Source organism: Lampris incognitus, chromosome 20, assembly GCF_029633865.1.
Source record: "Lampris incognitus isolate fLamInc1 chromosome 20, fLamInc1.hap2, whole genome shotgun sequence".
Lineage (NCBI taxonomy): Eukaryota > Metazoa > Chordata > Actinopteri > Lampriformes > Lampridae > Lampris > Lampris incognitus.
In genome coordinates this window covers 17,500,179-17,572,267 of record NC_079230.1, presented here as the reverse complement: position 1 = coordinate 17,572,267, position 72,089 = coordinate 17,500,179, and the positions used below count along the sequence as shown (strand labels likewise).

The following is a 72,089-nucleotide window of genomic DNA, read 5'->3' as shown; positions in this document are numbered from 1 at the left end:
TGGGGTTACAGCATGAGCTGCTCTTGTGCTGGGAAGACTGTTCAAGAGATGACAACACAGTTAAACAGCCATACATTTTCCAGCCTGACACCAGGGGTGGAATATTTTTTCCTTGTTTCCTCACAGCTGAAGAACGGAATCCTGAGCAAGTCTGTGGTGACCTCTGCAAGCACAAGTAAGTTAATTATAAAATTGTAATGGATTACATTTATGGATTACATTTATGTAGCTCTTTAGCTTGATACCTAAATTATTTCAGAGAGAAACAACCAACACCAATGTGTAGCACCCACCTGGGTGATGCACAGTAGCCATTTTGCACCAGAGCACTGACTACACAGCAGCATGATAATAGCAACAAAAACAAGGCATGTCAAATTTATTTGTAAAGGACAATTCAAAGTGCCTTACATAAAACATAAAAGCCATCATGAAAAGCAACATAAGGCAAAAAAAAAGACAAAAGCAAATGAAAGGAGAGTAAAAGTTAAAGTGCAGTGTAAGAGGATAATCAAGAGCTTCAAATTTTATTTAATCATAGGAAGCAGCAAACAGGAAAGTTTTCACCCTTGATTCAAAAGAACTGAGAGTTGCAGGAGACTTGCAGTTTTCTGGGAGTTTGTTCCAAATATGTGGTGCATAATGAATTGAATGCTGCCTCTCCATGTTTAGGTTTTGACTTTGCGGACAGAAAGCAGACCTGTCCCAGATGATTTGAGAGGTCTGGATGGTTCATAGTGTAGCAGAAGATCAGAAATGTATTTTGGCCCTAAACCATTCAGTGCTTTATTAACCAAGAGCAGAGTTTTAAAATCAATTCTTTGATGAAGAGTAAGCCAGTGTAACGACCTCAGATCCAATTTTTAGGTCTTAGCAAAGGTCAGAACAGCAGCGTTCTGAATCAGCTGCAGCTATTTGATTGAATTTTTTAGGGACCTGTAAAGACACCGTTACAGTAATCGAGTCGACTGAAGATAAGTGCATGGACACATTTTTCCAAATCCTGTTGGGAAATAAATCCTTTAATTCTTGATATATTCTCCAGATGATAGTGGACTGACTTCATAATTATCTTAATGTGGCTGTATAAATTCAGGTATGAGTCCATGACTAAACCAAGATTTCTGGCTTGGTTTGTGGTTTTTCACATTACTAATTGTTGCTGACTGTTGACTTTTAATCATTCTTCCTTGACTCCAAAGACAGTTACTTCAGTTTTATCTTTGTTTAATTGAAGAAAATTCTGAGACATCCAATAGTTGATTTGCCACTTGCTCAGTGCTTGTATGGGTTTATAGTCCCCTGATGATATGGTTATGTAAATCTGTGTGTCATCTGCATAATTATGGTAAGATTTTGTTGTTTCCCATAATCTGAATTAGTGGGAGCATATAGATGTTACACAGAAGCAGCCCCAGAATGGAGCCTTGGGGAACTTCACAGGTCATTTTGTATGCTCAGATGTGTAATTATCCATAGACACGAAGTAGTCCCTAAGTAGGATTCAAACCAGTTTAGTGCTGTGCCAGAATGTCCCACCCAGCTTTTCCCAATTGGTCTAGTAATATGTTGTAGTCGACTGTGTCAGATGCAGTACTGAGATCCAATAATACCAGGACTGAGATTCTGCCACTGTCTGTGTTTAAGCGGATGTTATTAAAAACCATAACAAGAGCAGTCTCAGTGCTGTGGTGTGGTCAAAATCGTGACCGGAAGACATCAAAACTGTTGTTTAGTGCCAAAAAGTTTTTCATCTGCTGGAAAACAGATTTTTCAATGATTTTACTTAGAAATATGAGGTTTGGTATGGGCCTATAATTGTTCATAAGTGCAGTGTCTAGATTATTCTTTTTTAAGAGTCACTTGATTACTGCAGTTTTCAGGGCCTGTGGGGAGAGATCTGAGAGAAGAGACGTGTACCTTGCAACACAAACTGCAGAGTCATGCTTATTGTAAACAAGTCTGAGTTATGGTCACAATGGTATGCACCCAGACTTTCTCCCTAATCCTGTTTGGAGGAAGTTGCTTATCTTTATTGCTGAACTGTCATCCCAATGGATAACATAACTTTCATATTGTTCAAAGAGTTCATGGGTCAGGTCTCTTATTGTCCTTATCTTTCAGCTTGTAATTCTCCAGGGCCATTCTTCCCATACATTCCTCTGCTGTAAAGCTAACAGTTAACAATAGACCTTTTTTTTTTCATATGGAGAAGACACTTTCTAACGCTACCTTTGTTCTACTACACATGAGCTTTAAGCATCTACCTAAGCAATATAGACTAAAGTTAAACATAATATAGATCATACATTGTCAAGATTAAAAGTAAGCAAACATCAGGTGTGCTTATATGGCAGACAAATTGCCTTTACACTCATCAGTGCTGGTTGTCAATAGGTAATACACCTAGTAATAAACCAAAGAAAGAGGACAATATGGGGGAGCCAAAAGAAGAAAGGGCCAAAGAGCCACACAGGACAGGGACTTTTTGAGATATGAGATTAAACCAGCAAGTCTGAGGGTAAATGGATGACTGGCAAAATGAGTGTATATTCTTCTATGGATTTTCAAATTGTCCAGCGACCCACTTGGAGGCCCCTTGCAATCAACCGGTAGCATACAAAGACATGATGGCCCACCCATGCCATAGAGGGGTATCACAAAAAGGAAGTGATAATAGAATCAAGCCACAATGAAGATGGACAAAGCGAAATATCAGTATAACAGAAATGTCATTGCAACAAGGGAATTTGATGTAAAGTGGAGGTACTACAGAGGCACAACAATAGACAACGGTCATAATGGTATGTAAAGGCAAGTGCTGACTAGGCAACTATTATCGCTGCCCAGGCACCGCTCCTTACACACAGGTCTCACTGCTGTGTACTTCACACTGTGTCAATGTGCAAATTCAGATGACAACTCTGGGCCCTCTGGAAGTGAAAGATCACAAAAAAATAAAAATAAAAAATAACGCAATTGTTGTAGTCGGGTAAAAATTTCTAATAGACATTTGTTCCATCTCCACAAATGTAATACAAGGCAAAGCAGCTGGAATGACTGACATTGATGACGTTGTCAGCAAATAAAAGTCTGTTATCAATCCTCTGCCTGAGGTTCCTTGAGGAATTGGAGGATGTGTTTATTCCCTGTGGTGGAAAGCAAGGAGGCGCCACTGTAGTTTCTGCACTCAGCTTTTTTCCCTTTCTTAAAGATAGAAATAATAAGTGCGTCCCTGAGTTGCACAGGGATTTCCCATTTTTCCCATATTTTAAGTAGCAGGGCATGGATATGTCTGAGGAGTGTAGGTCTACCTGCCCTCCATACTTCTGCCAGTATTCCATCAGGACCAGCAGCCTTGTTGATTTTCATTTTCCTGATGGCAAGCTGGACTTCTCTTAGACTAGGTGGTGCTGCCATGTCATCCTGTTTGGGTTGTTTAGGAAGTTGTTGGAGGGCATCCATCTCAGGGCTAGAGTCTACTACTACTACTACTTTCAGCTGCTCCCGTTAGGGGTCGCCACAGCGGATCATCCGTTTCCATTTCTTCTTGTCTTCTGCATCTTCATCTGTCACACCAGCCACCTGCATGTCTTCCCTCACCACATCCATAAACCTCCTCTTTGGCCTTCCTCTTTTCCTCTTCCCTGGCAGCTCCTTATTCAGCATCCTTCTCCCTATATACCCAGCATCTCTCCTCCACACATGTCCAAGCCATCTCAATCTTGGCTCACTTGCTTTGTCTCCAAACCATCCAACTTGAGCGGTTCCTCCAATATAAACATTCTTAATCCTGGCCTTCTTCGTCACTCCAGTGAAAATCTTAGCATCTTCAACTCTGCCACCTCCAGCTCTACCTCCTGTCTTTTCGTCAGTGCCGCCTTCTCCAGACCATATAACGTAGCAGGTCTTCTGTCGCAAATCACTCCTGATACTCTTCTCCACCCACTCCATCCTGTCTGCACTCTCTTCTTCACCTCTCTACTGCACTCCCTGTTACTTTGGACAGTTAACCCCAAGTATTTAAACTCATATGCCTTCATCACTTCCACTCCTTGCATCCACTGTCCTCCCTCTCATTCATGCATAGGTATTCCGTCTTGCTCCTACTGACTTTCATTCCTCTTCTCTCCAGTGCATACCTCCACCTCTCCAGGCTCTCCTCAACCTTCAACCTACTCTCGCTACAGATCACAATGTCATCTGCGAACATCATTGTCCATGGAGACTCCTGCCTGATCTTGTCCATCAACCTGTCCATCACCATTGCAAACAAGAAAGGGCTCAGAGCCGATCCTTGATGTAATCCCACCTCCACCTTGAACCCATCTGTCATTCCAACCACACACCTCACCATTGTCACACTTCCCTCATACATATCCTGCACCACTCCTACATACTTCTCTGCAACTCCCGACTTCCTCATACAATACCGCTCCTCTTCTCTCCGCACCCTGTTGTATGCTTTCTCTAAATCTACAAAGACACAATGTAACTCCTTCTGGCCTTCTCTATACTTCTCGATCAACATTCTCAAAGCAGCTTTGTCCCCTTTCCCCCAACATTCTCAAAGCAGCTTTGTCCCCTTGTCCCCCAACATTCTCAAAGCAGCTTTGTCCCCATCTCAGGGCTAGAGTCCTGGTTTAAAAGGTCCTGATAGTGCTCTTTCAACCTCTCTTTGATTGACTCGTGGTCTTTTAGCAGTGTGTGCCCATCTTTGGAGTGTATGGGGGGTTAGACGGCAGTGGCTGGGACCGTATATTGCTTTAGTAGCATCGAAGAATCCTCTAGTGTCCCCAGCATCTGCAAGGTGCTAAATCTCAAGGGCCTTCTTCATCCATCACTGGTTTTTCAATTCCCTGACCCAGCCTTGGACAGCTGACTTTGCTCTTATATGGGCAGCTCATTTATTTTGGCAGTTAAAGTCATTCTACCAGATGGGAAAGGCGTACCTCTTGATGTTGATTAACCGTTGCATTTACAGGTCATTCTCATCAAACCAGTCTTGGTGGTTCTTCATCTTATGTCCACGAGTGGTTTTACAGGTGTCAGTGATTACAGTCCTGAGCATATCCCAGTGGCTTTCAAGATCGTCTGTATACTGTTTGGGCATTGATGTACTGAGCATGGCCTGGAACTGAGAGGAAATATCAGTAAGATTTTTGAGGTTGAGCTTTGGCTGGCTTTGCTTTTACTGCATCCTTCTTTTCCGGTGAAGTTGGATGGACAATTTGGAGCGGATAAGGTGGTGGTCAGTCCAGCAGTCATCTGCACTGATCATCACTTCTCTGTTAAGTACCTCACATCAGTCTCTTTGACAGATGATAATGTAGTCAATGAGGTGCCAGATGTTAGAACGGGGGTGCCTCCATGTTGTTTTGAATTTATTCTTCTGGTGGAGGAGTGTGTTGGCGATGATTAGGCTGTGTTCTGAGCATGCCATTGGAGTTTGTGTTTGGAGCTACTTCCTTGCCAATTTTTCCTCTCCACAGTTTTTAATTTCGTCCCACTCTGGCATTGAAATTTCCAAGCAGGATTAGCTTATTATCTTTGGGGACTTTGGTGAAAACATTGTCCTGGTCGGCTTTGAAGGTCTCCTTTACTTCATCTTGTGAGTCGTGTTGGAGTGTATTCAGTGATGACAGTGATACTTTGGTTATTTACAAGCGCTAGTTGTATTGTCATCAGGCATTCACTGATGTCCAGAGGATGCTCAGCAAGGTGGCAAATGAGGCCATTTTTGATGGCAAAGCTCACACCGTCGATCCTTGGCCCATCAGCTGCCTTTCCTTTCCAGAAAAAAGTATAACCATGCTTCTCCTCTTTTCAGCTGCCCTTGTTTGGCCAATCAGGTTCAGAGAGTGTGGCAATATCAATCCGGAATCTTCTCAGCTCTCGGGTGATGATGGCAGTATGCCATTCAGGTCGATTGCTGGATTGATTGTCCATGAGGGTTCATATATTCCACGCTCCAAAATGTACGAGTTTCTGTTTCTGGCCGAATGGTGGTGATTCCTCTGGATGCGGTGGTCCAGACAGGATGTATGAGGCAGACTATGTTTCGGGCACCTTTTCTAGCCCAGTCCCCAACTGGGGTGAGCAGAGCAGATTGTTGCCTTGTCTGGTTTTATTTCTTTTTGTAAAGCACTTTGTAACATTGTTTCAGAAAAGTGCTATATGAATAAAGTTATTATTATTGGTGCAATCTCAGTGCTGTGATAGGGCTAAAATCTAGATGGGAAGTTGTCAAAGAAACCAGTGATTTTAGTAAAAAATGGTAGAACTGACATAAGTCTATTATCACTAATTATACAAGTCCCCAGGGTACTCTTTTTTTTAAAATAGAGGTTTAATAAATAATTGCAGTTTTCAAAGCCTTAGGAAAATTGCCTAAGAGGAGAGAATTAACTTTTTTTAGTACAACTGTTAGTAAGCCATTCAAATATTTTAAAAGAAGTTTATATAGAGGACATCAAGGTAGTAGGTTGATTGCTTAATATATTGCACAATTTCAAGAGTTTTTGAAACTGTCATGCTTACCAAATTACTTTTATGTGAATGTAGCAGTATTTTTTTTAACATGGAAGTATTTTCCACTGTCTGACTTCTGTCAAATGCATACTACTTTAATTGAATGACTGTAATAAAACCATCTATAAACCTTCATCGCATGCCTATAATTTGAGTCATGTAGACATGCTCTAATAAAGGTCTAAGATCTTATCCAATCTTGTCTACCAATACACTTGACATGAGTTTACTTGACAAATGCATTTATGCATATTTGACAGTAATTCTGAATTTTCTATTTGGACTGAAAGCTTTTCATTTTATTGTTCACAGAGCCCATTTCTCCAGAAAATATACACATTTCTCATGTCACGAGTGACTCAGTATCTTTGAGCTGGGACACAACAGCTCATGAAGTGGGAAGTTACAGTGTGAGCTGTTCCTGTGATGGGAAGACTGTCCAAGAGGTGACAACACACTCAAACAGCCATACCTTCTCAAACCTGACACCAGGAGTGGAGTATTGCTTCCATGTTTCCACACAGTTGAAGAACGGAATCCTAAGCAAGTCTGTTGTGACTTCAGCACACACAAGTAAATTAATTATGTAATAATAATATTAATAGTAATAATGATAAGCAATGAACAAGAAAAAAATAGGCCATTTTCGAGATGTAAAGTGATTATCCTCGGCAACATAACTGAAATCTCAGCTATTGTGGAATTACAATGATTCTTAAGGGAGTGGACTGCTAACCTCCGCATGATACATAGTATGACTTCCTTATCAGGTAATGTTTTGAACCACTTTAGTGCTGTGCAAACAATGCTAAGGCCTCACAGTGTGGACAGTAGACTCTGATGATTCACCTTTCCAGATGTCAAGTCGTCAAGTAAAGCCAATTTTAATTGTATAGCCCAATATCACAAATTACAAATTTGCCTCACGGGGCTTTACAGCAATACAGCATCCTGTCCTTAGACCCTATCATTGGATAAGGAACAACTCCCTAAAAAAAACATTTAACGGGGAGAAAAAATAGGAAAAAAAACCTCAGGGCGAGCAACAGAGGGGGGGCTGTCACTCCCAAGACGGACAACGTGCAATGGATGTTGTTTACATCATTTGCAATATTGAAAGAGGATGATGTAGCATCCATGTGGCAGATAGTAGGTCAACTCTATGATGTGGTAAGTCTGCATTACAGCTGGGGCTCTCCATCATAGAAACAGACAGATGGTAAGTGATGGCACAACAACTTGTTTCTTACAATGATTAAAAACATTTGGGAAGTGAAGCCAATTTACCTAACTTGAGTAAAATAAACTAACCTAGGACAGCTGATCCACAGTCCACTCTGCCCCTGACAACTTTTGAGGACTTGAGGAGGGTGGCACAGTGGCCCAGTGGTTAGTGCTTTTGCCTCACAGCAAGAAGGTCCTGGGTTTCAACCCCAGGGTCATCCAACCTTGGGGGTCATCCCAGGCTGTCCTCTGTGTGGAGTTTTCATGTTCTCCCCGTGTCTGCAGTGGGTTTTCTCCGGGTGCTCCTCTTTCCCCCACCATCAAAAGAAACATGCATGTTAGGGTTTATACTCCTGTTTGTGCCCCAGACCAAGACAATGGGAAAAGAACTGGAGTTGGTCCCCAGGCACAACATGAAGGCAGCAGCCCACTGCTCCTAGCTACACAGGTCACAGCTAGGATGGGTTAATTTGCAGTACCTGAATTTCCCCCATGGGATTAATAAAGGAAACTTAACTTGTTGATCACTTCAGATTATTGGCGATGTCTTATCTCTGTTATATCCTGCTTATTTACATGTTTGAAATAAATCATCATTCATTCATACCCAGGGGAAGCTACACCTAGTCTGTATGGTTTACCTAAGATACATAAACAGGATGTGCCATGACAGCCTTTTGTTTGTATCATTAACTCAATGACCTATAACATCTCTAAGTTTCTAGCATCTATTGTTTTTTTTAGTTTTTAGTTTTTTTTAATATAAATTTATTTGTTATGGCTCACCCACCCTGCGCCGTGGCCCGGCCACCCCACGCCGGCAGCCAATCGGCTCGTCAGGGCCAGGCTTAGTCATCAGGGCTGGGCTTAAGTTTGGTGGCCTCCCACATGCCCGTTGTCAGTTCGTGTTGTAACCTCCCCGCAGTCGCGGCCACTCTCCTCTCACGGTCCTTTTCTCTACGAACTCATCCCAGCCCTTGGTTCATGTTTTTTTCCTTGCAAGGTTTCCCCGTGGAAGTATCCTGCCTTGTTCCCGTTTGGATTACCCGCGAGTTTTTTTCCCCCTTGGACTTTCCGTTTTTTCCTTGTCGCTCATTGCCTTCCTATGTTTGAATAAAGTACGCCAGTTTTCGGCTAACTCCATCTCTGTCTGGTGTCATGCGCTTGGGGTCTTCCACAAACCCTAACAGTACGAACTGACCATGACGACCCCAACCGACACGGAGAGTGTACCGGCCAGCCCGCTTTGAGCGGCCCTCATCGAACAGATCCGCCTGACTAACTCCCACACCCAGCAGCTAGATGCGGCCTCCGCCGCGGTGAGAGATCTTCAGACTTGGGTCCCGCCCCTCCAGGCCTGTGTGGGTAACCTAACGAGGCAGCAGGCGGCGTTGGCGAGCCAACAAACAGAGATCCTGCGGCAGTTGCAAACCATCACGGCGGCTCTCACCATCCAGCCGCCGGGCCAGCCTGCCCCTGGAGTCGTGGGTAACCCGCCCCCTGGGCCCGCGGCCCTGGTTAACCCTGTGGGGCTCAACCCAGTTCCCCGGGAGCCCTGCCTCTCCAGCCCACGACCGTTTGATGGCGACTTTGAGACCTGTGCCACGTTCATCATGCAGTGTGAGCTGGTCTTCCTGCACCAACCCAGCATGTTCACGTCTGATGCTGCCCGGGTCGCTTACGTGACCAACTTGCTCACAGGCCGAGCAGCTCAGTGGGCCATTGCTTCCTGGTCCATGAAGGCCAGTTTCTGCCTCACCTACGAGGCCTTTGAGGCGGAACTACGGAAGGTTTTCCACCATCCAGTCGGTGGCCAGGACCCTGGTGCTCGGCTGAGCAGTATCCAGCAGGGCAGTGGCAGTGTCACAGACTACTCGGTGGAGTTCAGGCTGGCCACAGCTGAGAGCGGCTGGAACGACCGGTCACTTCGGTTCACCTTCCGAAGAGGTCTCAGCGAGGCTGTCAAGGACCAGCTAGCCACCCGGGAGGAGCCCACCTCCCTCGAGGACCTGATCAAGCTCGCCATCCGCATCGACGGACGCCTCCGGGAGAGGAGGCGCGAGCGAGCCCTGCGTGGATCCCCCTCCGTTCCCCAGTCGTCCAGCACTCCTAACAGGCTCCCTACTCCTGTTCGCCCCACTTTCCCTTTGGCCGTTTCTCCCCTCGCGCCCCAGACCACGACGGGGGAGGAACCTATGCAGCTGGGGCGCACGCGCCTTAGTCCGGCCGAACGGGAGGCCCGGTTCAAGGCGGGTCAATGCCTCTACTGTGGCCAGAAGGGACATCTGATCAGCGGCTGCCCCACTCGGCCAAAAGACTAGGCTCACTGGGGCCCCGGGAGATCCTAGTGAGCCGACTTTCCTGTTCCTGCCGTCCTGCCCCACAGAACCATCTAGTTAGCGTTACCCTGGCCTGGGCTGACCAGCGGCTCACGGTGGGTGCACTCCTCGACTCGGGGGCTGATGAGTGTTTCCTGGACTCGGAGTTTGCGGCCCAGGCTAACATCCCGCTAGAGACGCTGGAGAAGCCCATGGAGGCCTTCGCGCTGGACGAGTGCTGCCTGGCCAGCGTCACCCAACGCACCCACCCTGTCTCTCTCACCATAGCAGGTAACCATGTGGAGAGACTTCGGTTCTACATCATCCAGTCCCCGTTAGTCCCTGTGATCCTAGGGCGCCCCTGGTTCGTGCAGCATGAGCCACACATCGCCTGGGCCTCCGGTACCATCATGGAGTGGAGCTCCTCCTGTCATGCCCAATGTCTCCAGGCTGCTCCCGCCCCATCCCCCCGACGTGCCCCTAGTACCCCGCCTCCCGACCTCTCCTCTGTTCCCCCTGAGTACCATGAGTTAGGTGAGGTTTTCAGCAAGACCCGGGCCCAATCTCTTCCTCCTCATCGACCTTATGACTGTGCTATCGACCTCCACTCTGGGGCACCCCTTCCCAGCAGTCGTCTGTACAGTCTGACCATCCCCAAGAAAGCTGCGATTGACGAGTACATCTCTGAGTCCTTGGCAGCGGGGCTCATTCGGCCCTCGTCCTCCCAGGTGGCAGCTGGATTCTTTTTCGTGAAGAAGAAGGACGGGGGCCTCCGACCCTGCATTGACTATCGCCAACTCAATGAGATAACCGTCAAGAACAAGTACCCCCTTCCTCTCATGAGTTCCACCCTTGAGCCCCTCACCCAGGCTACAGTCTTCACTAAGCTGGACCTCCGGTGTGCCTATAATCTGGTCCGGATCCGGAAGGCGGACGAGTGGAAGACAGCCTTTAAGACGCCCCGGGGTCATTATGAGTACCTAGTCATGCCGTTCGGCCTCACCAACGCCCCGGCGGTATTCCAGGCTCTCATGAATGACATTCTCCGCGACATGCTCGACGAGTTTGTGGTAGTGTACCTCGATGATATCCTCATCTTCTCCAGGACCCTCGAGGAACATGTCCAGCATGTCCGCCGGGTACTCGAACGTCTCCTCCGGAACCGGCTCTTCGTCAAGGCAGAGAAGTGCCGGTTCCATTCCCCTTCCGTTGACTACCTGGGCTTTGTCGTTGAGAGGGGACAGACCCGGGCCGACCCCCACAAGATCCAGGCTGTGGTGGACTGGCCCGATCCCACATCACGGAAGGAATTACAGAGCTTCCTCGGGTTTGCGAACTTCTATCGGAGGTTCATCCGGAACTACAGCTGCGTGGCAGAACCTCTCACCAGGCTGACCTCCCCCTCCCAGCCGTTCATCTGGTCCCCGGCTGCCCGCTCTGCGTTCCAGTCCCTCAAGGAGAGGTTCACCAGCGCCCCGGTCCTGCTCCACCATGACCCCAAGAGGCAGTTCATCGTAGAGGTGGACGCTTTGGACATCGGGTTGGGGGCTGTCCTCTCCCAACGGTCAGCGTCTGACCAGAAGGTCCACCCATGCGCCTTCTTCTCTCGTTTTTCCCCTTTATCCCACCCGATTAACCCAATGACATATGGCCAGAACTCTTGTCGACTATCTCCCCTGGCTCACGTTTCCACAGGAAGGTGATAGTCGTAACACCAGCTTCCTTCAAACTCGTGTCGGCTGCTCTCGCTATTTTACACGCTGAAGCCTCGCATGGATTGCATCACCTTCAGGCCGTGAAGGAGGCGTAGGGAGAATGCTTTCAGTTGCTTGGCTGCAGGCACCCGGGTGGGCCAGAGGGGTCGCTGGTGAACGACGACTCCCCGAACACTACACTGATCTACACCCACTATCCCTCGGGTAAGGGTGGCCTAATGAATGCCTTACCCCGTGGACGCTCTGGCTGTGACCGGTTACGGCGAGTCTGGGATATGAACCTCCCAGCCACATGACGAGCGGATTGCAAGAACGGCGGTTTATTCCGCTCGGCCACCAGAGTGGCCCTAGCATCTATTGTTAACTCATTGATTGACAATAATGAACATCACATTCAGAACACTGTGGATTTTATGGAGAAAGTGAGGGTTCATCATTATGGAAGGGGTGGAACAATGGTCTCTTATGATATTACATTTCTTTTCATCTGCGTTCCTGTTGATGAGGCAGTGGAGGTAGTCCATATGAAATTACAAAACGATCCCACCCTTATGAATAGGACCAACCTTAAAACTGAATTAGGTGTCTGCTCCTGAACCTATGTTTTCAGACCACATACTTCATATACAGGGGGCAGTACTATAGGTAGAAGCATGGGTGTGCTATGGGTTCCCCAGTTTCACCTGTAGTGGCCAGCTTGTATATGGAGGAAGCGGAAAAGAGGGCTCTGATGTCCTATCCAGGGACACCACCTAGCCATTGGTTCAGATTTGTGGATGACACCTGGGTTAAAACTAAATCTCAGGACATACCACATTTCACTGACCACATTAACTCTTTGGACAGCCACATCAAGCTCACCAGGGAGGATGTGAAAAATTACAGATTGGCCTTCTTAGACTGAAATTGCAATTGGTGATGGGGGACATTTCATTGTTGATATTTACAGTAAACCAACACATACTGATCAGTACTTAAGGTTTGACTCTCATCATCCACTGGAGCACAAACTAGGAGTCATCAGGACACCGTACCACCAAGCTGACAATGTCCCCACCAACACAGTGGCTGGGGAAGGGGAGAAATCCCACATTAAACAGGCCCTAGTTAAGTGTGGTTATCTTAACTGGGTGTTTGTCAGAGCCGGGAAGATGCCCAAACAGTGCACCAGCCAACTGAAGCGAGAAGGACATCAGCTGCCTAAGCATAAATCAGTGATGATTCCAAACACTGTGTCTCAGTTGCTTTCAAACCCCAAAAAATGCTGCACCAGAAATTCGTCCATCCCAAGGATTGGGTCCCCGGCACAAACGGAGCAATATAGTGTACGCTGTTAAGATCTGGGAGGATTGCTGTGACTTGTAAATTGGGGAAACCAAACAGAAGCTGGCCAAGAGGATTGCACAACACAGAAGAGCTACCACATCAGGCCAGGACTCTGCCGTCGATACCCATCTACAGGCCAGTGGCCACTCTTTCAAGGATGAGGATGTGCACATCCTTGATAGGGAGGAATGCTGGGTTGAACAGGGAGTCAAAGAGGCCAGCTATGTGATGAGGGAATGACCAGCCCTGAACCGGGGGAGGGGGGGTACATAGAGTACACTGTCACCATCTTACAATGCTGTGATTGCAAACATTCCCCAGTCCTCTCTGAATAGTACACATGACCATTGTAACTCTAGTTAATGGTCATGGCAATTTGCATATGAAACCGATTGATGTTTGCGGTCATTATGCCACTGTATTGTTTATACGGGTGCGGATATCTGCCGTGAAATGAGACTGAAGACGTCACTTAGATGAGTGATGAAACATTTCACTCAGTTAACATTGTGTCCATATGAACTGATTCAACTTTCTGAGTAATATTCAATTAAATTCAGTTTGTCATTAAAAGCAATGTGCAGGCACATCTTAAAAATTAAATAAGGGCTGTGACTTCACCAAACAGTGCAAGACAGACATAGCCAAACATAGTATAAGATATATACAGATAAAGACTAAAAGCTAAAGATAAGTTTAAAGCTGGAGACACGCTGCCCTTCCATCCCATTGATGTGTATGGGGGAGTGGCTGCAGCTTCTAGAACTCCTGAAGTCCATAATCAGCTCCTTTTGTCTTCTGCACATTGAGGACAAGATTGTTGGTAGTGCGTGCTGAATCTTGTCCCTGTAGGCTGTCTCGTCATTGTTGGTGATACGGCCAATGACTGTGGTATCATCCGCAAACTTAACTGTTACATTTGAGGGGTGAGTTGGCAGGCAGTCGTGGGTAAAGAGGGAGAAAAGGAGTGGGCTCAGAACACAGCCTTGAAGGGCACCTGTGCTGAGGGTCAGGCTGGAGCAGGTGTGGCCACCTAACCTAACAGACTGAGGTCTGTTGGTCAGGAAGTCCAGGGTCCAGTTACAGAGGGAGAGGTTGAGGCCAAGGGAGAGAAGTTTGGTGGTTAGTTTGGCGGGAATGATGGTGTTGAAAGCAGAGCTGTAATCTCTGAACAGCATCCGGATGTATGTGTTGTTAAGTTCAAGGTGGGTCAGAACAAAGTGCAAGGCAGTGGCAATGGCATCCTCCATAGATCTTTTGGGACGGTAGGCGAACTGATGTGGGTCTAATGGGGGGTGGGGGTGGGGGATAGTGTTTTTGATGTCGGCCAGAACCAGTCTCTCAAAGCACTTCAGGGCAATGGGGGTGAGTGCTATGGGTAGGTAGTCATTCAGACATGTGGGTGTTGATTTCTTGAGGACAGGAATGATATAGGTGGTTTTAAAGCATGCCGGTACTATGGTTTGGGACAGTGAGAGGTTAAATATAGTTGTGAAGACCTCAGCCAGCTTGTTGGTGCATTCCCGGAGGACCCGACCTGGTATGCCTTCCGGTCTGGTAGTCTTCCATGTGTTCACTCTGCGTAGTGATTCTCTGATGACCTCTGAGTTCGATAAGAGTGAGCACCTGGTTTTCTGGATGGGTGGGGAATTTTGTGCTTGTGTCAGTATTGTACTTGTCGAAGCTAGCGTAGAAATGATTTAGCTCGTCTGGGAGGGAGGCATCATGGACAGTGGGTCCACTAATGGAGCTTTTGTAGTCTGTGATAGACTGAATGCCTTGCCACAATCGCTTGGGATCAGAGTGATTGAGAAAGTGGTCCTCTATTAGTAGGGAATGGTAATGTTTGGCTGTTCTGATGCCCTTTTTGAGGTTGGATCTGGCTGTGCTGTAGGCCTCATAGTTACCTGACTTGAACGCTGCATCCCGGGCTTTCAGCAGCTGCTGGACCTCACTGGTCATCCAGGGTTTCATGTTTGGAAAGGTGCGGATTGATTTTTTTTGTTGTGACACTCTCTGTGCAAAAGTTCATGTAGGATAGCATGGCGGATGTCTGTTCATTAATGTCTATATGGGAGTCATGGGTGGTTGAATGTGTAAAACTACTCTAGTCTGTGTTGTCAAAACAGTCCTGGAGTTCAGAGACTGCTCCTTCTGGCCAGATAGTGATTGTCTTTACTGCTGGCTTGATCTGTTTTATGAGCGGTTTGTAGGCTGGGACCAGGAACAGGCAGAGGTGGTCAGACTGCCCCAGGTTGAGGCAGGGAGTATAGCCTTGTATGAGTCCTTAATGGTAGTATAGAGATGGTCCAGGGTGTTTTGTCCCCTAGTTAGGCAGGAGAAATGTTGATGGAATTTGGGCAATACAACCCTGAGGTTAGCCTGATTAAATTCACCACCTATGAAAAAGGCATTGTCCGGGTGTTTGGTCTGTTGTCTGCTGATGGCACATTGTAGCTGCTTAAGTGCTACCTTGGCATTAGCATGTGGGGTGATGTATACAGCGGCGATGGTAATGACCGTTAGCTCCCTGGGCAGGTAAAACGGCCTGCACTGAATCATAAGGCGCTCGAGATCAGCTGAGCATAAATACTCAAACCTCCTCCGCAGATCTGCCGGAGTCCGCTGTCCTGTCGGCACGAAAGGCTGTGTGGCCTGCTAGCTCGGCTGCTGAGTCGGCTATGTTGCTGTTGAGCCAAGTCTCCGTAAACATCAGCAGACAGCAGTTCTGCAGCCTTTTCTGAGAGGACAGCCTGAGTCTTATCTTGTCCATTTTGTTAGCTAATGATCGGACATTAGCCATGAAGATGCTGGCGAGGGAAACTTTGAAGGGAGCACTACTTGGCTTAGCATGTAGTCTGCCTTTCTTCCCCCTCTCCTGTTTACATTGCCGACGGGGGCAGCTTTTCCACAGCGAGACAAGTGAGCGGATAATGTCGATGGGCAAATTGTCCGTGTTGGTAGAGGGAAGTGAGTAACCCGTTCTGAGGTTTAAAAGTCCCTGAAGGCCGTAGAAGATCGCATAACCTACACTTGTAAATAAACTTAAAACTAACATATTGTAGCGAATTTGGGGGGCAGCCCGGGAACCGCCGCAGCCGTGACGCGAACCCGGCTCTCCCTCACAATGGGCGACAGCATCAATCAGTCGACTTATAGGTTGGACCCGTTAGCCAAGGGCTACAGAGCCTATTTATCCTTGATCGTTACTTTGCCCCCTTTCTTCGGGAAGGGCGTCCCCGGCCGGACCGTCACAGCCGGGGCGCGAACTCGTGTATTCCGCACCCCGGGCGACTACATTAACCAGTAGACTAAAAGGTCTGACCTGGTAGCCAAGGGCTAACGTGTCTACTTATTTGTGTACGTTACACTACCCCCCTCCTTCAGGATAGGGCGTCCCCGGCCGGACCGTCATAGCCAGGGATCCCACTTCTGACACCAGTGTAGCGAATTCGGGGGGCCACCCGGGAACCGCCGCAGCCGGGACGGGATGCAAACCCGTGTCTCCCGCACCACGGGCGACTACGTTAACCAGTCGACTAAAGGGTCCGACCCCTTAGCCAAGGGCTAGTGTGTCTGTTCTGAGGGCAAAGTAACGATCGCGGATGAATAGGCTTGGTAGCCCTTGGCTAACGGGCCGGACCCTTTAGTCGACTGGTTAACGTAGTCGCCCGGGGTGCGGGAGATCTGGGTTCGCGTCCCGGCTGCAGCGGTTCCGGGGCTGCCCCCTGAATTTGCTGCATTGGTGTCAGAAGTGGGATGGTGCGAAGCGGATATGCTGAAGTGCGGGGATGCGCTACCCGAAGGAGGGGGGTAGTGTAACTTACACTTAGCCCTTGGCTAAGGGGTCGGACCCTTTAGTCAACTGGTTAACGTTGTCGCCCGTGGTGCGGGAGAGTTGGGTTCGTGTCCAGGCTGCGGCGGTTCCCGGGCTGCCCCCCACCCTCCCGAATTCACTACAATATAAATAACAAAGAAAACAGCACTGAGCAGGGAGCCGCAGTAGCCGCTGCATCTAGCGTGCCGTCATAATATGCAGTTAGTTACCCCATTTGCTGTTATGACAGCCTCCACTCTTCTGGTAAGGCTTTTCTATTTTTGAACAGGCTCCCACCATCAAAATGGCATACATGTTACGGTTAATACTCATGCCTGTGCCCCTGATCAAGGCAATGGAAAGAGGAACTGGAGTTGGTCCCCGGGTGCTGCAGCTGCCCACTGCTCCTATACAATAGGATGAGTTAAATGCAGAGAACAAATTTGTTGTAAGAATACAATTCGTTGTAATAATACAATGACAAAATAGTGTCTTTCTTCTTCTTTCTTAAGTGTGAATGTAAAGCCTTCTGAGATGGCAACTGTGGTTTATGGCTATACAAATAAACTTGACATTACTTTATTTGGCTATTCTCAAATGCAGTTATGCTTACTTGACAGTGAATACGAATTTACCATTCGAAGTGAAAGCTTTTCATTTTATCGTTCACAGATCCCATCCCTCCAGAAAAGATACAAGTTTCTCAGGTCACTACTGACTCAGTATCTTTGAGTTGGAATACACCAGCTGGTGAAGTAGTGGGTTTCAGTGTGAGCTGTTCCTGTGATGGGAAGACTGTCCAAGAAATTACAACACACTCAAACAGCCATATGTTCTCCAGTCTAACTCCAGGAGTGGAGTATTGCTTCCATGTTTCCACACAGCTGAAGAATGGAACTCTAAGCAAGTCTGTCATGACCTCTGCACACACAAGTAAGTTAACTATACAAAATATTAATAACAATAATAATAATAACACTAAAGAAGAATTGGCCAGTGGTTCCTTTACGATGTCATTTAAATGATTACACTGAACTCCAAAGCTGAAGATCATCTCAGGATAAGTCATTAAAAGTTAATGTAAAAAAGTGTGCATCAGTACCTAAATAATAATTGTATGGGGTTTTACTTTAATACATAGTGCTGCGGATCAGTGGTTGGGCTTTGAGTATAATAATAGAAAATGGGTTGATTTTTGAACTGATTGTGGAATGATGATTTTTCAGCAGCATTATCTTCATAACTATAATAAACTCACATGCTGAGCATGCTGAAAGAGCTGGGTGCACAACAGCACTACAGAGAAGCTATCACTGAACAGTATACATTTATTTACTAATTTAGCAGAAGCTTTTATCCGAAGTGATTAACAAGAGTCAGGATTTTGCTGAAAACTTCGTGTTTTCAACAATCATCATATAGTGCTAGATGCTAATCCTATCATAGCCGAGAATGCACGTCTTGTCAAGTGCCTTTAGTGTAAGTGTGCCAGAGATGGAAAGACTACTGAAAATTCCTACTTCAGTAAAAGTCCATCTACGGGGGTGACAATTTACTCGAATATAAGTAAAACTTGTTTATGAAAATTAAGTAAGAGAAAATTAGTTTGAGTACTTAGTTTGAGTAATTACGTTGTGAATTACTTTTGTTCTTTTCTTGTCAACAAACAAACAGCGATATAGTTCTGAAAATGTCGAAATATTCTTCAGTTGACATTGTCTGTGTTATTGGAAACAACTTGGACAAACACACTTGATGAACAAATCTCCAAAAACACCTAGTATCAGTAACACTTAAGACTTACAACCCTGCTACACCAGTCATGGATGCGGTACAAGATGTCTGCTTGCAGTGGTTCCCAAACTTTTTCTGCAGGGCCCATGTTTTGTAGGTGAAAATATTCTCAACTCCCCATGCACCCACATAAACACACACTTCTTTTGTTGCAAACGCCTTTGGACTTTATTTGAAACATTGTCTGTAATTAATACAGAACTGTAATGGCAGTGTGTGACATCTTACTGAAAAAAAACTAAATAAGGGACAAGTCACTTTTAGAGTGGAAGCATTAAAAGTGATACTGCAGCATGAATGTTCTAAATTTCTACTGCGGAACAACATTCATTGCTTTCAACAGATTTCCTCAAAATTGCCTCTGCACAAAATAGCAAGTTTACCAACTCCCTGAGAATAAACAAAAAGTGTGATCCTTTTATCAAAAAATAGGCAGCATAAATTCTTTTATTACAGTCATTGTGATGCCGTCATTTACCCCGTGCTCCTATTGGTCTCTCACCAGGATGGTGTCGTAGCAGTAGTTTTTATCATTGTATCCCCTGCCACACTACTATGTCTGCTGAAACCTTCTGACACTGTTAGATTTTGGTTGGAGCTTACGACAGCACTCTGTCAGCTGTATTTAACCCTGTCACACTGAACAACCCAAGACAGCTGACCACCATTCACAATAAATGACTTTTCCATATAAAGGAAATTTTCTTCTGAATTGGCCTTAGGATGGCTGATATCACAGTTTGTGGGGGGCTTACACTGTAAATAAGAGACTGAAGCCTTCTCTATGGCGGTTTGATAGTATTGTATGGAATGATTTGAGTCAAAAAAAGTCTTGAGGGACCATCCGGGTAGTGTAGTGGTCTATTCCGTTGCCTACCAACATGGGGATCGCCCGTTTGAATCCCCATGTTACCTCTGGCTTGGTCGGGTGTCCCAACAGACACATTTGGCTGTGTCTGTGGGTGGGAAGCCGGATGTGGGTATGTGTTCTGGTTGCTGCACTAGCGCCTCCTCTGGTCAGTTGGGGTGCCTGTTCAGGGGGGAGGGGGAGCTGGGGGGAATGGTGTGATCCTCCCACGTGCTACGTCTCCCTGGCAAAACTACTCACTGTCAGGTGAAAAAAAGCGGCTGGCGATTCCACATGTATCGAAGGAGGCATATGGTAGTCTGCAGCCTTCCTCGGATCAGCAGAGGGGGTGGAGCAGCGACCGGGACAGCTCGGAAGAGTGGGGTAATTGGCTGGATACAATTGGGGAGAAAAGAGGGGGGGAGATCTAAAAAAAAAGGTCTTTGGTGAAGACCTCAAAATGAGCTCTTGGTTGCCCCATGTACAACTACAAAATTTCCTTAATACAAACCCCTGGACAAGGACGTTATAAATGAAAATTAGGTGAAGTTGTTAAGCTTCCTTGTGGGTGACTGAGGTATTGTAGAGGGGTAGGTCAAAGGAAGCAAAGGGGTGGAGAAACTCAGAGGCTCATGGGTTATCGAGGTGGATATTAAAAATCCCAGAGGATGAGTATTGGTGTACCATATTTAGGTTGTTCACGAAGCAACATATCAAACTTTTCCACAGAGGGGTTCTGTAGAGAACCAAGAGTAAGAAGATTGCTACTTGAGTAGAGACAGCATGATACTTTAAGATGGTTAGAGGGAGAGGTAAGGAAACTGGAATATAGTATTTCAAAGTGGGTATAGTGACTAAGCCAGCACCACCACCTTGTCCAGAAGTGTGAAGGGAGTTAATTCATTGTGAATGTAAAGCCCTCTGAGACTGCTACTGTGATTTAGGGCTAGGCAAAAAAAAAAAAAACTTGACTAGACTACTCTCGAATTCAGTTATGGGTATTTGGCAGTAATTTTAATTTGTCTTTTGGTTAGAACGCTTTTCATTTTATCATTCACAGAGCCCAACCCTCCAGAAAAGATGCACGTTTCTCAGGTCACTAATGACTCCCTCTCTTTGAGCTGGGACACACCAGCTGGTGAAGTGTGGGGTTATATCATAAGCTGTTCCTGTGATGGGAAGACTGCTCAAGAGCTGACAACACAGTCAAACAACTATACCCTCTCCGCCTTGACACCAGGAGTGGAGTATTGTTTCCATGTTTCCACACAGCTGAAGAACGGAATCCTGAGCAAGTCTGCCGTGACCTCTGCACACACAGGTAAGTTAATTACATATATAATGATAATAATAATGCTAACAAATGATAACCAAATGTAATAAAAATGATGATCTAGTAGTAAGTGAGAATGTAATTTCTGACTAACTCACAGATTTGGGAGGATTACCTTTAGTATGAGTGATTAAGGTAAAACTAAAACACCTCTATTCCCTGCATTTTTCACTTAACAGCAAAGTTTTGGGAGACTGTCATAATAACTGAAATACACTGGACAACATTTGAATTTAGAATGAAGTCAACAGAACCACTTTGGACATTGATAATCTATGAGAACCACTTTGGACATTAATAATCTATGACTGTTATGAATTGCATGAATCCCGCAAAACTTTGTTCACACTGCCCATGATTTTTTGTCCAGTTGAGCTGCTTTAAACTATAAAAAATATGCTTAGGTCCCCTGAACCTATGATATAGGTTTGATTTACCCTGTGCAGAAGCAAAAAATCCTTACGGAAAAAAATGTTCTTCAAACAAATAAAAAATGGTGGACAGTCAAATATGGCATTATTACATGTTGGGTTTCAGATGTGAATTTTTTCATCATGTATCATCTCTACTGGACACAATTCATGATCTACAGCTGTTTGAATTAGTGACATTCAGCGCTTATCATGTTTGATGCATTCGGTCAGCAATATCAGCCATTTACAAAGAATGTATATTGAAGGCATTGCATGAGGAAGTCAGGAGTGGCAGGGAGGTATGTAAGAGTGAGGCAGGATATGTATGAGGACAGTGTGACAGTAGTGAGGTGTGTGGTAGGAGTGACAGATGGATTCAAGGTGGAGGTGGGATTACATCAAGGATCAGTTCTGAGCCCATTATTGTTTGCAATGGTGATAAGTTGATGGATAAGATCAGGGAGGAGTCTCCGTAGACTACGATGTTTGCTGATGACATTGTCATCTGTAGTGAGAGTGTGGAGCAAGTTGAGGAGAGCCTGGAGAGGTGGAAGTATGCACTGGAAAGAAGAGAAATGAAAGTCAGTAGGAGCAAGACGGACTACATATGCATGAATGAGAGTGAGGAAAGTGGAATGGTGAGGATGCAAGGAGTAGAGGTGGTGAAGGTGGATGAGTTTAAATACTTGAGCTCAGCTGATCAATTTAATGGGGAATACGAAAGAGGTGAAGAAGAGTGCAGGTAGGGTGGTGTGGTTGGAGAAGAGTGTCAGGAGTGATTTGCAACAGAAGGTTTACCAGCAAGAGTTAAAGGGAAGGCTTACAAGATGGTAGTGAGACCACCTATGTTGTATGATTTGGAGATGGGGGCTCTGATGAAAAGACTGGAGGTGGAGCTGGAGGTGGCAGGGTTGAAGATGCTAAGATTTTTGTTGAAAGTGATGAAGATGGACAGGATAAGGAATGAGTATATTAGAGGGACAGTTCAGGTTGGATGGTTTGGAGACAAAGCAAGAGAGGCAAGATTGACATGGTTTGGACATTTGTGGAGGAGAGATGCTGGGTATATTGGGAGAAGGATGCTGAAGATGGAATTGCCCAGCAAGAGGAAAAGAGAAAGTCCAAAGAGGAGGTTTATGGATGTGGTGAGAGAAGACATGCAGGTGGCTGGCGTGACAGAGGAAGATGCAGAGGACAGGAAGAGATTGAAAACAGATGATCCACTGTGGCGACCCCTAACAGGAGCAGCCAAAAGAAGAACAAGAAGAGTATATTTTGCCAAAATAAGAATAGTTGTATCTAAAAAAAGAATATGTACTTATTAGCTACTACTACTATTTTCGGCTGCTCCCGTTAGGGGTCGCCACAGCAGATCATCCGTTTCGATTCCTGCCTGTCTTCTGCATCTTCCTCTGTCACACCAGCCACCTGCATGTCTTCCCTCACCACATCCATAAACCTCCTCTTTGGCCTTCCTCTTTTCCTCTTTCCTGGCAGCTCCATATTCAGTATCCTTCTCCCAATATACCCAGCATCTCTCCTTCACACATGTCCAAGCCATCTCAATCTTGCCTCTCTCGTTTTGAATATGTACTTATTAAATGTTTTTCAAATAATGTATACTCACTGTTGATCAAGACTGAAAATATTTTGTAGCTTATGAATAACATGGAATAAGACATTTTATTCAACATAACGCGGGTCCCCATCATGGAGGCTGCCATGTTTGCTGCAATGTTCAAACCATGTGGGTCTGAAAAACGGCTGAGCCTACTCACCATAGAAGAAAAAGACCTTTGCATTCATTAGCTGAAGCAGCTTTGGTTTACGGGAACCCCTTTTTCTGTTCAGTGAGCGGTTTGCGAGTAAAGCATGGAGGCCTGTTGATATACCTTACCAGCAGACACAATGGGGATGTCTGAACAAATTAGGCCTGAAAAGAGAAAATAAGTCAAAAGGAACTTTCAGACCAACAACAGCAGAAAATGAGGGTGAATATTCATGTGGCTTTCTCAAAATGGAAAGCTCTGAAAATGGACAACAAATTTCCAAGTGATGCTGGATTTGGCTGTACTCTGTTGGACAGGTTACTAACAGAAATAATAATTTTTGTTCTCGCCCGTGTCTTTACCATCTGTATTTTGTTGATGCTCAAATACTGTATGTGAGTGGAAGTCATAGTTTAGATTACATCTAGAAGAGAGATGCTCAGGTGTGTCTCCTGTGGTGTTCGAGTGAAAGGGATGCATGCACACCGCGTGACCAATGCGTGATCAGCGATCTAAGAAATCCCTTTGGGTAATACCTTTATTGTTTGAGACCTATAACTCGATAACACTAACATTTAAATGTCTCCACCATCTAGCACCACCCTTTTTCAACACTTTTATAACTAGACTTCACTATACTGCTACCAACAATTTAAAGCAGATTCAGGATTTTTAAGACTTTTTTGTGTGTTTTCATAGATCGTTGTTTTATTGCTATATGCACTGATTTTAAACTGTTACATGTTATTTTAATAATTGCTTGAACTATCAATGCCCATCAAGGGACGTGTTGGAAATTAGCTTCAGCTATATACACATGTACAGTACATTGGACACTGCTTCTGCAACTGTCAATGTTTACTTGTCCCTTACAAATAAACTAATAAAAATTAGGTAAATTGAAAAGACATGATTGGGAAAAGGAAGATTCCATTATTTGTAAAGGTAGTAGTTGGGGTTTGGCTCATTTCTGAGCTGTAACACATGATGGATAGACGTGAAATAAAAATGCTATTGGAATGTGGACCTCTACTTCAAAATAGTTTTTGTCATGTTCTCACTTCTGCAACTGCTGTTATTTCTGTAGAGACATCCGTAGAGAAACTGGAGGGAAATCACTTTGTGGGTCTTGAAAATATTTGACAGATGTGTGTCTTTACCATGTCAGATGCTTGTGATGCATGACGAATGAGACATTTCGACAATTCCTCTCTGTCCCTCTATTTAACATTACTATCTTGCCCCTCTCCTGAGGCTTGCTGCTTAATGTCACACACCACTCCATGGACAAAGGAAAATGCTCTATGGCACACTACAATGGGCCTTGAAAGCATCCCCTTAAGCCAGAGGTGCCCACTACATCGATCGCGATCAACCAGTAGATCGCGAAGGCAGTGCTGGTAGATCTCCATGACATTCCAAAAAAAACATACTTTTTTTTTTCAAGACATTAGCCTATCATCTGTCCTCCATTTGGCATTTGCCTTTTGATTGACGTAAAGGACGGCCAGTCTGCTGTTGCCTAAAACCAAAGATTCTAGAGCGGAACCTAAAACTTTTTTACATTAGGTTACCATAACAACCAGAGCCCTTCTCTAATGTACCTTGAAGTTCACATGCCCACAACGTGAGCTAATGCAGAACTGCATCGAGCTAGCTAGTTCAACTCTCTAAAAAAAACTCTACTAAAAAGTGAAACGAAACAAAAATGAGTGGGGGAGCCGGACCTAGCAAGAAACAAAAAACGTACCATTTCCATGTGGAATGGGAGGAGGACTTTTTTTTCACCATGTCTTATTCCAAATGCGTTTGTCTCATCTGTCAGTCTAGCATTGCTATCCCAAAAAAAGGAAATGTGGAGAGGCACTTTCGAACTGTTCATAAAAACTATGACAATGACTTCCCTCCGAAAAGTGAGCTGAGAAAGAGAAAGGTGGGGGAACTAAAATCGCAGTTAATCGTGCAGCAGTCACTTTTCACGCAGCCGAATTCAAAGGCAAAGGCATGAAGCATCTTTACGGGTGAGTCACTCCATCATTAAGCATAAGAAAGCCTTCCAAGATGGAGAGATGATGAAAGAGGCCTTCCTTGAGGCAGCAGATTCGTTGTTTCGGGACTTTAAAAACACATCAGAAATAATATCTTCAATCAAAGCTCTCCAGTCATCAAGGAAATTCCGTCACAAGTCGCTGTGAAGTGATTGGTGATGATTTGACACAGCAGCTTTGGAGGGACATCGTGGACTGCGAGTGTTTCTCACTACAATTGGACGAGTCTACGGACATAAGTGATACGGCCCAATTGTGCATTTTCATTCGGATGGTGTTTCAAGATATGACCGCAAAAGAGGAGCTGTTAACAATACTACCCATGAAGGAACACATGCAGGGAGAGGACATTTTTCAGATCTTCAAAAACTTTGTGGATAAAATCCAGCTTCCAGTGTGTAAACTGGTGTCAATCACCACGGACGGTGCGCCTGCTATGGTGGGCCGCTCGAATGGATTTCATGTTTAGCGCAAAAATGCTAAACATGAAAGAGATCATGGATGTGGCAACCAAAATCGCCTGTTCTATTCGAGAGAGGTCTCTTCAAAGACGGTTGTTTGGTACACATTTGGAAGAGGCCGACTGTAACTACTCCGACCTCTTGCTACACACTGACGTGAGATGGCTTAGTAGAGGGAGATTCTTGCTGAGATTTCGAGAGCTCTGTCCGGAGATTAAGGAGTTTCTCCTTATCACTAAACATGCGGAACACAAGCAACTTAATGACAATCAGTGGCTGCTAGACTTGGCGTTTTTAACTGATTTAACCAACATGTTGAATGAGCTTAATTTAGAGCTGCAAGGAAAAGACAAAAGCGTGGTAAACATGATCAGCTCAGTTAATGCTTTCAAACGGAAAATGCAACTTCTGTCCTCAAAGTTGCAGCGCCGTGATTTGGGAAACTTCCGAAAAACTCGCAGCAGAGCTGGAGAAGCAAGAGAGGGCGTGTGCGCAACTTGACAGTGCACGCTACACAGAGCAGATTGAAAATGTCCGGTCAGACTTTGACAAACGGTTTCAAGACTTTGCTTTGCTTGAGCCAATCGCTACATTTATGTGCTACCCATTTGGGGAAGATACAGAGGTGGATTCCCTCGCCTCAAAAATGGCAACACTGTTTCACCTGAACTCGTCTGCAGTGGAGGATGAGATGCTGACAGTACAGGCTGACATTCAGCTTAAGTCCAGGGCACATGGAGAGTTTTGGAACTTACTTACAGAGGACAAGTACCCAAACATGAGGAAATGTGCAACCTCCTTGACGGCATTATTCGGCTCTACTTATTTGTGTGTCAGCCTTTTCTCACATGAAGATTATTAAGTCCAAATACCGTTCCACCATGACAGATGATCATTTGGAGGCCTGCTTGAGGCTGGCTACCAGCAGCTACTGTCCGAACTATGCAACCCTGTCTGACTCCCTCCAGTGCAGGTCATCATCAGAGTAGAGAGGTAGAGATCACAAATCTATTTAACACAGCTGTAAAGGTTCATGCAGTGATGCAATTTCAACATAGTGTAGTAGCAAATGCTTGGTATGATTATTGCCTGTGTAAGGTTCAATATAAATGCAAATCCATTGCAATACTGTATATGTAACACAACATGTATATGAATACACACACTGCATATAAATGTTCATATATATGTAAAACATGTATTAAGTATTTTTATTATTATTATTATTATTTTTTTTTTTTTAATATGAGTAGATCATTTTGACCTGGTCATTTTAAAAGTAGCTCACGAGTCAAAAAATTGTGGGCACCCCTGCCTTAAGCTATTATATTCCTCCCATTCAACTCAATATTTTTGGAAATGTCTTTGTTTCGAAGGAGGACTTGAGATAGGAAGAGGAAATTACTGTCTGTAGTGAGCAGGGAAGCTAAACACAGCTTAGCTTATGCTAGCACCAAGATTGATGACTTCTTAATAAACAACAAGCACAAGACAGACAGAAACACACACACACACACACACACACACACACACACACAGAGTACACAGAGTACACAAAGTACACAAGTGGAGAATCTCAGTGTTGCCCATTCACGGTTTAATTTGTTTAAAACAACAACAAAAAAAGATTAGTAATAGTTTATGAATAATAGTAATGGTTTCATTATGATTCCTAATTGTGGTGTTCTTACTTTTGTTACTCAGGTACGGATATACAGAACAAATAGACCTAAGTGTGGATAGACATCCGAAGATACTCGACCTGATGATGATGATGATGATGTGGATAGACATAATAATGAATATACACAACATTCTACTATTCATCAAGGAATAATTCCATGAAATACTGGTGGCAACCCAATAACTTTAGGGAGTGTTTAAATCCAAATCCAATGAGCTAGGTCTTCAATACACAAGGGGTGGTGTTGTTGATCCCCCCACCTCCATTCCAACCTCTTTTTTTTTCAGATTTGCAGGAACCACATAGGTTTCAATTTTAGGTCTAATAATCGGAAATCTGGCATTTGCTGGGGGGAAAAATCATGTCCGTGAGATTGTACATTAATCAAGATTTAACATTACTTGTTCGTAATGATACCCATGTCTTGAAGGGCCAATAGCCAGCATCTCAGTTTTTCCGAAGTTAATAAGTAAGAAGTTTGATGACATCCAATTTATGACTGCAGCCAAGCATGCCCCTAAGTTTTTAAAGTTGGAAGTAATTGCCCAGCTTGACAGGTTCATGCAATTTGACTGTTTTTTTCTGTAGCAGTAGAAATTGATTCCAAAGCTTCAGATATTCTAGTCAATGGATAAGATATGTAAAGAAAAGAGTAAAAGGCCAAGAACGGAGCCCTGCGGCGTACCAAAGTTCACTGCAGAGTATTTAGAACAGTAGGCCAGTATCAAAAGCAGCACATGCTTTTTTCCATTAAAGGTGTATACTTTTTTTTTGTTGGTATTTTATACTTTATTAGACAGTTGCAGCGAAGAGGCAGAGAGAGAGGGGTATGACATGCAACAAAGTTCACTGGCTGGATTTGAACCAGCAACCTTGTGGTTGTATGGCCATATGGTATGCACTGTAACCATTCGACTACAGAGTCAGCCCAAGCAACACATGCTTGACAGAAGCATGGTTGGAGGCCAAGAAGCTAATAGACTGGTTAGAGACAGGGAGTGGAGATTACCATGGAAGGTGATAAGAGTAAGAGACATAGTAGTAGCAGGTGGAAGTGACCTAGATAGTTGGAGAAAGTAATGGTAGGATGTGTAAATGGGCATAACTGTGAGATGTGAGGAAACACAGTTACCAGTTAAGACTAGGTCAAGTTGTTAACATGCCTTGTAGGAGGCTGAGGTACTAAGGAGGGATATGTCAAACAAAGAAAGGAGGTGGGGGGAACCAAGAGGCTTGTGGGTTATCAAGGTGGATGCTTAAATCACAGAGGATGAGTAATGGTGTATGAGGTTCAGAATGTTGATGAAGCAACATGTCAATTTCGTTGACAAAGGGGGTCAATGGCAAAACATGATCAAGAGCTTCACTTGTTGAGAAATGGAGACAGCATGATTATTGAGGATGGTTAGGAAACTGGAGCATATTTCCTGGTGGGTGTATCTTGTTAGTTTTTAGTTATTGGACCGTGAGTGTCTAATAGAACCCAATTTCCCCTCAGGGATGAATAAAGTATTCTGATTGATTGATTGATTGATTGATTAAGCCAGTGCAACTAACTTATCTCTTAGTGATAGTGGTGAATAATTTTGTGAATGTAGATAGTCCTATGATACAGCAATTATGATTTATGGCTATACAAATATACAACATGAATTTACTTGACTATCCTCAAATGTTGATTTGTGTATTGGGCAGTGATTTTGAGTTTCCGGTTTGAGCTGAAAGCTTTGCATTTTATCATTCTCAGAGCTCAGCCCTCCAGAAAAGATACAAGTTTCTCAGGTCACTAGTGATGCAGTCACTTTGAACTGGGACACACCAGCTGGTGAAGTGGGGCAATACATCCTGAGCTGTTCTTGTGATGGGAAGACTGTCCAAGAGATGACAACACATTCAAACAGCCATACGTTCTTCGGCCTGACACCAGGAGTGGAATATTGTTTCCATGTTTTCACACAGCTGAAGAACGGAATCCAAAGCAAGTCTGTCGTGACCTCTGCACACACAAGTAAGTTAATAATAATAATAATAATGATAATAAAATGATGGTGCTAAAAATTATATAGTATTAAGCAGGAATATAACTAACATACAGGGTTAAGAGTTTTACTCTTGTATGTTTTCTGGTACAGATTACTGATGAGTGATTCAGGTGAAACTGAAATGCTTATATTGTTCATAGAGCCCATGTTTTTTTTTGTCAGTTGGAGCTAATTTCTACAACAACAAAAAGTAAGTAGGTCTCCTGAAGCTACGATGAAAGTATGATTTTGCCTCATGCAAACCTTGAAACCTAGGAACAGAAAATCTTTAATGAAAAATCTTCTCTCTGTGGTGACCTCTGCACACAAAAGTTAATAATTTAATAATGATAATAATAAACGTTTCTGCAGTGCACCGTTATACATAAAGTATAGCTCCAATATGTTGTCATTAAAACAGATTTAAAAAGAAGAAAAAGTGGGAGGAAAAAAACCATTAAATGAACAGGGACAAAAGTATAAAAGCAGGAGGAAAAATTGAAATAAAATGGTTGAAAAATGACAAGTGATGCTGAATGATTGAATAAAATTAGGTTAAATAAATGTATTAAGTTGCCTCTGAAAAATATTTTAGAAACATCTCTAATATCTTTAGGTAGTCTTCCACAATTTTGGTGCACAGTTGACAAAGCCTGAGCTGCCAATTTTGTTCCTGGTGGGGCAGTGAGAGTGTGTAAGAAACCAGCAGCAGAGAACCTGAGGGCTCATGAAGGAGTATAAAATGACAGCGTGTTCACAATATTGGCTGGTCCTAAACCGTTAAGAACTATATGAGTAATAGAACTTTAAATTCAGTTCTAAAAGACACGGAGCCAATGCAATGGAGCTACACAGGAGTTTTATGTTCTGTCGTCCTTGTTCTAGCTAAGAGTCTGGTAGCAGTACGTTGAATAAGTTGTAGTTTCACAAATGGCTGTTTTAGAGGAACAATAAAGAGAGTACTACAGTAGTACCTTCTACTTGGAAAAAAGGCATTAATTTTTCACCATCTTGTTAGCTTAGGTACAGCAGTACTTTGGCAATATTTCTTAAGTGGAAGAATGCTATCTTCTTCCAATTTTTGAAAATATTTAAGTGGAAGAATGCTATCTTCTTCCGCTTCTTGATATGTGATTTACAGCTGATTTAAAACTTAATTCAGAATCTGACTACACCTAAACTTGAAACGTCTGATTTAACCTGTGGAACTTCATTCCCAAGTATTTTGAAAACTGCAGCTCTTTTCACTGGGCCCAACTAGAAGTATTTCAGTCATATCCTTGTTTAACTTCAGAAACCCAGTACTCATTTATTAATTGATTGAAGATACTCAAGTAGTCAGAATTTAGGGCATTGGCATCATTTGGCTCAACTGGGATATACAGTTTTGAGTTATCTGCAAAGCTACAGATTCTACCCTTTTGTTTTCTGATATGTAATATTATATCAGATAAATCAACCAAAATCCATTCAATCCTCTGAGTTCCTATCCGTCTTTTAGAAGAAGCTAAAGACCCAGCTCTTTCTTGAAAACCTCCACACCTGATGGTATTAATGTAATAATAATAATAAAAAAAGTGTCTATGTACCCTATGCATTGCTTTCTGCATTGCCTGTTGGCACCTAGTATGTCCTTTTGGACTTGAATCTAGTTTTTTTATGCTTACGTTGTCGCTTCCTGACTAGATCTTTGCTTGTGTTGTATTAACTCTCAGATGTACATCGCTTTTGATAAAAGCATCTGCTAAATGAAATTGTAACATTGTAATATATTATATATGTAATTATGTTCGATGGCCTCCTAAGAACATTTCCAGAGAGACCAACCTGTTTTCAAGGTGATCGATGAGAATATAATGGCCAATTGCATTATCCATGGTGCTTAAATCTAACATAATAAGAACTAAAACCATATTGGCATCAGCACTAGGTTTTAGATCACGGGCCACTTTGGTAAGAGAAGTCTCTGTATTGTGATTAGCTTTAAAACCTGACTGAAACACCATCCATCAATTTTCTGCAGCTTGTCCGGGTCTAGGTGACAGTGGTAGCAAGCTAAGGAGGGTTTACCTTAGGGTCTCTTCCCAGTTGGATGTGTCAGGAACCTGACGAAAGGAGGCACCCTCGAGTTATCCTAATCTGATGCCAGAACCAACTCAACTGGCTCCTTTCAATGTGGAGGAGCAATAGCTCTACTCCAAACTCCTCCCAAATGTCTGAGCTCTCCTCCTATTCCAAAGGCTGAGTTCAGACACCCTGTGAAGAAAGCAAATTTCTGATGCTTGCATCGATAATATCATTCTTTCACTACCCAAAGCTTGTAACCATAGGTGAAGGTTGACTCATGTCAACCAGTAAATCGAGAGCTTCACCTTTAGTATAAATATAAGCTTCTTCTTAACCATGACGGGCCTATACAATAACCAGATGACTGCAGCTGCTGCACCAATCTGCTGTCAAACTCACACCTATTTTACTCTCACTTGAGAACAAGACCCTGAGATACTTGGAACTCCTTTATTTGGGGCAGCAACTCACTCCCAACTTGGAGAGGGCTATCCAATTGGCTGCAAAACTTCCCAATGCATGCAGGAGGTCACCACTTGACAAAACCAAGAGAAGTATATCATTCTCATACAGCAGAGATGCAGTCCTGAGGTCACCATACTAGACACTGTTGTAGCGAACCCAGGCATACACATTTGGATTCTTCCAGAAACATTATGTGGTTTAATCTGACATTCTGTCTCGATGTCCACAAATGTAAACAAATGTAACAATTTTTTTTCAAACTTTTTGCTTCCTGAAAAAAAATAGAGTTTATGATAGACAATGTCAAGCTGAACACAGAAATAATTTCAGATTTGCTGTATCATAGGAATTTGGAGAAACATTAAAATAACTTTTATGGAATTTAACATGTTTAATTGCATAATGATACTGACACATTGTGTTAGTTCAACTGAGCTTAAAATGTTTTGCAGTTGATTTTCATTTGTACTCAGCATCTGGTGCCTCTCGTGTCAGTGTTCAACAATAGTTGGCCAGCATTGATGGATTCCAGTTGCCCTAATACCTCTTTTCCATGGTCGCAATGTCCTGGTGAAACCTTTCACTATGTTCGTCACTGATTGCACTAAGATCAGCAGGGAAGAAGCCCGAGTGTGAATGCAGAAAATTAATTTTCAATGACATGTTTGCACTTCATGGTTTTGCGCATGTGGGACAGGTTAGGTACAGAACCAGTTTCAACTAAAATCACAGAGTGGTAGTGGGTTGTGGACCAGCTATGCTGAGTTAGTCTGATTAACTCAGGACAGGTAAATTTGTTGTATGCCACAAACGAAGACACACCAGAGCAAGGGAGTGAACCGAAGGCTGTGGGAAAGGAATATGGGCTCTCTCCCCACTGAAAACGTTACCAAGACTGGCGCAGATTAGCCTGTGGCACGGGAAAGAGACATGGACCTGTCAATTCGAAGGTGCCTTGAGAGAGAGATGGTCAGCTCTGATCAGTGTGAAGATATTGCTCTGCCATGGTCCGGCAGTCTATGAGGAAGGTGCCAACCAGCCGACGAGGGACAACAGCTTGTGCCCAACCCAGCCCCAGCCGGCCAGCCCTCTCCATCCTCACCAGGAGTGTTAGTGTGTTGCCCAGCAGCAAACCCTGTGGTGCGTTGTCCAGCTGCCCTTCGACATAGGATGCGACCACCTCTCCTGGTCCGCGGGGAATAAAGGCAAAGAGTTGCTTTGTGGAAGGGACTAGGGGAGGGGGTATGATCCAGGGAGCTATCAAGGTGCATGTTGACATCATAGATGAAGAAGAATTGTATATTATATTCAGGCTATTGATGAAGCAACTTGTCAAACCCCTCAACAAAGAGGGTCTATAGAAAACGAAGTAAGAGCTTCACTAGTTGAGTAATGGAAACAGTGTAATATTCGATGGTTTTATAGTGAGAGTTAAGGAAATTTGAGCATATTCCAGGTGGATGTAGTGACGAAGCATTTCCCACCTCCATATCATTATTGAAGCATGAAGGTGTGAATGCATTGTTCATTAATTCTTTTAACGTAAAGCCGTCTGAAACTGCAACTGTAATTTACAGCAATACAAATCAACTTGACCTGACTTGATTTGATTACTCTCAAATGTAGTTATGCCTATTGGGCATTAAATCTGAATTTCCAGTCTGGACTAAAAGCTTTGAATTTTATCGTTCACAGACCCTAACCCTCCAGAAAAGATAAAAGTTTCCTTGGTCACCAGTGACTCAGTCTGTTTGAGCTGGGACACACCAGCTGGTGAAGTGTGGGGTTACAGCGTGAGCTGTTCCTGTGATGGCAAGACTGTCGAAGAGATAACAACACACTCAAACAGCCACACGTTCTTGAGCCTGACACCAGGAGTGGAGTATTTCTTCCATATTTCTGCAGAACTGAAGAACGGCATCCTAAGCAAGTCTGTTGTGACCTCTGCACACACAAGTAAGTTAATTTTCTATAATAATAATAATTATGTAAATAAAATTGTGCCCTTTGGTCACATGTTGTGGCCTTGAAATAATTTTGAAGCCATAAAATGTCTACGTGCAACTATAGCACAACCTAGACTGGCACTGACCCAAGCCTTGGTCTGTTTTTAAGTACCCACCAACCTGACTAGGGTGCCAAATTTCATGATATTTTGTGGATGGGAACCTGGCGAAAATTGAGCTAGAAGAAGAAGAAGAAGAGACGCAGCAGTATTATTGAGCTTTGTGTTTGGGCTCATTTTGATCAGGACCATTGTAGCTTTCACACAACATATAGATTACATTGCTGTGTCCAGAACTGCTTTGAAAGGGGCATATAAAGTGTCTGAATGGGTTTGGGCCTGTAATCAGGATGATGTACATTAAGGAGTTAATAATCTCCCCCAAATTTTCAAATTCCCTGCACTATTGTGTTTAAATCTGAAATCCATTTTCATGCTTCGACTTCATGATTCTATCCATGTTTTCCATATCATAGGGCCCTGGAATTGGTAGGGATAACCAGTACCTTTTTTTTTTTGGACAAATTGAGCTAGAGGTGCCATTCTCTTATCTAAAGCGCCATTGTAAGTAAATCAAGCAAAGACCCTTGTCGACAAGTTCTGGTGGAAAAGAAAGGTAGAGTTAGTGTCATCAGCATGAACATGGGTAAAAAAATCCATGTACAGAGATTATGAACCAAGAGTTATAGTTTAGACTAAAAATTAGTGGGCCAAGCATTGAACCTTGAGGCCGCTTCTTGTAATTTGTCAGGGGCAGACTTGAGACCCCTCCATGTAACAGATTATACCTCCCAATAACATAAATTATAGTTGATTTGCATAGCCCAATAACATATAACATAAATTGTACCGCCCAATCATGTATAATTTATACCAAATTAGTGCAGTGCCAACAATAACAAAAGTCTGACAATGTCAGCAATAGGGCTGTTGGAACGAATTTCTATATTCGAATATATTTTGAATGTTAAAAATATTAATACTATTCGAATGCTAGAATTGCCATTCAAATGTGTAAAAAAAAAATTTTTTTTATATATATACACTCACTGGCCACTTTATTAGGTACACCTTGCTAGTACCGGGTTGGACCCCCTTTTGCCTTCAGAACTGCCTTAATCCTTCGTGGCATAGATTCAACAAGGTACTGGAAACATTCCTCAGAGAGTTTGGTCCATATTGACATGATAGCATCACGCAGTTGCTGCAGATTTGTCGGCTGCACATCCATGATGCGAATCTCCCGGTCCACCACATCCCAAAGGTGCTCTATTGGATTGAGATCTGGTGACTGTGGAGGCCATTTGAGTACAGTGAACTCATTGTCATGTTCAAGAAACCAGTCTTAGATGATTCGAGCTTTATGACATGGCGCTTTATCCTGCTGGAAGTAGCCATCAGAAGATGGGAACACTGTGGTCATAAAGGGATGGACATGGTCAGCAACAATACTCAGGTAGGCTGTGGCGTTGATACGATGCTCAATCGGTACTAAGGGGCCCAAAGTGTGCCAAGAAAATATCCCCCACACCATTACACCACCACCACCAGCCTGAACCGTTGATACAAGGCAGGATGGATCCATGCTTTCATGTTGTCGACGCCAAATTCTGACCCTACCATCCGAATGTCGCAGCAGAAATCGAGACTCATCAGACCAGGCGACATTTTTCCAATCTTCTGTTGTCCAATTTTGGTGAGCCTGTGCGAATAGTAGCCTCAGTTTCCTGTTCTTAGCTGACAGGAGTGGCACCCGGTATGGTCTTCTGCTGCTGTAGCCCATCTGCCTCAAGGTTCGACGTGTTGTGCGTTCAGAGATGTTCTTCTGCATACCTCGGATGTAATGAGTGGTTATTTGAGTTACTGTTGCCTTTCTATCAGCTCGAACCAGTCTGGCCATTCTCCTCTGACCTCTGGCATCAACAAGGCATTTTCGCCCACAGAACTGCCGCTCATTGGATATTTTCTCTTTTTCGGACCATTCTCTGTAAACCCTAGAGATGGTTGTGCGTGAAAATCCCAGTAGATCAGCAGTTTCTGAAATACTCAGACCAGCCCGTCTGGCACCAATAACCATGTCACGTTCAAAGTCACTTAAATCACCTTTCTTCCCCATTCTGATGCTCGGTTTGAACTGCAGCAGATCGCCTTGACCATGTCTACATGCCTAAATGCATTGAGTTGCTGCCATGTGATTGGCTGAATAGAAATTTGCGTTCACGAGCAGTTGGACAGGTGTGCCTAATAAAGTGGCCGGTGAGTGTATATATAAATGTGTTGGCTAACGTTAGCAAATCTCGCTTGTCTCACCTGCCTACCCATGTGAAATGCTTTTGATGTGTCATGAATAATAAAGTTTGAGTCTTAATCACAATATCATTGAACGCGCGCAATACCATTAACGTCACCATCACAGAAATGGCGGAAAGAAAGGACACAACGGAGATCACCACTCCTGACCATTTGACATCACGGTACATTCTTTCAAATCACAGGCCTAATCACAAGACTTGTTTTGTGCACCCACACGCAGATGCATTGAGCTAAGCACCAACTGTACACTGACAATTAAGGAGAAACTAACATTAACCTTAACTTGGCATCATTTTCGACATTATCATAAAACCTACGTTGAACGCATAGGTTGTCTATCAACACGCAACTACGGTAGGTTGTCTTCATTCAAGTAGCCTATACCCACTGGTGCGTAAAGACGCACACAACTCATTCAACAACACCGTAGCTATCTTCCTAAATAGGAATTGTATGTCGTGTGCACAAACTAACCAAGACGTGGGAACGAATTGTATTGTGCACAAATTAACCAAAACATAAGGTATTTTAATAGGCGATGGAAAATTTGTCTCCTCATTCTCCTACTGGCAACTCCTAACCACTTAGGACACCTCTCGAGGTCTCTTAAATATCCGGGGGAGTAGGAGTGTTTCTTAGCCTTGAGAAAGTTGATACATAGCTTTTATTCAAACCTGGACTTGACCTGGACTTTCTGAGAGTTCATCTGTCTTTCTAGAAATTTTGAGAGGTTGGAATGCCCTCTAGTGGGCAGAATGTACTTAATAACCACATTCTGATACTGTAGACATTGACATAAGCCTGTAATAGGCTAAATGAGAGCTTTAAAAAAATCGAATATATTCAATTATTAAAAATAATAATGCATAGAAATTCGAATATGATTATATAGGAAGATTGACAGCCCTAGTCAACAATAGCATCTAGTGATTAACTGCATCATTGGGGCAAATAGTGGCAACTATTGATGATTTGCTAGCAGTTACGATTCTGAGGAATATGTTTGATGGAGAAGGATAGAGAAGGTAAGAAGGAGTTACATTGTGTCTTTGTGAATTTAAAGAAAGCATACGACAAGGTGCAGAGAGAGGAGGTGTGGTATTGTATGAGCAAGTCGGGAGTGGCAGAGGAGTATGTAAGAGTGGTTCAGGATATATACGAGGGCAGTATGACAGTGGTGGGGTGTGTGGTAGAAATGATGGATGGGTTCAGGGTGGAGGTGGGATTACATCAAGGATCGGCTCTGAGCCCTTTCTTGTTTGCAATGGTGATGGACAGGTTGACAGACAAGATCAGGCAGGAGTCTCCATGGACGATGATGTTCGCAGATGACATTGTGATTTGTAGTGAGGGTAGGGAGCAGGTTGATGAGAGCCTGGAGAGTTGGAGGTATGCACTGGAGAGAAGAGGAATGAAAGTTAGTAGGAGCAAGATGGAATACATATGCACAAATGAGAGGGAGGACAGCAGAATGGTGAGGATGCAAGGAGTAGAGGTGATGAAGGTGGATGAGTTTAAATACTTGGGGTCAAATTTTCAAAAATGGTGAGTGCAGAAGAGAAGCGACGAAGAGAGTGCAGGCAGGGTGGAGTGGGTGGAGAAGAGTGTCGGGAGTGATTTACGACAGAAGGGTACCAGCAAGAGTGAAAGGGAAGGCTTAAGATGTTAGTGAAACCAGCTGTGTTATATGGTTTGGCGATGGTGGCACTGATGAAAAGACAGGAGGTGGAGCTGGAGGTGGCAGAGTTGAAGATGCTAAGATTTTCGCTGGGTGTGACGAAGAAGGACAGTATTAGAAATGAGTATATTCGAGAGACAGCTCAGGTTGGATGGTTTGGAGACAAAGCAAGAGAGGCAAGATTGAGATGGCTTGGATGTGTGCGGAGGAGAAATGCTGGGTATATTGAGAGAAGGATGATGAATATGGAGCTTCCAGGCAAGAGGAAAAGAGGAAGACCAAAGAGAAGATATATGGATGTGGTGAGGGAAAACATGCAGGTGGCTGGCATGCCAGAGGAAAATGCAGAGAACAGGAAGAGATGGAAACGGGTGATCCACTGTGGTGACCCTAACAGGAGCAGCCAAAAGTAGTAATAGTAGTACAGCTCTGAGTAGTACCAGTGTAACTGTGACAAGATCCATTTCAGTGGACTGACCACACTTTAAACCAAACTAATTTTGCTCAAGTAGGTTATTTTGATAGAAAAAAAGTAGGAGAGAGGATTGCATTTTGGCTAGGAAAAGGTACCAGGAGACCATCTGAAAGTCATGAGCTAAAGTAGGATCAAGTGATGTATTTTTTTTTCAGTAGTGGCGTGACCAGGGTAAGCATAAGGTCAGATAAGTAAACCCCAAATAGAAGTGAACAGTAGAGTGGCTTAAATGTGAAGATGATGATGAAGAGTGATAGACTAAAGGTGGAGTGAGGGAGTAGGATCAAGGGCATATGACATGAGATGTGACGAGTGGAAGTTTGGGAACTTCATTTCAGAGAGGGGATGGAAGGTGGACATAGTCAAGAACTTAGAGCCAATGGCAGGTGACAAGATTAAGGATAGAGGAGTGAATTAGCTACTAATGACTGCCATTTTCTTCTCATATTGGAGAGCAAAGTCATATAGATTGAGTGAGGAGGGTTAAGGAGGAGGAAGTGAAGAGGATAAGGTGAGCATATGGTAAAAGTTGCATCAGAAACAAATCAACAAATTCTTGTATAGGACTGTTGGAGGGCACAGAAACTGTTAGGCTGTTCTGAAATGGAACGGCAGTTGACACATAAGGTGATACAAGCAGGGAACGTAGGGGTAGCAGGGGGAAGTGAGAAGGAGAATTTGAGAGACAAGTGGTCAGATGCATGAAGGAGAATAACTGAAGTGTTAGGCAACACAGTTACAAGTTGAGTAGGTTAAGTCATTTACCTGCTTTGTAAATGGCGAAGGATTATGGAGGGATGGATCACAGAAAGGCAGGAAATGAAAGAAATTAAAATCACAGAGGGTAAGTCATGATGTAGCACGTTCATACTGTTGACAACATGTAAAACTCCTGGCCTAGACATATGTTGTCTATAAAGAACCAAGAGTATGTGCTTGCCTGGTTGAGTAATTGAAACAATGTGATATAAAGAGTGATAAGTAAGAAAACTGGAGCTTATTTCCAGTTGGTTTAGTGAGTAAGCCAGTGCAACCACCTTATCCTGAAGTGTGAGGGGAGTGATTTCATTGTTAATGTAAAGCCCCCTGAGACTGCAACTTTGATTAAGGGCTATGCAAATCAACTTAACCTGAAATGACTTTACTGTTCTTAAATTCCATTTGTGTATTGGGCAGTGCACTTGAATTTCCTGTTTGGGTTTAAAGCTTTTTGTTTTATCATTCACAGAGCCCCCCTCTCCAGAAAAGATAGAAGTTTCTCAAGTCACTAGTAACTCAGTTTCTTTGAGTTGGGATATAACAGCTTGTGAATTGGGGATTTACAATGTGAGCTGTTCCTGTGATGGGAAGACTGTCCAAGAGATGACAACACACTCAAACACCCATACTTTCTCCAGCCTGACACCAGGAGTTGAGTATTGCTTCCATGTTTCCACACAGCTGGAGAATGGAATCCTAAGCAAGTCTGTTATGACCTCTGTACACACAAGTAAGTTGATTAGATTAATTAGACACTACTACTACTACTACTACTACTACTATTCTGTATCTGTAGCTTGTGCAGCACTTTATAACTTTGTTTTAAATGCTGCTATATAAATAAACTTACTTAACTACTACTACTACCAGTCATGATAATCATAACAATGATAAAGAATAGAATCGCCTACTAGTTATTTTAAGATGTTATTTTGATATATTTACTTGAGCAACAGGCATGGGCGCAAGTCCATGAATACTGGGATGGCATCCAGCGCTTTACTTGTGCGCCCCTCCATAGGGTTAGTGGTTGTGCCAGGAAGGGCATCTGGTGTAAAATTTTGCCAAATCATTATGCGGATTGACAAAACCATACCGGATCGGTCGAGGTCCGGGTTAACAACGAACGCCATCAGTGCTGTGCCCTCACAGGGTACCGATGGAAACTATCAAATCCACTGTGGCAACCTCCTGGGAAACAGGGAAGAAGCCAAAAGAAGAAGAAGATTTTGATATATTTACTGAGCTCCATAGCTTTAGTTCATTTTGGGATCTCACTATAAGTTAATGGGATATGTGTAGATCAGCAACTATGTTGAATGTAGGTGCTGATGCACACTTGCACACTTATCTCTTTGACTCACTTAGAGAGCCAAATGGTAAATATGGGTTTGCAGCAGCACCACACAGAGAAGCTACAACTTGAGTGCTGTACATTTATATTCACATTCACTCAATTACCAGATGCTTTTATCCAAAGCGACTGACAAGAGTCATCTGCACGGTACACATGGAGACAAGGAATTTGGAGATAGATTCAAGTGTTGCCAAAAACATCACAGACTAAGACTATTATTAAGACTATTAAGACTGGCAGCTCAAATCTGATTTTTGGCTTATCCATATAAAAATCCAACTGCTCTTATGTCTGGACAGTGAAAAACAGTCACTGAGGAGTTCTGCACTGTGACTTGACATTTCTATGGTGTGAAGGGCGAGAGGATATAGTATCTTCATTCTTGATAGCCTACAGCTTGCTGTTTTGGTTCCGGTTAACATATGTATGCATGTGAATGTCTTGCAGGACAACCATTCATATAGGTTAGTGATTCCCAAACAAACAAATCCCGCCTTGGAAATAACAATATGGGCAGTCAGTCCTTAAGATCTTGTTTGAGAAACAATTCATATTTGTCTGCAGAGTAAACAGTGATAGAGCACATTATGTCAACTATATATTTCACGGATATATACCAAGTCCAGTTGCACTTGATTCAACTCCTTTGGATAACCATGACCTGGATGAATGAGAACATTCACAGACATTATGTCAACTGTATTTTGAATAAGCACATTTTAAAAATCAAGAAGGATTGATGCAAGTATCAAGTTACAAAGTAGATGGACAAAGCTTTCAGTAGAACAAACATTTTATCACCACAAGTGCAAATATTGTCTTACAGTGGTGATACTGGTGTCTAAGAAAGGATTAAGTTGTAGCAGCAAGCACCATTATTAGCATTGTCATTCATATGAGCTGAAAAGTGCCACTTGCCAGTTTAAGAGTCTTGCTTAGAAACCATTCAGGGATATATAGGTACTCTTCATAAGACTGTGGTAAACCACAACATAGTTTTGTGAAATTACTCTTCTAAAAAGAGGAGAACCAAGATAAAAGCTTTGCTTGTTAAATAATAAGGGACGGGATAGTTGAGGGTGGATAGAGTGAGAGGTAAGGAAATTAGAGTATATTTCCAGGTAAGTGAGGTGAATAAGCCACTGCCAGCACCTTGTCTCTTAGTGAGAGTGGCAAATTCATTGTGTGAATGTAAAGCTGTCTGTGAACGCAACTACACAAATAAACTTGATCTGACTTAATTTGACTACTCTCAAATGTAGTTATATCTATGGAACAGTGAGCTTCAAAAAGACATGCATGTTAGGGTTAATACTCTTGCCTGTGCCCCTGAGCAAGGCAATGGAAAGAAGAACTGAACTTGGTCCCCGGGCGCTGCAGCTGCCCACTGCTCCTATACAATAGGATAGGTTAAATGCAGAGAACAAATTCATTGTAAGAATACAATGTCAAATAAAGTGGCTTTCTTTCATTTCAATTGAATTTCCATTTCTGATTGAAAGCTTTTCATTTTATTGTTCACAGAGCCCAACCCTCCAGACAAGATACAAGTTTCTCAGGTCACTAGTGACTCAGTCTCTTTGAGTTGGGACACACCGGCCGGTGAAGTGGGGGGTTACAGGGTGAGCTGTTCCTGTGATGGGGAGACTCTCCAAGAAATGACAACACATTCAAACAGCCATATGTTCTCGAGTCTGGCACCAGGAGTGGAGTATTGCTTCCATGTTTCCACACAGCTGCAAAATGGATTCCAAAGCAAGTCTGTTGTGACATCTGCACACACAAGTAAGTTAATTATATGATCGTAATGACAACAACAACAATGAGAACAATAATAATAGACACATGACATGTGCCAATGGTTCTTTTACGATGTTATTTAAACTATTATACTGAGCTACATAGTCGCTTAAGTTCCTTTTGGGACGGACAAAATGCAAGAAACATTTGCACAAAAAAAGGACAAAAAAAGAAAAATAGGACAAAAAAAACTATCCTATTGATACGCTTGAAGAGCTTACTGGAAGATCTGGCTTTGCAGCAGCACCACACAGAGCAGCTATCACTGAGTAGTGTACAGTTGGAAATAATTTTTTTTCATTTACAAGATGATTTTATCTTAAGAGACTTACAAGAGAATCAGAAAGTAGTAGATGAATTCAAGTGTTTTAAGTGTTGGTAACATACATTATCATAATGACTGTAATCATATCATTTCCAGGAATGCATGTCATGCTGTATGTACAATTAGTGCAACCCTAATATTACATCGGATGCGTATTGGTCTTGCTTTTCACACATGCATATTATGGCATGTATGACCCAGCTTAAACGCTTTCACGATTGTCAGTTGGGCAAATTACACTGGGTCTGTCAGGCTCTGATCTTAATTGATATATGCAGTTATTTTGGGGCTTGCCTGATATTCATGGTTCTAGTCTTCTTTTTTCACTTTAACATCTTATTTTATGTGTACAAAGCCAGATAAATGGCTTATAAATGCAGTTATGAGTCACAATTAACAAAAAACATTTGTATGTGACACGGGCTCCTGGACATCGGCAGTTGTTTTCCTGTGTTTCAGTGTACAGTTAACCCATTTATTCATTGTAGTTTGAAAGACTGCATGATTGACTAGTGGGAATTTGTCAGCAAGAACATTACTGGTCAACAGCAGGGAGACTAATGAGACACAACTCTCAAATGCAGTCATAAGCCTTACATAAGCCTCAAAATGACTTTATTATTTTCTTTGTTAGTCATAGATTCAATGATCAACTATTTGTGCAGTATAACTAATTTGCTATTCCAGCCAATGAAAAATCTGTCAACAAGTTAACTCACTTTGGGAAAGAGAGTTGCAAACCACTTCTATTGTTCATCCGTGAAGCAGGAAATACGATGGCATCTTATTTCGCAGGTAAAATGTCCAACTGAACAAATTATAGTTGAACATTTACATCATAAATGAATCCCTATTCATCTTTTATTTGAAATTTATGCAAATGGTCAGCAAACGTTTATTTTTAGAAAGATAGCAATAAAAAAGAAAACGTTTGGTGTGCCATTGCAACTGCCATTAGGGCAGAAGTTGAATCAAGTCAAATCAAATTGCTCTGTATAGCCCTAAATCACAGATAAGTCCCAAAGAGCATTAAAATCACATTACATTCCCCAGTAAATGTAAATAGAATAACTGGCACACAGCACACCCTATCCTTTGACCCTCAATTCAGTGCAAGTATAAACTCCACAGAAAACTTAGATCTTCACAGAAACCCCTAACAAGGCAATTATTTTATGTCTCCATTATCAGTGGCAGTATTGGACACATTTGCCCAAACATAGTATATTTCAGCAGACTCATATCTCTGCCTTTATCAAATGTTGAAATTGCACATCGAATTATGTGCCTAAGTTCGAACACTTCCCCGTGTGCACCAGTAGGTTCGAGCACTTCCCCATGTGCACTAATAGAAACTCCTGTGATGGAGTTATTTAATGGATCCCTGAATGTAGGTAAATGAGAGCTATTAACATTACCCATTGTAACTCTGGCATGTAGTGAGTTTTTATATTCAGTGTACACTACCGTATACCAAAATGTTGGCCTCTATTCGCTGCTTTGTCCAAGAATGTATATTTAGCACATCGATAACGGACTGCTTTGAGGTAAGTTTTTCATACCTAGAAAATTCAATTAACTACACAAATTTGGGAGTTTTTTTCCACAGTAATCCATCACAGTCGACACATCCCACCCAGAAGGTCACTGAAATTATGCGTATTACTCACTGAGCAAATATAGCATGTCTTTGATGCACACACAATGGTGATAAATATACAGCAGTGACTTGTGGGTGATGGGACTGGTATAATTTGCAAGGTTTGAATCTACAATTCTGGGACATGGCTGATATGTTATGCGTACAGTACAACATTGGTAAGTGTGTCCTACATCATAAAGTGACTGGAGAGAAAAGAAAAAAGAAGATGGACAAAGGTACTAACAGTATAACAGACATATCATCACCACTAGACCAGACCTATTCAACTGGCAGCCCGCGAGCCAAATGCAGCCCCCACATCAATACAAACTGGCCCTTTGACTAAATCTGAAATTTAGCAGTGAACTCTTAAAGTCCTTCAATGAAGAGGCCACTTTCTCCGTCTCAACCAGTCACAACTGTTAAATGTAGGCACACACGCAAGATATTAATGTTGCTTGCATAAATATCAAAGTTGTAAATTTGTAAGGTATGTCTCTCTCTCCAAATGTATCATGAAAAGAAAAACTAACAATGAAAATCAGCAGTTCAGTTAAGAGTGGACTGACAGGGTGTCCGGGTAGCATAGGGGTCTACTCCGTTGCCTACCAACATGGGGATCGCCGGTTCAAATCCACATGTTACCTCCAGCTTGGTCGGGCATCCCTGCAGACACAATTTGCCATGTCTGCGGTTGGGAAACTGGATGTGGGTATGTGTCCTGGTCGCTGCATTAATGCCTCCTCTGGTCGGTCGGGGCACCTGTTCAGGGGGGAGGGGAACTGGGAGAAGTAGCATGATCCTCCCACACGCTACGTCCCCCTGGTGAAACTCCTCACTGTCAGGTGAAAAGAAGCGACTGGTGACTCCACATGTATCAGAGGAGGCAGTCTGCATCCCTCCATGAATTAGCAGAGGGGGTGGAGCAGCAATTGGGATGGCTTGGAAGGGTGGGGTAATTGGTCAAGTAAAATTGGGGAGAAAGAGTGGACTGACAATTATCTATTCATCAGCATATTAGTTGGGAAACCAATGTGCTTGTTGTACAATGAATGTATTTCTGTCCCAAAAGAAAACAATTTGAGGAGGCGTTTCAGGACAAAACATTCTACTTTTGATGCTAATTTTCCAGTGGGATTTAATACAAAACGAAATTGGACTAAGGCATCTTTGGTTAGTTTATGCACCGCTCAAGAGAAGGCTAAATGCAGCTTCTCTCTGTTTGCGTAGATTAGCTAAGAAGTGGCCTTTCTTAGGTGCAGAGATGATGAAGGAATACATGTTAGCTGCTGTCAAGGAAGTCTTCACAGGTTTAAAAGTTAGGAATTCCTATTTTGGATGGAAACGTTAGCAATGGAGGTTTTCCAGACTTAGATCGACTACAAAATGTGGAGGTCATGTGTCTGGGACAAATCTGCTACTAACATGGGCACTGCTCAGTTTGCTCGTCAGTGCGATTCTTTTGATGCCAATCAATTTCAAGAGGATATTCTTAGATTAATACTAGTGGCGGGGCATAAAAAAAGTCAGATTTTATCCTGGAAAATTCCCCCTTTTTTCAATGACAATAGACAAAATTTAAACAAGTGAACATGCTCATCACCAACAGTGCTCTATCTATGGCTGGTAGAGTGCAGGTAGGTATGTTGCAAGACTAGTGTCGCTTATGCCGCATATGAGATCACTACACTGCCTTTTGCACCAGAGCATTCTATGCGCTAATCTCAGTGAATCAGAATACATTATGGCTATGTCATGGCCATCATTAATTTTATCAGATCGAGAGTGTGGAGTTTGTTGTATGCACTGCTGAGCATAATAATCTGTTTACATACATACAAATCATGATGCAGATCATGTATAGGAGGAAGGTTGGAGAACTCAGAAGCCTATGGGCTGACCTGAAACAGGGAGTGGAGTGTGCAAAGGAAAGGGAAAAAACAATAGGGAACATAGAGGTAGCAGGTGGAAGGGAGATGCAGAATTGAAGAAAGAAGTGGTCAGATGTGGGAAGGGATTTAACTGTGAGGTGTGAGGCAGCACAGTTACAAGTTAAGATTAGGTTAAGTTATTTACTTACCTTGTGGATGGCTGAGGTATAAAGGAGGGTTAAGTCAAAGGATTCCAGAAAGAAGAGGAGCTCAGAGACTTGTGGGTTATCAAGGTCATAGAAGATAAGTAAGTTTGTACCATACTCACACTGTTGATGGAGCAACATCTTAAACTCCTCGTCAACAGGAGTCAACAAGAAAACAGGAGGAAGAGCTGTTTGAGTAATAGAAACCGCATGATACTTGAGGTTGGTTAGAGTGAGATGAACAGAAACTGGAACAGGTGGGAGTTTGAGTAAGCCAGTGCAACCACATTGTTTGGAAGTGTGAGAGAAGTGAATTAATTGTGTGAATGTGAAGCCCACACACAGCTATACAAATAAACTTGACTTGACTACTCTCAAATGCCTGTTAGACAGTGAATTTGAATTTCCAGTTTGGACTGAAAGCTTTTCATTTTATCATTCACAGAGCCCATCTCTCCTGAAAAGATACAAGTCTCTCACGTCACTAGTAACTCGGTCTCTTTGAGTTGGGACATACCAGCTGGTGAAGTGGGGAGTTACACCGTGAGGTGTTCTTGCGATGGGAAGACTGTCCAAGAGATGACAACACACTCAAACAGCCATACTTTTTCCAGCCTGACATCAGGAGTGGAGTATTGCTTCCATGTTTCCACACAGCTGAAGAATGGAATGCAAAGCAAGTCGGTTGTGACCTCTGTGCACACAGGTAAATTGATTTAATCTACTACTACTACTATTACTTTCGGCTGCTCCCGTTAGGGGTCGCCACAGCGGATCATCCGAGGTAAGTTGATTTAATGATAAAAACAAAAAATAATAAAATGGGTCAATGGTTCTTTTATGACGTTTTTAAAGCTGAAATCTGTAACATTACTCCATTAAGAAATAGTTATTTCACCCATCTGAACCAACAGGTTGCATAATGCTAACTGGTATCTTTACCATGGCTGTAGGTATTCTCAAGTCTCTGTTGAAAATTATTTGGTCGAGTCGCACCCACTGGTGCAGTGGCACACAAGCACATATTGGATATAAGTCCATCAGGAGAAAAGATTGAAATGTAATGCCAGTGTTCTGTCCTGTCAGACAGAACGTCAGTATAACTGTAGAATAATCTGGCAATGAAGTTTGATGAAGTTTAGACTGCCTGCCTCATCTTTGGTCCAAGGATTGCATTTTTACAATAGTGGTGCTATTTAATAATGGTGAGGTCATGGCACATGAGCCGTAATGGCTGCTACATCAACTGCAATAGTTCTAATTCTCTCTGGCTCTTACATCCAGCTATGTCAGAACACTGTTCTGCTGTAATATTGATTGACAACAGAATTGCTACATCATCAGCACATTTCAAATAGATCATACAATAATGCAAAATCTTAGGGATGACAGTTTTTACTAACTAGCTTCATGGAAAATAAACTGTGGACAACCTGAATGAATTATACTTTAATGCTGTTTTACAATCAAATTTCTCTAGTCATTAAATAAGATACTCATTTTAAAGATCAAACTTGTGTTATGATAACCTCTTGCCGCCAGGAGATGTCAACAACATTCAGATTTACAAATTATAGGTTTAGGGATTATAATGACCTCCATAGGCAAAATTCAATTTGGTATTAGCCATTATAAGTTAATGGAACAAGTGTGCAAAAACATGTGAATTTTTAATTTAAATGCTAATGCACGCTTATTCCATTGAGTCACTTAGAAAGCCCACTTGAATATTTCAATTTTTCGCAGCATGACTGAAGGTTTTACTGAGAAGTATACATTAACTCATTTAGCAGATGCTTTTTTCCAAGGTGACTTTCTAACAGTTAAAAATCAGCAGATAGATTTGAGGGTTATCAAGTTGTACAGTAGAGTGCTCAATAGTAATCATATCACAGCCAAAAATGCATATCATGTGAAGTACATTTAGTGTAAATATGCCCAAGATCAGCAAGAGAAAGCAATAAGAGAATCAATTTACAAAGTAGATGGACAAAACTAAATCAGTGTTGCAGACTTCTCATCACCAGGACTCCATATGATGTAAAGAGCAGGTACTAGATGGATGCATTAGTTGACACTGGATAACTTTCTAAAAAAGTAAGGGGACAATAGCAGTAGCAGCTGCTATCAATAGCATTACGTGATTCATATTAGTTGGAAAGTGTCATTAGCCACTTTAAGATTCATGCTTGCAAATCATTTAAGGGATAATGTAGGCTTGGAAGAGGAAAGGTTTTAGGACTTTCTTGGAGAAAGGAGGCGAAACTGTAGCTCTGATGGAGGCTTGGATTTCATTCCACCATTTAGGGGCCAGGTGATTAAAAAAAAGTCTAGGGCTAGTCACTTTTTGAGAGGACACAGATAGTAGTCTCCCAGAGGTCGAATGAAGAGGGAGAGCAGGACAGTACATGCTAATGTGTGTTTGCATGTGACTTAGTGCATATCCTTGAACTGCCTGGAATGCCAAAAGCAAGGTTTTTAACTTTGTGGGGCAACAACCCCCACAAAGTCAAACCCTCAATGACACCTGGTGTCAAAAGTAGAGTCACTGTGTCAAATCGGATGGATAGGTCAAGGAGAATGATCATTGAGGAGTTGACTACTACTTTAGCTTTAATAAGTTCCTCAGTAACTGCAAAAAAAGCAGTTTCAGTGATGTGATCACTCTTGAAAGGAGACAGACTTTAATCATGTAAAGTGAACTGAGAGTGAAAGGACAAGAGCTGTTTGCGTGCTGCTCACTCAGGTGTTTTGGCTAGGAAAGGGAGTACAGACTGGCTGAGAGTTATAAGCCAAAGTAGGACCAAGTGATGTTTTTGTTAGTAGCATAGTGAACCAAGTAGGCTTAAAGTCAGATGTAAAAGACCCAGGTAAGAGTGCACAGTTTAAAGTGTGGCATAGATATGAGACTATGGTAAGGGCAATCAACTGAAGGAGGGGTGAGGAAAAAAGAACAAAAGGACATGTGGGATGGTGAGAGAGAAGTTTGGAAACTTGACCTTCAGAAAGAGGGAGGAAGGTGGACATTAGTCAAGGTCGTAGAGCAAGTGGAAAGGTGCAAAACCTAGAGTGTAGGATGACTGCCACTTACTCTTAGAAGTGAAGAGCAAAGTCATTTGGATTGAGGGGAGAGGGTGGAGTCGGGTGATTGAAGAGGGAGGAGAAGATACAGAACTGCTTGTGGAATGTGAGATGCAATGGCCCTTATTCATCAATCTGCTGTGGAAAAAAAATGGAGCTGTAGTCTTCAGCCACAAAAATCAGGACTAGCAACTCAACTTGGACTTGTCTGCTGTGTGACTTGGCTTTACCTGTGAATTGACTGCTTTGGGACTTGAAAGCCCAGATTTGAAAACATTTGACCCAGTAAACACTGGAGCAGTTGTTTATTCAGAAAATAATGCATTTTAAATGCATCCCTATCGTGTCTACTTTAGCCTACGTTGTTACCAGTTATGCCTCGCATATGGATAATGGATAATCGGGATGGGTAGCATATGCTTAATAATGAGCCTATGTAAAGCTGTTGGCTGTTTAAGGAACTAAACAAACAATAAATAACTCTGGTGTAAATGTTTTCCATATAAATGCTGGTTAAAATCTGAAACAAATCATTTTGCTAAGCTGAAACATTTCCTCCAGCTGGCACCAGGAGAAAGGAGAGCGCACGTCTCTAAAAATCAGAGAAAAAGCCTACTTTTCCAATGTTTTGCAAGCCATAGACCTGTGCAACAATGAGTGTGGCTCAATTCAGAATAATAATAATAGTAATTAATAATTAATTAAAAAATTACTATATAGCACTTAACAATATTACAAAGTGCTTTACAAAAGAAATAGAACCAGACATGGCAAAAATTAGAATAAAACCAAAGGACATGAGCATAGAGGAGGTTAACACAATAAATGAGTAAGACCAAATAAATAGGAATAAAAACAGGTATCAAACATATCCAAAAGTTTTCACAAAGAGGAAAGTATTAATAAAAGATTTGAAAGAAGCTAAAGACTTACTTTGTCTGAGTTCAACAGGAAGAGAGGTCCATTGTGTGTGGGCTCTAACAGCAAAAGCCCCATCACCCTAGGTGACTAATCGTGACCTTGGAATAAACTGCAGAGCTTCAAATATGGATCTTAATGGTCGAGAGGGTGCATACCAGTTTAATAAATCAGAGATGCATTTAGGAGCAAGACCGTTCTAAGGCCTTAAAAGTGAGCAAAAAAAGTTTTAAGATGAATTCAAAATCTATCAGGGAGCAAATGTAGGGAGGCAAGCACAGGGGTGATGGGATTATACCTCTGTTGTCTGGTAATAGTCAAGTGGTGTCTTTTACCAACTGGAGATGGTGGAGGGAGCCCTGACCTGATGCCCGAGTAATGTGCTTTGCAATAATGAAGCCGAGAACAGATAAAATCATATACAACTTTTGGTAGATGGGCAATTGATGAAAATTACCTAGTTTTAGAGAAATTATAGATCTTGAGCTGGAAGAAACATGACTGAACAACATTTTTGACTTGATTATCGAAGCACGTTCAAGCAAGATGGAGTGAGCAATCATATCAAAAGCAGCGGTTAAGTCAAGCAGGGCCAGGGTAGAATGTTCCGATATTTCATTCGTCACTTAGTGCTGTTTCTGTACTATGTTGGTGGTGAAAGCTGAACTGGAATTTATTGAAAATATTGTCCTTTAATGACCTCAAGGAGCTGCTGTGCAGGGATTTTTTTCAAGAATTTTGGAGATGAGTGGTAGTTTTGAAAGAGGTCTGTAGTTATTTCATAGGGTTGGATCAAGGGCAGATTTTTTTTTAAATAGGTTGGACACTCACCATCTTAAAACCAACAGGAACAAAGCAAGAGGTGAGAGCAAGATTAATAATGGAGAGCAGGCTAGGGTCCAGGGTAGGCAAAACCTCTATAAGGAATTTGGAGGGGGGGGGGTTACATCTAAAGAACAAGAGGACAGGCGCATATGGGGTGCAGTTTCAGTGAGATTGTGCAGAGAGGTCGGAGAGAAATCGGGCAAGAGAGTATGACGGTGAACTGATGAATCACAGGAAATTAGAGGAGGCATGTGGTAGTCTGCTGTCCTCCCTGGATTGACAGAGGGGGGGGGGGCAGCGACCGGAACGGCTCAGAAGAGTGAGGTAATTGGCCGGATACAATAGGGGAGAAAAAGGGGAAAATTTAAAAAAGATAGGGTACCAACAAGAGTTAAAGGGAAGGTTTACAAGACGGTAGTGAGACCAGCTATGTTATATTGTTTGGAGACAATGGCACTGACAAAAAGACAGGAGGCAGAGCTGGAGGTGGCAGAGTTGAAGATCATAAGATTTTCATTGGGAGTGATGGAGGACAGGATTAGGAACAAGTATATTAGAGGGACAACTCAGGTTGGACAGTTTGGAGATGTGAGGCATAACAAGTACAAGTTAAGATTCACATACCTTGTGGGTAGCTGAGGTATTAAGGAGAGGTCAGTGGAACCCGTGAGATGGAGGAACTGTGTCGGCCCAGTGATGGCCTGGCGGCCTGTCCAATCCAGGGTGTCTCCCCGCATGCTGCCCAATGACTGCTGGAATAGGCTCCAGCATCCCCGCAACCTTGAGAGCAGGATAAGTGGTTCAGATAATGGATGTTAAGAAAACATAGGTGCCAATGAAGCAGCATGTCATGCTCCTTGACATAGGGGGCTTGTAGGTAGACAATCGGTATACCCTAGACCAGTGGTTCTCAACCTTTTTGGGGTCCTGGACCCCCTGCGTATTTTTGATCTACACTGAGGACCCCTCCACCTGATCTTGGGGGAGGGGGGTTGCAATTTGATAGAAACAGTAGAAACTGCATTTTAAATTGCATTATAGCATTTATTCACTCTTTGGGGCAAAAATAAGAGCTTTCAGTTGTAACTCAGATATAGTTAACAAAACAGAATTCTTATGCAGTAACTTTCAAATATATGTAACAAAACAGAATATGTATTCAGTAACTTTTATGTAACAAAACAGAATATGTATTCAGTAACTTTCGGATATATGTAACAACAGAATTTTTATGCAGTAACTTTTAACAATGCAAACGGGAGCGAGATCTCTTATTAAAATACAATAAATTACACTTGTGAAACAGATGTTATTAGAGAAAAAAGTCCTGTTACCCTTTATAGTTTAGGTAGATAAAGGTCTCAGTCACATTTGAGTAAAATAATCCTATTTCTATAAATGTCATAGGATCTTTTTTTAAAAGATATTTTATTTTCACGGACCCCTTGCAATTACACCACGGACCACTAGGGGTCCGCGGACCCCCGGTTGAGAAACACTGCCCTAGACGATCCGTATACCCCTAAGGTTAGGGTCTCAGTCCTATTGTGTCTTCACGTTATTAATAGCATTACACAGTTATTGTTATTGGTATTATTGGTATTATACTATTGTGCTGTTGGCTACTACTACTGCCTCTCCGCCAATGTGACAGTTTAAACATGGGCAACAACTGTTCAAAGTAGGCTGGAAGGACCCTTTAACCGACGGACCAATAGAATTGCTTGGTAACAACTTCCGACTTACGGGGTATACGGATCGTCTAGGGAATACCCATCGTCTACCTACAGGGCTTATTAAGAGAATGACCTCAGACTAATCATCATTAAATTTAAGAACATTTTTGGACATCCAGGATTTAATGTTGGTGAGGCAAGCTGTGAGATTTAATAGGGCGCCTTGATCGGTGGGTTTTGGTGGCATGTATAACTGAGTGTCAACAGCATAAAAATGGTAGAGCACATCGTGATTTTGAATGACCTGGCCAAGGGGCAGCATGTATATAGAGGAGAGAAGGGGGCCAAGAACTGAGCCTTGAGGGACACCACAACTCAGTTGAGCCACTGAGGAGGTGGAGTTACCCAGAACAACAGAAAAAGTTCTGCTGGTGAGATAAGATTGTAATAAGTTAAGAGCCGAGCCCTTGATACCAACCCAAGTCTATAAGCGATGTAGGAGGATGTTGTGATCAACCGTGTCAAAGGCAGCACTTAAGTCCAAAAGAACTCAAATTGAGCAGTCATTAGTGACCAGATCATTAGTGACCTTAACTAGAGCTGTCTCAGTACTATGAAGTGCTCTAAAACCAAACTGGAAACTATTAAAAACAGTATTTGTTTTCGTAAAAGAAAAGAGGTATATAAGGAGTAGGGTTGATTGCAGTAGATAAGATGCAGGTGGTGGACCTCTGCTCTGCCTGCCACACACCTGCTTCCAATCCTGAAGCACATATACACACATAATCAGGAGAGCGAAACTAGGGCAGGGGGCGTGGCAAAGATAAAGACAATTAGGGAGGCTGGGACGAGGAGGGAGACTGGGATGAAGATCTGACTGAAACTTTTTCATTTTATTGTTCACAGAGCCCAACCCTCCACAAAATATACAACTTTCCGAGATCACAAGAGACTCAGTCTCTTTGAGTTGGGACACACCAGCTGGTGAAGTGGGGAGTTACAGGGTGAGCTGTTCCTGTGAAGGGAAAACCGTTCAAGAGACGATAACACACTCAAACAGCCATATGTTTTCCAACCTGACCCTAGGAGTGGAGTATTGCTTCCATGTTTTCACACAGCTGAAGAACGGAATCCTAAGCAAAGCTGTTGTGACTGCTATGCACACAAGTAAGTTGATTATGCAAAAATAATGATGATGATAATAACGACAACAAACAAGAATAAAATGATCAATGATTCTATTAGGATGTCAGTGAAATGATTATACTGAGCCATATAGGTGAAGTTGTTTCTTATGCATGCTCAATAATCCAGGCAAGGAAATCACAGAAAGTTGAATCAGTTCATGTGGACACAACCTTTGAGAGAAACGTTTCATCACTCATCTAAGTGACCTCTTCAGTTTCAACTGACTGCAGGTATCTCCACCCTTATAAACAGCACAGTGGCATAATGGCCGAAAATAATCGGTTTCATATGCAAATTGCCCTGACCAATAACAAGAGTTACAATGGCAATTTGTGCTATTCACAGAGGATTGTGGAATGGTTTCAATCACAGCATTGTAAGATGGCAACAGATGTACTCTTGCCCCCCGGTCAAAAGTTATGACATTACTTAGCACATGTATACTTATGAGCCCCTGACACGAGATTCAGGCAGTGATTACAAGAAAAAGGTGATAGATTCTCTGAAGCTGTTAGAACAGGACAGTGCTATTGATAAAATGTTGTACCACAGATTATACCCAGGGGAGGCTACACCTAGTCTGTATGGTTTACGTAAGATACATAAACAGGATGTGCCATTACAGCCTATTGTTGGTATGATTACCTAAGTGACCCATAACATCTCTAAGTTTCTGGCATCTGTTCTCAACCTCTTGGTAGGCATTAATAAACATCACATTCAGAACACTATGGATTTTGTGAATAAGGTGAGGGACATCATTATGGTGAAACAATGGTCTCTTGTCATATTACGTCTCTCTTCACATGCGTTCATGTTGATGAAGCAGTGGAGGTAGTCTGTATGAAATTACAAGACACCCCCACCCTTAGCAATAGTACTGCCCTTACCACTGACCAAGTGTGTCTACTCCTTAAGCTGATGTTTTTCACATACAGGGGGCAGTACTATAAGCAGAAGCTTGGCTGTGCTATGGTTTCCTCAGTTTCACCTATAGTGACCAAATTGTATATAGAGGAAGTGGAAAAGAAGGCTCTGATGTCCTAGCCAGGAGCACCACCTAGCCATTGTTTCAGATTTGTGAACGATACCAGGGTTAAAATTAAATCTCAGGACATACCACATTTCACCAACCACATTAACTCTGTGGACAACCACATCAAGTTCACCAGGGAGAACATGTGAAAATGACAGATTAGCTTTCTTAGACTGTGAAATTGCAATTGGTGATGGGGGACATTTTATTGTTGATGTTTACTATAAACCAGTACATCAGTAAAGGTTTGACTCTCATCATCCACTGGAGCACAAACTAGGAATCATCAGGATGCTGTACCACCAACACAGTAAATGGGAGAAATCCCACATTAAACAGGCCCTGCTTAAGTGTGGTTATCCTAACTGGGCATTTGTTCAAGCCAGGAAGACACCCAAACAGTGCACTAGCTGATTGAAGAGAGAAGGACAACAGCTGCCGAAGCATAAACCAGTGGAGATTCCATATGTGGCGGTTGTTCTGGAATAGCTGAGACACGTATTTTCCAAACACCGTGACTCAATTTCTTTCAAACCCCAAAACATGCTATACCAGAAATTGATCCACTCAAGGATCGGGTTCCCCTGCACAAACGGAGCAATATAGTGTATGCTGATAAGTGCCGGGAGGATTGCCGTGATTTGTACATCTGGGAAACCAAACAAACGCTGGCCACAAGGATGACACAACACAGAAGAGCTAACTCATCAGGCCAGAACTCCGCCGTCTATACCCATCTACATGCCAGTGGCCACTCTTTCAAGGATGAGGCTGTGCACATCCTTGATGGGGAGGAATGCTGGTTTGAACGGGGAGTCAAAAAGGCCATCTATGTGAAGAGGGAACGACCATCCCTGAACCCGGGGGCGGGGGGGGGGGGACTACATCTGTCACCATCTTACAATGCTGTGATTGCAACCATTCCCCAATCCTCTGTCAATAGCACACATTGCCATTGTAACCTTAGCTAGTGTTAACAACAATTGCATATGAAACTGATCCTTGTTTTTGGTCATTATGTCACTATATTGTTTGTAAGGGTAGGGATACCTGCAGTCAGTTGAGACTGAAGAGGTCACTTAGATGAGTGATGAAACATTTCTCTCAATAATGTTGTCCAGATAAACTGATTCAACTTTCTGTGATATAGGTGAAGTTCGTTTTGAAATTAGTCATCACAAGTTAATGGCCCTATCTTCCATGTTATCCAGTTATTGAAGCATACTTGTTTAGAGGCTTGTTTCAAGACATGGTGTTGAAGAACAACCAGTGGGCTTTGAACTTCACAAAAATAAAAAAAAAACTGACTAATTTTCAAATTAATTGTGGAATGACAGAGTGTTAATTCATATTATCGTCATACCCATAGATACTCACTTGGAGAGTCTGCTGGAAGATCTTGGTTTGCAGCAGCACTACCCAGGGAAGCTATCACTGAGCGATGTTCTTAAGATTGAGGAGAAAACCATCACTGATGAATCTGCTGTGTGTCGTTCAGATCTTCCATGGTGTTTTCTCAAGAGATTAATGATGGTTAATGTAACAGCTATGAATGTGAAATGTACAGTGGTATCTGAGGAAAACTGTGAAGTTTTCAGTCAGAGTACAGATTTAGAGTTTGATGACATGGTCAAGAATCCAAATCCCTGTGATAAGATGAACCCTTTAGACATTGTTACCGCCCTCTTCCTGTGCTCAAATGGTATTCTACAGCAGGAAATAGCACTGAAAATGTCCATGTGTCAATTTTCAGTACCTTTGCTGCTTCCTAATAGTGACACTCATCAATGCACACTCATGCTTTGGGCAATGAGAGACATTGTGAAAAAGTACAGACCTCTTTCGCTTTTAGAAAACAAAGGGTTTACTGAGGAAAGGATTGTTTCATCTGAATTCCCAATGGTCTCTTTTGTGAGATTGGGTGAATGCTCCTTGTCCAAATCAGAAATATTAAATAAGCTTCTCAGTAATTCCCAACAGTATCATGACACATTTGTTCACCGTGACATGGAATGTGGTGATAGTCCAAAGAAAATATCTGATGGACTAGTTGAAATTAGCTGGTATCTCCCCTGTGGGAACAAAAACATTGACGTTTTTACTGAGCCCATAGCTGTAGCTAACCTCAGAGGAGACATTGCTTCACTTGAAAAACAGTACTCATTTTTGTGCCAGGCATCTGCAGCAGTTTTTGTGTTTCTTGATAGTATACACTATAAGTATATGCTGACAGGCCAGCACAACAAGGGAAATATTTTCCTGGTTTGCAATGTCAAGAGCAAGAGTTTTAGTTTTGAGGCTCTAAAGAAAGTAGCAGCTGAGTTGAACTTAAAGAAAAGCAATGTAATTTTGAAAAACAATCTGATGAATGATGCAGACTTTGTCAAAAACCTACGAAATATAGTCAGGGATGTAGTCAATAACACAGAGACCAAGATGCAAGTGGAGCAGATGGCTAATATTGCCTATGAACTTAACATTTTGGTTGATGAGGATTCCCCAGAGTGTAAGAAGGCTAAGCAAAATGCAGATGCCATCACAGGAGAAATCCAAGACATCCTGAAATACAAAAACGACCAGCTTCCCTTGCAGGGTACGATATGGAAAGAATTGACTCTCTTAGAGAAAGAGGAATGCAGGCTTAAAAAAGCTGGGGATCAACACATAGAAACGTACAAAAGCAATCTTCTGGAAGAGAAGCGAAAACTGTGGCAACGGCAGAATGACTATGACATATCAAACGCAATGACCTGTTTCATTCAGGCAATTTCAAGCCCAGGGTTAGAGAGGTCTTATTTCCTGAAGTGGATGCGAATAAACCTTGATAACCTTTCTAGGGAAAAGCTTTGTGGCCTCAGGGAGCAGTACAAACAGAAATGTCTGAACTCTGAAAACAAAGAGGAAATTAAAGACCTTGACCTACAACTGTCTAACAGCTCCCTTGGGATCGAACACTTTTTGCGGGAGATGGGTCAGCTCTATGAGTGTGCAGCCTCCCTTCCAGAAACTGAAGCATCACGTCAACAGCTACAGCATCTGCCAAGACTATGTGCAGAATTGCTCCTTGATGGATTTCCTGTGGAGCTTGTAGATGGTGATGCATCCAACATACCTATGAGATGGGTGGCTGATGTTCTCTTTCAGCTGAGTGACATTGTAAATCCAAAGAATAAGATCCTGGTCATCACAGTTCTTGGCGTTCAGAGCACAGGAAAATCCACTCTTCTTAACACCATGTTTGGAGTGCAGTTTGCAGTCAGCAGTGGCAGATGCACAAGAGGTGCTTTTATGCTGCTAATCAAAGTTGAGGAAGATTTCAAAAAAGTAATGAACTGTGACTTCTTAATGATCATTGACACCGAGGGCCTAAAGTCACCAGAGCTTGCGCAGCTAGATGATAGCTATGAGCACGACCATGAGCTCGCAACACTTGTTGTAGGGTTGAGTGATATCACAATAATTAACATTGCAATGGAGAACCTGACAGAAATGAAGGACATCCTACAAATTGTAGTCCATGCTTTTCTCAGGATGAAAGAAGTGGGAAAAAAACCCAAATGTCAGTTTGTTCACCAGAATGTGTCGGATGTGTCAGCCCATGACAAGAACGTAAGGGACAGGAAGCTACTATTGCAGCAGTTGGATGAGATGACTCAGGCAGCAGCCAGAATGGAAAAGAAAGAGGAGAACAAGAACTTCAGTGATGTGATGGAATATAATCCAGACACTGGAAACGCATACATCCCTGGACTCTGGCATGGCAACCCACCAATGGCACCAGTTAATGCAGGCTACAGTGAGGCTGTTTATGAGCTCAAGAAAAACATAATTAAGATTTTGGGAGAACATGAGTCATCTGCCAATGAAGTCTTGGACTTTCTGGAGTGGACAAAAAGCCTATGGGCTGCTGTGAAACATGAAAACTTCATCTTCAGCTTCAGGAACAGCCTGGTGGCTGATGCCTACATGATGCTGTGCTCAGAATTCCACAAATGGGAATGGGAATTCAAAAAACACATGTATGCTTGGGTAACAACAGCTGAAATAAGTATTGCAAACTTTGATACAAAGGCTGCAAACTCTGGGGAGTCTGACATGGGAGATTTTCTCAGTCGTTTAAAGAGTGATGCTTTGTCAGAGCTGTCTAAAGAGGAAACCGTTATTCTTGAAAATCTGACTCAGTATTTTAAACAAAGTGAATGCAATGTCCATCTAGTGGAACGTTACAAAGAAGACTTCTCAAACAGTGCAAAAAGTCTTCGAAGACGATTGGAGAGCTCTGTGCTTAGTCAAGTGGAAGCTGCAGCTGAAATCAGACTGGGAATGGTTAAACTTTACAAAATCAGAGAGGACCATACAAGCACTTTAGAAGTGAAAGTTCTTCAATTGATTGATGAATGCCGTAAGAACAAGGCTGGCATGACAGACAAAAAACTAGACAAAGAATTTGACAGGATGTGGAAAAAAACTGTGACAGAATTATCCCTCACAGGCTTAAAGACCAATGACATATTTGCTCTGGTCGAAATCCAACTAAGAAGAAATTTATTTCAAAAAGGGAGTTATGCCAACGAATTATTAAATCAAACAAGCCTGCATGAATGTGGGAAAGAGCCTTTCATATTCACACCTGATGGAATTTTTCGAAGAGTCTTTTCGTTTCTTAACAACCAAGCTGTCCAAAAAATGGCTGACAGCATCATAACAGTTTGCAAAGCGGCTGTGTCTGGGATTGTGCAAAGAAAAAACAATTTCCATGACAATAACATCCTGGAGATCCTACACCTGATCGATGAGAGGCTGAATAACAATAAGCATTTGAAGTTTAATATTGACTTTGAAGTTTCTCTGAAACTACACATTTGCGGAATGGCAGCTCCAGATTTTCAGAAAATGCATGATGACTTCATAAAACAAAATGATCCTCTCAAATGTCTCAGTCAACACAAAGATAAGTATCGCGCTGATTTTAATGATCTGTTTCACCAACGTGATCAGTGTCAAAAGAAAGCAGAGGAATTCACAAAAAGCTGTCTGAAGCCTGCAGTGGAGGCTTATGTTTGTAGTTCCTTGGGCCCTGATATTGTTGATGAAATGCTGACAGGCAACAATTCAGCTCAGTTTAGCACACGCATGTTTTTCCAGTACTCCATTCTGAAGGATTTGCTCTCAGAGTTAAAATTTGAGCATTATTTGAGCTACATTTGTTCGTATGAAGATTTTGTAAAGGAATGGATATTTGAACAAATTGTGAAAAAGTTCTCAAGTGGATCGAAGATGTGTGAGCTGGAGCATCGCAGTCTAAAAAAAAGCATTGATAATATTACAGAGGCTATCAAAAATGTTCAGTTGGGCAAGAGCAGCAACTTGGTAGAATTTGTTAATGAAATTCGCATCGAACTTGGAAGCAAACTGGTCATTCCACAGGATGCATTTGAAGCTTTCATGATCTTGAACAATGCCAACCATGAACAGTTTGCTCATTATCTCGTGGTATTTGTGGAAGAAATGAAAGAAGGTCTTCATGAGTCATTCAAACAAAGAGTCATCCGAGAAAAACTTGAAAATCTTAGTATGAATCCCCAGAATGAGCTCTTCACAAAGCTGATTGGATGTGGAAAACAGTGTCCATTCTGCAAAGCCCCTTGTGAGGCAGGAGGAGAAGCCCATACTGAACACTGGGCTTCGATACATAGACCACAGGGCCTCGGTCAGTACACGTGGGAGGACTCGAAGAAATTGGTCACTGATATATGTTCCTCTGCTGTAAACAGTGAGATGAAATTTCGCTGCCATGCTACAAATGATCAGTGGCACCCTTATAAGAAATACAGAGATTTTTTCCCTGACTGGAACATTCCTCCAGATTCAAGCATTGAGGCATCAGACTACTGGAAATACGTGATGACAAAGTTCAACAACGACTTTGCCCAAAACTATGATGCAAAGCCTGCTGACATCCCTCCAGTTTGGCAAAGTATTAAAAGTGATAGTGCAGATAAAAGTCTCAAAGTGTCATTTAGCATCAAGTGACAGCCACAATCTACGGTAGACAGTTTATCTTAATAACAGTCCAAAATAGAAAGGTATTGAAAATGGTTCTTTCCTTTACATTCTAACAGCGGGATTGTGACCTTCATGGTTAGAATTTCCAAAGGTAGCCTGTTCTGCTGACAATGATTGGAAATTTGAATAACATTTCTCTCTGAAGAATCTGCATTATTTATCTTCTGTTTTACTCTTAAATACCTTTTCTATCCTAGGAATGAATAAGTGTAAGTGCTATTATTTCTTTTGAATATAATAATATAATTAATCATGTATCACATTGATTTAGGGTGGCATGGCTCAGGAGGTAGAGTGGGTTGTCTAGTAATCGGAAGGTCGTTGGTTTGATTCCCGGGTCCTCCAGAGAGTATGTTGAAGTGTCCTTGAGCATGTCACTAAACCCCTCACTGCTCTTGATGAGAAGATTGGTGTCTTGCATGGCAGCCTCCACCATCATGTATGAATGTGTGTGCGAATGTGAGGCATACACTTTAAAGCAAATGCTATATAAATGCAGTCCATTTGCCATTTATTGTGGTTGCTTTGTAGCAAGGTTGCATTCGATATTTGAAGAGGTGTTTTGAAAACTAAAGGAGGTGGTCAGACATACTCGTCTACTCAAATGTAATTCTGTCAATCTTAAATGTTTGTTATTTAATGAAATATGAGAGCGCTTGACATGCCTTTCTGCATTTTGACGTAGGTGGTTAAGAGTACAGAGAGACAGAAAATATGGTTTCTAAAGACGTGAGATGATGCAGGACAAATGTGTAGGGTTAAATTTTCTCCCAGGACAGCTGTGACCAAATGAGCTACCAGGATGCTTGCCAATGTTAATTTCCTTTGCTTCATTCTCGCAAATAAAAAGACAAAATGAGCAGAGTGGCTATGAATGTTTTTAATGTTTCTGGGATCAGAATAACGCCATACATGCCATTATGAAAAAAAAACTCAAAAGAAACTAGATCATTGGCTGCAAAGAGATCTATCCCTGAAAGGTAGAGTCCTGATTACTAAAGCTGAGGGAATGTCTTAGGCTCACATATGCAGCTCTCTCCTTACATCCTGACAGTACAATCAGTAAGGCTATTGATCGTATGCTCTTTATCTGGAAAAAGCCTATACATTATATAAAAAAGTGTTGGTATGAATAATTACGAATCTGGAGGGCTTAATTTCCTGGATTCTACTACCTTAAATAACATGTAAAATTAACTTGAAGCATTTTCTAAAAAATTTTTTTTTTTTTAAATCCTGCTTCACTCTGGAATTTTAGTCCCCATAACATTTTATCTCATTTTGGTGGCCTGAGCTTTGTTTTAAGTTGTAATTACAGAACCCCTGTAAAATTATCTGAATTTCATAAGCAGGTCCTTCTAGCTTGGTCCCTGATATATAAGCACAACTTTTCACCTCATACTTAATATTATTTGGAACATTAGAGGCATCTTATTTAAGAACAAATCACTCTTCTTAGAAAAATGGGTTCAAAACCACGTTCTGCTGGTGGGTCAGCTGTTCAGTAGAGAGGGCAAAGAATTTTTATCTACATATAATTTCCCAGTAACCCCCAAAGAATTTGCGATAGTTTTTGATGCCATTCCAACTGGCACCCTAATGCTTTTCAGAAAGGTAGCTAATCCTGCATCCAGATACCCTTCTCTCCCTGATCCAGCTGACTCTCCAGTAGGTAAAGTTTCCTTTTCATTAGATCCCCAAAATGTTAATAGAGCCATACGTGCCCTATTTCAAAAAGATGTTGTCTCTGTCCCATATGTCACGGCATATTGGAGCCGGTTTGTAAATTACATATACTGCAAGAAGGTCTGGCTGCGTCCACGTAAGTACCTAATCACAAATAAGATTAAAGAGGTGTCCTTTCAAATCATTCATAAATGTTATCCCGCCAATCACTACATGCAGAAATTTAAAAGAGTTGTAAACACGAACTGTTCTTTCTGTGATGACCATCCAGAAACAGTGTTACCAGAATCGGAATACTTTTATTCATCTCCGAGGGTAAATTGGGTTACACTTATTTTGGCATTGTTCTCACACCAAGAAATTCTGGCAAGACCTTTGCAGATTTGTCATTGATCATCTTTTCAAAGACTTAGTTTTATTATGGGAAAATGTAGTATTTGTGTTTGTGTGGGTTTCCTCCGGGTGCTCCACTTTCCTCCCACAGTCCAAAGACATGTAGGTCAGGTGAATCAGCTGTACTAAATTGCCCCTAGCTATGAATGTGTGTGTGTGTGTGTGTGTGTGTGTCGGCCCTGTGTGATGGCCTGGCGGCCTGTCCAGGGTGTCTCCCTGCCTGCCGCCCAATGGCTGTTGGGATAGGCTCCAGCGTCCCCGCGACCCTGAGAGCAGGATAAGCAGTTTGGATAATGGATGGATGTAGTATTTGGTTTCTTTAAACACCCCAAAAAAGGCAAAAAAAAGTTTTTTTCACAATACATTTGTTAATAATACCGGCAAAAAATTAATTCAATTCAATTTATTGTTATTAAAAACAATGTGCAGGCACATGTTAAAAATGAAAGCAAATTCACAAACAAAAAGACCTTTTTTGTTGTTTTCTTGAAAGAAATTGAACAATATGTAAAACTTTTCTTTTTCTACAAACAAAAAGGCTGTCAAAACTTTTAATTTATGCATGTCTTTTAATATCTTTATGGAATGGAATGGAATGTACCCCTGGCTCCTTACTCAAAGCTTGTGGAGACTGCGACTCTTTTTTCAGTAGGCCTGAATGTAGCCCCGCTCGCCATGCTAACATAGCGAGCGCCCCACTTAGCAGCTCTCGTTTTTGGGTTAGTGTTCACTGATGTCATGCTGAACGTCGGCGAAGCGAATAAGCATTAACTTGCGGCAGTGTTCACACAAATATTAACCACACTTTATAAGTCTTGTGGATTCAATTGAAGCGTTCATCTAAAGAAATTCTGGGGGTTCATGCGGAGCAACGCTGTTAGACGTCCATCTGCTTCAGCGGTCCCACGTGACCTCAAATTAGGCATATTCTAATCATGACCCTTAATGACTGAGTTTTATCCTCTTCCCAGTTAATCCCTATCTGTGAGAAGATCTCTCTCCCTTTACTGGACTCCGAACAACCATATTGTGAAATGTTCCCCCAAAAAAGACAGATATACATGTCCCCCCCGGTCTTCCATCCCGTCTTTCCGTTCCAGCTGGTGGGCAATGGGAAGCAGTTGTCTGGAGCTTGACACTGGTCACATTACAAGTTGATCCCTGATATTATTGTTGAGAACAATGGGGTGAGATTTTGCTGACATGCTACAATTGATATATGGTGCCTTTACAAGAAATATGGAGACATTTTCTCTTACAGGACCATTCCTCCAGATTCAAGATTGAGGCATCCGACTACCGACTACTGGAAATACATGATGACAAAGCTCAACAACTTTGCCCAAACATATAATGCAAATCATGTTTACATTACTCCAGCCTGGCAAAGTATTAACAGAGATCACAGAAGAAGAAAAAAAGTCTCAGACTGTGATTCTGCAAAGTCACAACCAAAAGCTCCAAGTTTACACAGATGACAAATTATTCCTAAAACAAACTCAGGTTAAAACAATTGGAAATAATTTTTGTGCACCTGTAAGATATTAAAGTAATGGTCTCATTTTGGGGTATAAAAAGCACTCTGTGTAAAATCCATCAGCCGGGCGTGAACTTCATCAGACACACAAAAGAGAAAGGAGGGGAGAGAGAGAGAGAGAGAGAGAGAGAGAGAGAGAGAGAGAGAGAGAGAGAGAGAGAGAGAGAGAGAGAGAGAGAGAGAGAGAGAGAGAGAGAGAGAGAGAGAGAGAGAGAGAGAGAGAGAGAGAGAGAGAGAGAGAGAGAGAGAGAGAGAGAGAGAGAGAGAGAGAGAGAGAGAGAGAGAGAGAGAGAGAGAGCTTGTCGGCAGAACAGTGTTTGGTAAATTCATTGAGACAGAAACCAACCCGCCATGCAGTACAGGTTGTGAAGCACTCAACTAAAAGGCAACTAATTGTCAGCTAAGGCAAAAAGAAGAGTTTTAATTTTGGATATAAAGGACTCAACAGACTCCGATTGTCTGATGACAGCAGGCAGGTTATTCCACAAGAATGGGGCCCTATAGGAAAAGGCCCTGCCACCAGCTGACTTATTTTCAGCTCTGGGTACACACAGGAGCCCTATATTTTCAGGGAGAAAAGCTCGAGGTAGAATGTACGATTTAAGGAGCTCAAACAGATAAGATGGGGGCAAGCCCATTTAGGATTTTATAAGTCAGCAGACGCAACTTGACGTCTGATCTAACATGGATAGGAAGCCAATGAAGGGAGGCAAGAATTGGTGTAATATGGTCAAATTTCCTAGATTTAGTTAGGATTCTAGCTGCAGTATTCTGAACCATCTGAAGACTTTTAATACTCGCATGTGGCAGACCTGAAAACAGAACATTACAGTAATCAAGTCTGGATTAAACAAATGCATGTATTAGAGTCTCTGTGTCAGCCATGGGTAGAAAAGACCAAATTTTAGCTATGTTACATCGGTGAAAAAAGGCAGTCTTGGTGATTTCTTAAATGTGCTTATCAACTGAAAGGCTGGGCTCAAACATAACACCAAGATTTTTGGCTGCCACACTTTGTGAAATCACAGAGTTGTCGGTTGTTATCATTAGTTGATCAAATTGGTGTCTGTGTGTAGCAGGACCGATGACCAGCATCTCGGTTTTATCCGAATTTAAAAGCAGAAAGTTTAGTGACATCCGATTTTTCACAGCAGCCAAGCAGGCCTCTAAATAGTCATTTGAGTATGATCATCAGCCCGTATAGGCACATACAGCTGAGTATCATCAGCATAGAGATGAAAATTTATTCCATAACTGCGTGTAATTTGGCAAAGAAATTAAATATAAATAGCAAAGTAGAGGGATAAGAACTGAGCCCTGAGGTACACCATATTTAATGTCAGAGAATTTTGATATAATATTACTGTAGCACACACAATGTGTTCTTCCGGATAAGTAGGACTTAAGCCAAGAGAGAGCTAAACCAGAGACACCAAAATTACAATTTTATCTGTCTAATTGTACACAGCAGGGGTGGTTAACCATGTGTCATAGAGAGCCGTGTGTATGCAGGTTTTCCTTCCAGCCGGACTCCACACCAGGTGATTTCACTGATTAGCAACCCTTCAACGAAAGTGGAAGAATGTATCAGTGAAATCACCTGGTGTGGAGGCGAGTTGGAATGAAAACCTACATACACACGGCTCTCTATGGCACATGGATAGCCCCTGCTGGTATACAGTGAGGTAAGGGACCAGAGACAATTAATCGATGCTGACACATCTTTCTGGCAAACTCAAGCGTTCTGACTAGGCTGGCTTTTGTGATCTCCGATTGCTTCATCCTAGCATTATTGGTGCCAACATGAATAACAACGTTACTGAAAGTAGTGGTGCTGTGTGCCTGGGTTCCCTCATTCTCCCTCGGTTATGCCAGCACCCTAAGATTATCCTCTATGTCAAAGTCTCTGGCCCTGGGTAAACAGTGAACCAAGGCTGGCAAAGCTAATCTAATATTGCGGGTAATGGAGTCTCATCAATAGCGTGCGTTGCTTTACTCTGTCGACAGGAGCGAGAGAAGCACGCTGGCCGGTAGGACTACCAACATGGCTGGTGAGTGGCGAAAACCGGTTTGCAGTTGGGAGAAGTGACTTCAGACCAGGCTACACGACCGGTGGCTTGCTATTGTGAGCCTTCCCACGCCGGTTAACTCCGCTGTGTCTGCAGACAAGGCTAAGCTAGTGCTAACAATAGTAGGTGTGCTGTCAGGCCCGGGTCTAAGGCTATCTAGAGTGCCTGTCACATCTAACGTAATCCTAGCCAAAAGAAGCTGCGCTAACTCACGGACACGTCTCCAATAGAGACAACCTTTCTGTAACTATGGAACAGTCACCACAAACCATTTTAACGAGGATGCTTTGACTGCAAATGTCATAGAGCTAACTGCTAAGCTCAAAGCTAGTAACAAACTAGGAACAAGAAGCTGCCTACTAAACACAAGTCATATGAGAAAGAAAACTAGAGAATCTAGCAATAAGTGAACCAAGCACAGAAAATAGCTAAATCAGAACAAATGAAGAGGTTAGGGCAGTATATACGGGAAGAGATAGTAAGAAAATAAACAAAATGTATTGATCTCACCGGGTCCCCCGATGTCCTGGCAAAATTCCAGGTATAACATAGGCCATGTTATAGGTTTATAACCCCTTGCAGAATCTCATTAATATTCATCTGTCTGTGCTATGATTGGTTGAGTACGAATACTGTCGTCATACAGAAGAGATGGAGGAGATAAGTAACGTTAGCCGACGGTCGGCATCAGAGGGGAAGGCAGCATGGGTTAGGGTTCTTCTGTGTGACGACAGTATTCACGCTCAACCAATAATAGCCATCTTTTAAGTGCGTTATAAACCGATAACGTAGGCCGTGTGTTATACGGCCTATGTTATAGCTCCAAAATTCCCAGCTTGGTATTCTCTATCTGGTCACCTAATCATCCCCCTGTGTAATTGGCTCAATGAGTCCTAAAGTTGATGTGTGATGTCTGGTGCAAAATGGCTGCCGTGCATCACCAGGTGGATGCTACACATTGGTGGTGGTTGAAGTGAGTGTCCCCCTTCAATGTGAAGCACTTTGGATGTCTAGATAAATCGCTATATAACTGTAATCCATTATCATTATTGATTCTACATTTAGTTGTTTACTTGTCAAAGAGAAGACTGCAGTAACATGAAGTGTAGTGCAGTTTTCCAGGCCTGATATTAAACTGTAACTGTTGAAGACACACCCTGACCTGATGGAGCTGGACAGGACTGGATTGAGGACAAAGTCCTCTCTCAAAGGAGGTCAAGTCACTGATTTTATTACATCATAAAATAATAAAATCACACAAACATATTGGGAAGTGTCTGCTTGACACCAGGACTGAATTGAGACAAACATATTCCCTAGACCTTGTTTACTATGCTGTTCTACACCACTGTGCAACTGTAATACTATCCTGCCAGCAATTAATCAGTATAATTAGAACTACAACTACTACTGCTACTACTATCAGATACCAGTATGATTCTTCAAAATAACTAACTTTGTTTGACCTGAAAGAGGCTAGAGGGTAATGTATTTTGCTTTTTGTGAAAGTTTGAAATGATCTGTGATCAGGTTATTTGTTGTTTGTTGTAAACTTTGTTTGGTATGGGTGGGGGGATTGTTCTTTTATTGGTCTCTTCCATGAAGCTCAATAAAAGAAGACACTAACTATTCAATCGCTATGTTTGATAAATGTTCAGGGTTTTAGGAATATACTGAAATGAAAGGCTGTTTTATTATAATTTTTTTAAAGTGTATTTACTTTTCTTTTTTTTTGTGGAAATTTCCCACTTTTTCTCCCTGATTGTATTTGGCCCCTGGGCGGCACAGTGGTTAGCGAAATTGTCTCACAGCAAGAAGGTCCTGGGTTCGAGCCCCAGGGTAGTCCAACCATATCTTATTTTTCCTTCCCTCATTCTTCTACATCCCCCAAACAATGACAAAAAGACAGTCGGTATTTGAAGGCATGATTTGGTTGACTGAAATTCGCACACTGTGGCACACAACAGTGCTCAGTGGCGCATGATTCACGGCGTTGATACTTGAACGCCCCTTTTCGCCCTGTTTGACTCATTGATTTTTCGGACGAAAGAGTTAGCGGCTAACTCATGATTCAGTAGGACATAAGCACCCGGTTGTACAGGAAGTTCTTATGCAAACAGACACACCCGGAAGTTCCGCAGCGCGACATTAATGCGCCGAGCCTATTGTGTCTGTAGGGACACCCTACCAAGCCGGAGGTAACATGAGGATTCGAACCGCCGATTCCCGTGTTGGTAGGCAACGGAATAGACCGCCACGCCACCGGACGCCCCTTGTTTTATTATTTTGTAAAAGATTCAGTACTTTTTATTTTATTCAAGAAACGCATGCTGCACCAGCAGACAAAAATTCCCGGCAAAACCAATGAGGTAATGATATCCTGCTTGTTTACATGTTCGAAATAAATTATCATTCGTTCATTCATTCATGTTTGGCTTTCTTGGGCCAGTAATCTCTCATCTGGAGTAGTTATTTTGAAAGGGAATTTCAAAGGATAAATTATTAAGAATTTCACTCATCATTCCGGGAGGTGTCTAATCTTGGTTATAGATATTAATAGTGAATTTTATATTTTGAGGAATATTTATTCCACAAATAATAATTCAAGTAACACCCTTTTGTTTCATAAATTTTATGAGGAAATTAATCTACTATTGGGAAATTTTAGGAATGCCAATCTTATTCTTGGAGGGGACTGGAATACAACCTCCACGAAACACAAACATTAATGGCCTAGCTCAATCATTTATTCATGACACTCAATGTATTTGATATTTGGAGGCATGGATATCCTAATAATCGGTGGCGCAGTGGTTAGCGCTGCTGTCTCTCAGCAAAAAGGTTCTGGGTTCGAGCCCTGGGGTAGTCCAACCTTGGTGGGTCATCCCCAGTTGTCCTCTGTGTGGAGTTTGCATGTTCTCCCCGTGTCTGCGTGGGTTTCCTCCGGGAGCTCCGGTTTCCTCCCACAGTCCAAAGACATGTAAGTCAGGTGAATTGGCGGTACTAAATTGTCCCTAGGAATGTGTGTGTGTGTGTGTGTGTGTGTGTGTGTGTGTGTGTGTGTGTGTGTGTGTGTGTGTGTGTGTTGGCCCGGCGGCCTGGTGTCTCCCCGCCTGCCGCCCAATTTACTGCTGGAATAGGCTCCAGCATCCCCGTGACCCTGAGAGCAGGATAAGCGGTCAAGACAATGGATGGGTATCCTAATCAAAAAGAATATACCTGGTGTTGTAAAGACATGTCCAAACAATCCAGAATCACTTTTGGTTAGTCTTTAGTGGGCTTGATAAACACATTGCAAAGGTATCAATTGGAACTTTTGTCCTCATGGACCATAAAGCGATGTTCCTCTCTTTAAACCCTATGGCATCTATGGAAACAGGAAAAAACAATACCAGTTATTGGAAAATAAACAGCTCAATCATAATGAATTAACAGTTCAAGACGGCGGCTATATCCATCATCAAGAACTGTTGGAATAAAGCAGGAGTGTTAGACACATATGATATATACTGGGAATTCATGAAATACAGAATCAGACTTAAGATAGGAAAAGAAACTGCGAAGACTAAAACGCTCAAAAAGGATAACAAAATAAAAATAGTTGTCACTGTCTTTTGCAAAGATGACATGACGAACCCCCCACCGAGGTAGATCAACATCTGGGCAAACCCTTCCTGACGTACACCCAGCCACGATCAAGCGCCCATCCGGTGCCCATGACCAGACGGCACATCCCACCAATCCCCCTCTCCCCTCACTGCATGCAGGCAGACATGAGAGCCCCCCCACCCCCACCCCAAGTGGCACATGCATCCGCACCCACCAACCACAGGGCTCAACCCTGACCCACACCCGCCTATTCCCTTCCTGAGCCCTGAAAGCTAGCTAGCTAGCACCCGTAAGCTAGCTACAAGTGCCCCCAAAACCACAGACCCTTCCTGTGCCTCCGCTAGCCCAGCCCGGGAGTGGGAGCTGATACCCCCTCTCCTCTTGGACCCACAGCCCCCCAATAGGTACAGGATCCCCCTGTAGCCACAGCACCCAGCTCCCAGGACAACGCCCAAAGCTGCAGGTCACCCACCCAACCATTGGACCCAGCACAACCCGGAAGGCCCTCACATGCCCGAGACCCACGACATCGTCCCAGATCAGAAATACTTATATGTCGATGGATGGTGCTAAGACATGGATGAAAGTAGCCCATATTTCATTAAATGAATCAACTTCGTATTTGGTTAGTGCCACTAGTCTTTCCATTTAGATATATTCTGTTAATAGGTGTAACCATTGGGATGTGGTGAGACTTTTCCAATTGAGTAGAATTGTCTTTTCTTGAAAGTAATGGATACCAAAAAAAGATGAGAATATACATGCGAGTGTCCATATACATATGTGAAAGAGACAATTTTTGTATGTAAGTAGGTTTATTTTAAATGTAAACTGTTAGTATATGTATGTGATAATCTAGTATATATATATATGTTTATTCATGTGAGAGTGAATGTTTATATATTAGAGTTAGAATGTATGTATGTGAGAGTAAAGAATACATATATGTATGTGTGTGTGGAAGTGTAAATATATGTAAGTACTACTACTTTTGGCTGCTCCCGTTAGGAGTCGCCATAGCAGATCATCCGTTTCCATTTCTTCCTGTCTTCTGCATCTTCCTCTGTCACACCAGCCACCTGCATGTCTTCCCTCACCACATCCATAAACCTCCTCTTTGCCCTTCCTTTTTTCCTCTTTCCTGGCAGCTCCATATTCAATATCCTTCTCCCAATATACCCAGCATCTCTCCTCCACACATGTCCAAGCCATCTCAATCTTGCCTCTCTTGCTTTGCCTCCAAACTGTCCAACCTGAGCTGTCCCTCTAATATAGTCGTTCCTAATCCTGTCCTTCTTCATCACTCCCAGTGAAAATCTTAGCATCTTCAACTCTGCCACCCCCAGCCCCGCCTCCTGTCTTTTCGTCAGTGCCACTGTCTCCAAACCATATAACATAGCTGGTCTCACAACCATCCTGTAAACCTTCCCTTTAACTCTTGCTGGTACCCTTCTGTCGCAAATCACTCCTGACACTCTTCTCCACCCACTCCACCCTGCCTGCACTCTCTTCTTCACCTCTCTACTGCACTCCCTGTTACTTTGGACAGTTGACCCCAAGTATTTAAACTCATATCCCTCTGTCACCTCCACTCCTTGCATCCTGACCATTCCACTGTCCTCCCTCTCATTCACACGTGGGTATTCCGTCTTGCTCCTACTGACTTTCATTCCTCTTCTCTCCAGTGCATACCTCCACCTCTCCAGGCTCTCCTCAACCTTCACCCTATTCTTGCTATAGA

At 42.6% G+C, this 72,089-nt stretch overlaps 1 protein-coding gene across 1 annotated transcript; it reads left to right on the top strand.

The window, feature by feature from the left end:
* Positions 1-17,739: 17,739 nt before the first annotated feature.
* LOC130130427 (interferon-induced very large GTPase 1-like) lies at positions 17,740-61,908 on the top strand. Its single transcript, XM_056300134.1, has 9 exons — positions 17,740-17,864; positions 20,633-20,893; positions 29,028-29,288; positions 33,529-33,789; positions 39,533-39,793; positions 41,945-42,205; positions 46,710-46,970; positions 53,671-53,931; positions 56,358-61,908. The coding sequence occupies exons 1-9, from the start codon at positions 17,762-17,764 to the stop codon at positions 61,019-61,021; spliced, it is 6,594 nt and encodes a 2,197-aa protein (XP_056156109.1). The 5' UTR covers positions 17,740-17,761; the 3' UTR covers positions 61,022-61,908.
* Positions 61,909-72,089: the final 10,181 nt, after the last annotated feature.

Coding starts and splice junctions, on each gene's coding strand:
- LOC130130427 (XM_056300134.1), top strand. CDS start 17,762: ATGTTCTCCAGTCTAACTCCAGGAGTGGAGTATTGCTTCCATGTTTCC. Junction 17,865..20,632: donor CATGACCTCTGCACACACAA/GTAAGTTAACTA, acceptor TATCATTCACAG/AGCCCAACCCTCCAGAAAAG. Junction 46,971..53,670: donor TGTGACCTCTGTGCACACAG/GTAAATTGATTT, acceptor TATTGTTCACAG/AGCCCAACCCTCCACAAAAT.